The 72,089-nt window shown below is 43.3% G+C and overlaps 2 protein-coding genes across 2 annotated transcripts in view; one reads left to right on the forward strand and one right to left on the reverse strand.

Annotated features, from left to right (window-relative positions):
• Positions 1–19,442: 19,442 nt before the first annotated feature.
• On the reverse strand, positions 19,443–20,483 carry LOC135562759 (plexin-B3-like). The gene is made up of 3 exons (XM_065005094.1): positions 20,420–20,483; positions 20,107–20,253; positions 19,443–19,589 (listed from the first exon to the last, which is right to left on the reverse strand). Exons 1-3 carry the CDS (start codon positions 20,462–20,464, stop codon positions 19,443–19,445), a joined length of 339 nt encoding a protein of 112 aa, XP_064861166.1. The 5' UTR covers positions 20,465–20,483.
• Positions 20,484–61,003: 40,520 nt separating this feature from the next.
• LOC115123529 (plexin-B3-like) overlaps positions 61,004–72,089 on the forward strand; it is a 61,022-nt gene continuing 49,936 nt past the window's right edge. The window contains exons 1-6 of the mRNA XM_065005113.1: positions 61,004–61,067; positions 61,234–61,380; positions 61,898–62,051; positions 63,969–64,072; positions 64,851–64,932; positions 68,528–68,682. Of these exons, the coding sequence (XP_064861185.1) occupies positions 61,023–61,067; positions 61,234–61,380; positions 61,898–62,051; positions 63,969–64,072; positions 64,851–64,932; positions 68,528–68,682 (687 nt within the window). The 5' untranslated portion in view covers positions 61,004–61,022. The remainder of the gene's footprint in view (positions 61,068–61,233; positions 61,381–61,897; positions 62,052–63,968; positions 64,073–64,850; positions 64,933–68,527; positions 68,683–72,089) is intronic.

The raw sequence follows: 72,089 nt of genomic DNA on the forward strand, positions 1-72,089 counted from the left end.
ACAATACCCACAGAACACTGTAATACCTGGAACAATACCCACAGAACACTGTAACACCTGGAACAACACCCACTGTAATACCTGGAACAATACCCACAGAGCACTGTAATACCTGAAACAATACCCACAGAACACTGTAATACCTGGAACAATACCCACAGAACACTGTAATACCTGGAACAATACCCACAGAACACACTGTAATACCTGGAACATTACCCACAGAACACTGTAATACCTGGAACAATACCCACAGAACACTGTAATACATGGAACAATACCCACAGAACACACTGTAGTACCTGGAACAATACCCACAGAACACTGTAATACCTGGAACAATACCCACAGAACACTGTAATTCCTGAAACAATACCCACAGAACACACTGTAATACCTGGAACAACACCCAAAGTAATACCTGGAACAATACCCACAGAACACACTGCAATACCTAGAACAACACCCACAGAACAATGTAATACCTGGAACAATACCCACAGAACACTGTAATACCTGGAACAACACCCACAGAACACACTGTAATACCTGCAACAATACCCACAGAACACTGTAATACCTGGAACATTACCCACTGTAATACCTGGAACAATACCCACAGAACACTGTAATACCTGGAACAACACCCACAAAACACTGTAATACCTGCAACAATACCCACAGAACACTGTAATACCTGGAACAATACCCACAGAACACTGTAACACCTGCAAAAACACCCACAGAACACACTGCAATACCTGGAACAATACCCACAGAACACTGTAATACCTGGAACAATACCCACAGAACACACTGTAATACCTGGAACAATACCCACAGAACACTGTAATACCTGGAACAACACCCACAGAACACTGTAATACCTGGAACAACACCCACAGAACACTGTAATACCTGGAACAATACCCACAGAACACTGTAATACCTGAAACAACACCCACAGTAATACCTGGAACAATACCCATAGTAATAGCTGGAACAATACCCACAGAACACACTGTAATACCTGGAACAATACCCACAGTAATACCTGGAACAATACCCACAGTACACTGTAATACCTGGAACAATACCCACAGTAATACCTGGAACAATACCCACTGTACACTGTAATACCTGGAACAACACCCACAGTAATACCTGGAACAATACCCACTGTACACTGTAATACCTGGAACAATACCCACAGAGCACTGTAATACCTGAAACAATACCCACAGAACACTGTAATACCTGGAACAATACCCACAGAACACTGTAATACCTGTAACAATACCCACAGAACACACTGTAATACCTGGAACATTACCCACAGAACACTGTAATACCTGGAACAATACCCACAGAACACTGTAATACATGGAACAATACCCACAGAACACTGTAATACCTGGAACAATACCCACAGAACACTGTAATTCCTGTAACAATACCCACAGAACACACTGTAATACCTGGAACAACACCCAAAGTAATACCTGGAACAATACCCACATAACACACTGCAATACCTGGAACAACACCCACAGAACAATGTAATACCTGGAACAACACCCACAGAACACACTGTAATACCTGCAACAATACCCACAGAACACTGTAATACCTGGAACATTACCCACTGTAATACCTGGAACAATACCCACAGAACACTGTAATACCTGGAACAACACCCACAGAACACTGTAATACCTGCAACAATACCCACAGAACACTGTAATACCTGGAACAATACCCACAGAACACTGTAACACCTGCAAAAACACCCACAGAACACACTGCAATACCTGGAACAATACCCACAGAACACTGTAATACCTGGAACAATACCCACAGAACACACTGTAATACCTGGAACAATACCCACAGAACACTGTAATACCTGGAACAACACCCACAGAACACTGTAATACCTGGAACAACACCCACAGAACACTGTAATACCTGGAACAATACCCACAGAACACTGTAATACCTGAAACAACACCCACAGTAATACCTGGAACAATACCCATAGTAATACCTGGAACAATACCCACAGAACACACTGTAATACCTGGAACAATACCCACAGTAATACCTGGAACAATACCCACAGTACACTGTAATACCTGGAACAATACCCACAGTAATACCTGGAACAATACCCACTGTACACTGTAATACCTGGAACAACACCCACAGTAATACCTGGAACAATACCCACTGTACACTGTAATACCTGGAACAACACCCACAGAACACAGTAATACCTGGAACAATACCCACAGTAATACCTGGAACAATACCCACAGTACACTGTAATACCTGGAACAATACCCACAGTAATACCTGGAACAATACCCACTGTAATACCTGGAACAACACCCACAGAACACTGTAATACCTGGAACAATACCCACAGTACAGTAATATTTGGAGACAAACAGCAAGTCCACAGAGAGGAGGGTGATTCCAGTCTACAGTCTGACCTTAATTAGTTTGGATCAGAGTCGACCCAGCTGTAGAACATCTACATTACATAGCGGGGTGATTTCCTGCTTCACAGACATCAACACAACTGAAATCTGTCAGGACTCCCGAGCACGATAGTCTGTCTCACCTCTCAACCAGCTGCTTGTATCTGGGGATCTCTCTGGCGTAGAGCAGCTTGTTCACCGGAGAGTCCTACAGGTCAACAAAACCACCCGTCATCACTACACATGTTAATATGGATTAGAAAATATAGATACAAGACTCCTTTTCCTTAACCTGTTCTCACAGGCTAAAGTTGTCTGGAGAGACCTGATGAGGAACGACAAGAGCTGAGAATCTGAATCGATATCATTTGTAATGTCGATGACTGATTTCTCCCTACTGTATTGTGAAAATACCATCAATAAAATATCACACAATCAAGATGTTGAAACTTGGGTATTATTAATAATAATAGAGAAAATATATCCAAAATAACCCCCCCCCCAAGTTAAACAAACAAATAAACATCAGCAGAGGTGTCTCTGACCCGTCCGACTTTGTGTTCGGAGGTGGTGCAGGAGTCGATGAACGTCTGAGCGATGACCGAGAGGACGGCGTCCACGCTATCCGTCACCTGAACGTCCAACACAAACTGAGGATTCTTCAAGATGTTCACCCAGAACCTCAGAGGCAGGCTGGGAGGGAACGCAAAGACTATTGTTACTGAAAGGACATAGAAAATATACACACAAAAAAAAACAATATCACAGTTGATCAGTCATTGATCAGCGAGGTGATCAGTCTGCTCTGTCACCGATCGCAGTCAATCTTTCGACCATCGAACGTCTCATTTCTCTCTGCAGTGAACTTTTAATATAGAGGAAGGAGGGAAGAGTTTCATTTCACTGAATTGTATTTAAAAATGTATAGAGGGACAAACCAGTAACCTGGAGACCGATGACAAACTGACCTGTTGGTCTTCCAGATGTGCACGGTCTCGGGGTCGTCGATGCCGTGTTTCTCCGCCATGTCATCCAGGAAGTCGAAGAAGAAGCGCACAGCGATGGGAGGAGGGCGCTTGGTGTTGAGGATGGCTATGAACACATCGTCGACAAACTTCTGCAGCGTCCCCTGGAGGGGAGAGAGAGAGACAACATCCTCTAGACACACAGCTAGGTGTATACCATACCATCTGCAGGGCCCGCTCCCCTCCTCCTCCCCCGACAGTAGGGCCCCTCCCATCCTCCTCCCCCGACAGTAGGGCCCCTCCCATCCTCCTCCCCCGACAGTAGGGCCCCCTCCCCATCCTCCTCCCCCGACAGTAGGGCCCACTCTCCCTCCTCCCGACAGTAGGGCCCGCTCCCCTCCTCCCCCGACAGTAGAGCCCGCTCCCCTCCTCCCCGAGAGTAGGGCCCACTCCCCTCCTCCCCCGACAGTAGGGCCCACTCTCCCCGACAGTAGGGGCCACTTCCCGACAGTAGGGCCCACTCCCCCGACAGTAGGGGCCCACTCTCACCCTGACAGTAGGGCCCACTACCCTCCTCCTCGACAGTAGGGCCCACTCTCCCCCGACAGTAGGGCCCGCCTCCCTCCTCCCCGACAGTAAAGCCCGCGCCCCTCCTCCCCGACAGTAGAGCCCGCTCCCCTCCTCCCCGAAAGTAGGGGCCCGCTCCCCTCCTCCCCCCGACAGTAGGGCCCGCTCCCTCCCCCCCGACAGTAGGGCCCACTCTCCCCCCGACAGTAGGGCCCGCTCTCCCCGACAGTAGGGCCCGCTCTCCCCCGACAGTAGGGCCCGCTCTCCCGACAGTAGGGCCCGCTCTCCCCCGACAGTAGGGCCCGCTCTCCCCCCGACAGTAGGGTCCCTCTCCCCGACAGTAGGGCCCACTCCCCTCCTCCCCGACAGTAGGGCCCCTCCCCTCCTCCCCGACAGTAGGGCCCACTCTCCCCCGACAGTAGGGCCCACTCTCCCGACAGTAGGGCCCACTCTCCCCGACAGTATGGCCCACTCTCCCCCGACAGTAGGGCCCACTCTCCCCCGACAGTAGGGCCCACTACCCTCCTCCCTCGACAGTAGGGCCCACTCTCTCCCCCGACAGTAGGGCCCACTCTCCCCTCCTCCCCGACAGTAGGGTCCACTCTCCCCCCTCTCCCCCGACAGTAGGGCCCACTCTCCCCTCCTCCCCGACAGTAGGGCCCACTCTCCCCCGACACAGTAGGGCCCACTCTCCCCTCCTCCCCCGACAGTAGTGGGGTCCACTCTCCCCCTCCTCCCCCGACAGTAGGGCCCACTCTCCCCCTCCTCCCCCCGACAGTAGGGCCCACTCTCCCCGACAGTAGGGCCCACTCTCCCCTCCTCCCCCGACAGTAGGGTCCACTCTCCCCCGACAGTAGGGCCCACTCTCCCCTCCTCCCCGACAGTAGGGCCCACTCTCCCCGACAGTAGGGTCCACTCTCCCCCTCCTCCCCCGACAGTAGGGCCCACTCTCCCCCTCCTCCCCCCGACAGTAGGGTCCACTCTCCCCTCCTCCCCCGACAGTAGGGTCCACTCTCCCCCTCCTCCCCCGACAGTAGGGTCCACTCTCCCCGACAGTAGGGTCCTCTCCCCCTCCTCCCCGACAGTAGGGTCCACTCTCCCCCTCCTCCCCGACAGTAGGGTCCACTCTCCCCTCCTCCCCCGACAGTAGGGCCCACTCCCCCTCCTCCAGTAGGGCCCACTCTCCCCCTCCTCCCCCGACAGTAGGGCCCACTCCCCTCCTCCCCCGACAGTAGGGCCCACTCTCCCCTCCTCCCCCCGACAGTAGGGCCCACTCTCCCCCTCCTCCCCCCGACAGTAGGGCCCACTCTCCCCCTCCTCCCCCGACAGTAGGGCCCACTCCCCCCGACAGTAGGGCCCACTCTCCCCTCCTCCCCCCGACAGTAGGGCCCACTCTCCCCCGACAGTAGGGTCCACTCTCCCCCTCCTCCCCGACAGTAGGGCCCACTCTCCCCCTCCTCCCCCGACAGTAGGGCCCGCCTCTCCCCGACAGTAGGGCCCGCTCTCCCCCTCCTCCCCGACAGTAGGGCCCACTCTCCCCCTCCCCCCCCGACAGTAGGGGCCCTCTCCCCCCTCCTCCCCCGACAGTAGGGCCCACTCTCCCCCTCCTCCCCCCGACAGTAGCCCACTCCCCCTCTCCCCCGACAGTAGGGCCCACTCCCCCCGACAGTAGGGCCCACTCTCCCCTCCTCCCCGACAGTAGGGCCCACCCCCCGACAGTAGGGTCCACTCTCCCCCTCCTCCCCGACAGTAGGGCCCACTCTCCCCTCCTCCCCGACAGTAGGGCCCGCTCTCCCCCCGACAGTAGGGCCCGCTCTCCCGACAGTAGGGTCCACTCCCCCGACAGTAGGGCCCACTCCCCTCCTCCCCCCCGACAGTAGGGCCCACTCCCTCCCCCCCGACAGTAGGGCCCACTCTCCCCGACAGTAGGGCCCACTCTCCCCCGACAGTATGGCCCACTCTCCCCCGACAGTAGGGCCCACTCTCCCCCGACAGTAGGGCCCACTACCCTCCTCCCCGACAGTAGGGCCCACTCTCCCCCGACAGTAGGGCCCACTCTCCCCCCGACAGTAGGGCCCACTCTCCCCCTCCTCCCCCCGACAGTAGGGTCCACTCTCCCCCCTCCTCCCCGACAGTAGGGCCCACTCTCCCCTCCTCCCCCCGACAGTAGGGCCCACTCTCCCCGACAGTAGGGCCCACTCTCCTCCTCCCCGACAGTAGGGTCCACTCTCCCCCCCCCTCCTCCCCCGACAGTAGGGCCCTCTCCCCCTCCTCCCCGACAGTGGGCCCTCTCCCCGACAGTAGGGCCCACTCTCCCCCTCCTCCCCCGACAGTAGGGGTCCACTCTCCCCCGACAGTAGGGCCCACTCTCCCCCTCCTCCCCCGACAGTAGCCCACTCTCCCCGACAGTAGGGTCCACTCTCCCCCTCCTCCCCCCGACAGTAGGGCCCACTCTCCCCCTCCTCCCGACAGTAGGGTCCACCTCCCCCTCCTCCCCCGACAGTAGGGTCCACTCCCCCTCCTCCCCGACAGTAGGGTCCACTCCCCGACAGTAGGGTCTCCCCCTCCTCCCCCCGACAGTAGGGTCCACTCTCCCCCTCCTCCCCGACAGTAGGGGTCCACTCTCCCCTCCTCCCCCGACAGTAGGGCCCACTCTCCCCCCTCCTCCAGTAGGGCCCACTCCCCCTCCTCCCCCCCCGACAGTAGGGCCCACTCTCCCCCTCCTCCCCCCGACAGTAGGGGCCCACTCTCCCCCTCCTCCCCGACAGTAGGGCCCACTCCCCCTCCTCCCCGACAGTAGGGCCCACTCTCCCCCTCCTCCCCCGACAGTAGGGCCCACTCTCCCCCCGACAGTAGGGGCCCACTCTCCCTCCTCCCCCGACAGTAGGGCCCACTCTCCCCCCCGACAGTAGGGGTCCACTCTCCCCCTCCTCCCCCGACAGTAGGGCCCACTCCCCCCTCCTCCCCCCAGTAGGGCCCACTCTCCCCGACAGTAGGGCCCACTCTCCCCTCCTCCCCGACAGTAGGGTCCACTCCCCCCCTCCCCGACAGTAGGGCCCACTCTCCCTCCTCCCCCCGACAGTAGGGCCCACTCTCCCCCCGACAGTAGGGTCCACTCTCCCCCTCCTCCCGACAGTAGGGCCCACTCTCCCCTCCTCCCCCGACAGTAGGGTCCACTCTCCCCCTCCTCCCCCGACAGTAGGGTCCACTCTCCCCCTCCTCCCCGACAGTAGGGTCCACTCTTCCCCTCCTCCCCCGACAGTAGGGTCCACTCTCCCCCCTCCTCCCCCGACAGTAGGCCCACTCTCCCCTCCTCCTCCCCGACAGTAGGGCCCACTCTCCCCGACAGTAGGGCCCGCCCTCCCCCTCCTCCCCCGACAGTAGGGCCCCTCTCCCCCCCGACAGTAGGGCCCGCTCTCCCCCTCCTCCCCCCGACAGTAGGGCCCTCTCTCCCCCGACAGTAGGGCCCGCTCCCCCCCGACAGTAAGGCCTACTCTCCCCTCCTCCCCGACAGTAGGGTCCACTCTCCCCCCTCCTCCCCCGACAGTAGGGTCCACTCTCCCCTCCCTCCTCCCCCGACAGTAGGGTCCACTCTCCCCCTCCTCCCCCCGACAGTAGGGTCCACTCTCCCCTCCTCCCCCCGACAGTAGGGCCCACTCTCCCCTCCTCCCCCGACAGTAGGGCCCTCTCCCCCTCCTCCCCGACAGTAGGGCCCACTCTCCCCCTCCTCCCCCGACAGTAGGGCCCACTCTCCCCCTCCTCCCCCCGACAGTAGGGCCCACTCTCCCCCTCCTCCCCCCGACAGTAGGGCCCACTCTCCCCTCCTCCCCCGACAGTAGGGCCCACTCTCCCCCTCCTCCCCCGACAGTAGGGCCCACTCTCCCCTTCCTCATTAGGACATTAATTTCACATGTCCACAAACTTCAAAGTGTTTCCTTTCAAATGGTATCAAGGCAGGCAGTTAGATTTGGGTCATTTTAGGTGGAAATTGAAAAGAAAGGGTCCAATCCTTTTTATTAATTATCCTTTGGATGGTCAATCAATACACTCAGTCACTACAGAGATACAGGAATCCTAATCCAGGCACTTGTCATCTCCCGTCTGGATTACTGCAACTCGCTGTTGGCTGGGCTCCCTGCCTGTGCCATTAAACCCCTACAACTCATCCAGAACGCCGCAGCCCGTCTGGTGTTCAACCTTCCCAAGTTCTCTCACGTCACCCCGCTCCTCCGCTCCCTCCACTGGCTTCCAGTTGAAGCTCGCATCCGCTACAAGACCATGGTGCTTGCCTACGGAGCTGTGAGGGGAACGGCACCTCAGTACCTCCAGGCTCTGATCAGGCCCTACACCCAAACAAGGGCACTGCGTTCATCCACCTCTGGCCTGCTCGCCTCCCTACCACTGAGGAAGTACAGTTCCCGCTCAGCCCAGTCAAAACTGTTCGCTGCTCTGGCCCCCCAATGGTGGAACAAACTCCCTCACGACGCCAGGACAGCGGAGTCAATCACCACCTTCCGGAGACACCTGAAACCCCACCTCTTTAAGGAATACCTAGGATAGGATAAAGTAATCCCTCTCACCCCCTCCCCCTGAAAAGATTTAGATGCACTACTGTTCCACTGGAGGTCATAAGGTGAATGCACCAATTTGTAAGTCGCTCTGGATAAGAGCGTCTGCTAAATGACTTAAATGTAATGTAAATGTAAATGTAATAGGAGAACACTGAGGATGGATCAACAACATTGTAGTTACTCCACAATACGGACCTAAATGACAGAGTGAAAAGGATGCGTCCTGTTTGCAATAAACTAAAGTAAAACTGCAAAAAATGTGGCAAAGTGTTAAGTTTGGGTCAAATCCAACACATTACTGAGTATCACTTCATATTTTCAATCATAGTGGTGGCTGCATCCTGCTATGGGTATGCTTGTCATCGTTAAGGACTGGAGAGTTTTTCAGGATAAAAAAAAAAGAAACAGAAGGGAGCTAAACACAGGCAAAATCCTAGAGGAAACCTGGTTCAGTCTGCTTTCCACCAGACACTGGGACATTAATTCACCTTTCAGCAGGACAATAACCTGGTTCAGTCTGCTTTCCACCAGACACTGGGAGATGAAGTCACCTTTCAGCAGGACAATAACCTGGTTCAGTCTGCTTTCCACCAGACACTGGGAGATGAAGTCACCTTTCAGCAGGACAATAACCTGGTTCAGTCTGCTTTCCACCAGACACTGGGAGATGAAGTCACCTTTCAGCAGGACAATAACCTGGTTCAGTCTGCTTTCCACCAGACACTGGGAGATGAAGTCACCTTTCAGCAGGACAATAACCTGGTTCAGTCTGCTTTCCACCAGACACTGGGAGATGAAGTCACCTTTCAGCAGGACAATAACCTGGTTCAGTCTGCTTTCCACCAGACACTGGGAGATGAATTCACCTTTCAGCAGGACAATAACCTGGTTCAGTCTGCTTTCCACCAGACACTGGGAGATGAAGTCACCTTTCAGCAGGACAATAACCTGGTTCAGTCTGCTTTCCACCAGACACTGGGAGATGAAGTCACCTTTCAGCAGGACAATAACCTGGTTCAGTCTGCTTTCCACCAGACACTGGGAGATGAAGTCACCTTTCAGCAGGACAATAACCTGGCTCAGTCTGCTTTCCACCAGACACTGGGAGATGAAGTCACCTTTCAGCAGGACAATAACCTGGTTCAGTCTGCTTTCCACCAGACACTGGGAGATGAAGTCACCTTTCAGCAGGACAATAACCTGGTTCAGTCTGCTTTCCACCAGACACTGGGAGATGAAGTCACCTTTCAGCAGGACAATAACCTGGTTCAGTCTGCTTTCCACCAGACACTGGGAGATGAAGTCACCTTTCAGCAGGACAATAACCTGGTTCAGTCTGCTTTCCACCAGACACTGGGAGATGAAGTCACCTTTCAGCAGGACAATAACCTGGTTCAGTCTGCTTTCCACCAGACACTGGGAGATGAAGTCACCTTTCAGCAGGACAATAACCTGGTTCAGTCTGCTTTCCACCAGACACTGGGAGATGAAGTCACCTTTCAGCAGGACAATAACCTGGTTCAGTCTGCTTTCCACCAGACACTGGGAGATGAAGTCACCTTTCAGCAGGACAATAACCTGGTTCAGTCTGCTTTCCACCAGACACTGGGAGATGAAGTCACCTTTCAGCAGGACAATAACTTAAAACATCAGATGCATTGATGGGTCTCGTGTCAGTATTCCTACCCTTTGACTTCTTCCACATTGTGTTGTGTTACTTCAACACGGATTGAATAAAAATATACATTGTTGTTATTTGTATTGGATTTACATAAGTATTCAAACCCCCTGTGAGTCAATACATGTTAGAATCGCCTTACAGTTAGAATCGCCTTATAGTTAGAATCGCCTTACAGTTAGAATCGCCTTATAGTTAGAATCGCCTTATAGTTAGAATCGCCTTATAGTTAGAATCACCTTATAGTTAGAATCACCTTATAGTTAGAATCGCCTTACAGTTAGAATCACCTTATAGTTAGAATCGCCTTATAGTTAGAATCGCCTTACAGTTAGAATCGCCTTATAGTTAGAATCGCCTTATAGTTAGAATCACCTTATAGTTAGAATCACCTTATAGTTAGAATCGCCTTATAGTTAGAATCACCTTACAGTTAGAATCACCTTATAGTTAGAATCACCTTATAGTTAGAATCGCCTTACAGTTAGAATCGCCTTATAGTTAGAATCGCCTTATAGTTAGAATCACCTTATAGTTAGAATCACCTTATAGTTAGAATCACCTTATAGTTAGAATCACCTTATAGTTAGAATCGCCTTATAGTTAGAATCACCTTATAGTTAGAATCGCCTTATAGTTAGAATCGCCTTACAGTTAGAATCACCTTATAGTTAGAATCGCCTTATAGTTAGAATCGCCTTACTGTTAGAATCACCTTATAGTTAGAATCGCCTTATAGTTAGAATCGCCTTACAGTTAGAATCACCTTATAGTTAGAATCGCCTTATAGTTAGAATCGCCTTACAGTTAGAATCACCTTATAGTTAGAATCACCTTACTGTTAGAATCACCTTATAGTTAGAATCGCCTTATAGTTAGAATCACCTTACAGTTAGAATCGCCTTATAGTTAGAATCGCCTTAGAATCGCCTTACAGTTAGAATCACCTTATAGTTAGAATCACCTTACAGTTAGAATCACCTTATAGTTAGAATCACCTTATAGTTAGAATCACCTTACAGTTAGAATCACCTTATAGTTAGAATCACCTTACAGTTAGAATCACCTTATAGTTAGAATCACCTTATAGTTAGAATCACCTTATAGTTAGAATCACCTTATAGTTAGAATCACCTTATAGTTAGAATCACCTTATAGTTAGAATCACCTTATAGTTAGAATCGCCTTATAGTTAGAATCACCTTACAGTTAGAATCACCTTATAGTTAGAATCGCCTTATAGTTAGAATCACCTTACAGTTAGAATCGCCTTATAGTTAGAATCGCCTTAGAATCGCCTTACAGTTAGAATCACCTTATAGTTAGAATCACCTTACAGTTAGAATCACCTTATAGTTAGAATCACCTTACAGTTAGAATCGCCTTATAGTTAGAATCACCTTACAGTTAGAATCACCTTATAGTTAGAATCACCTTATAGTTAGAATCACCTTACAGTTAGAATCACCTTATAGTTAGAATCACCTTACAGTTAGAATCGCCTTATAGTTAGAATCACCTTACAGTTAGAATCACCTTATAGTTAGAATCACCTTATAGTTAGAATCACCTTACAGTTAGAATCTCCTTATAGTTAGAATCACCTTATAGTTAGAATCACCTTATAGTTAGAATCACCTTATAGTTAGAATCACCTTATAGTTAGAATCACCTTACAGTTAGAATCTCCTTATAGTTAGAATCACCTTATAGTTAGAATCGCCTTAGAATCGCCTTACAGTTAGAATCGCCTTATAGTTAGAATCACCTTATAGTTAGAATCACCTTATAGTTAGAATCACCTTATAGTTAGAATCACCTTATAGTTAGAATCACCTTACAGTTAGAATCTCCTTATAGTTAGAATCACCTTATAGTTAGAATCACCTTATAGTTAGAATCACCTTATAGTTAGAATCACCTTATAGTTAGAATCACCTTACAGTTAGAATCTCACCTTATAGTTAGAATCACCTTATAGTTAGAATAGTTAGCCTTTAGAATCGCCTTACAGTTAGAATCGCCTTATAGTTAGAATCACCTTATAGTTAGAATCACCTTATAGTTAGAATCACCTTATAGTTAGAATCACCTTATAGTTAGAATCACCTTACAGTTAGAATCTCCTTATAGTTAGAATCACCTTATAGTTAGAATCACCTTATAGTTAGAATCACCTTATAGTTAGAATCTTATAGTTAGAATCACCTTACAGTTAGAATCACCTTATAGTTAGAATCACCTTACAGTTAGAATCACCTTATAGTTAGAATCACCTTATAGTTAGAATCACCTTATAGTTAGAATCACCTTATAGTTAGAATCACCTTATAGTTAGAATCACCTTATAGTTAGAATCACCTTATAGTTAGAATCACCTTATAGTTAGAATCACCTTATAGTTAGAATCACCTTATAGTTAGAATCACCTTTATAGTTAGAATCACCTTATAGTTAGAATCACCTTATAGTTAGAATCACCTTATAGTTAGAATCACCTTATAGTTAGAATCACCTTATAGTTAGAATCACCTTATAGTTAGAATCACCTTACTGTTAGAATCACCTTATAGTTAGAATCGCCTTACTGTTAGAATCACCTTATAGTTAGAATCACCTTATAGTTAGAATCACCTTATAGTTAGAATCACCTTATAGTTAGAATCACCTTATAGTTAGAATCACCTTATAGTTAGAATCACCTTACTGTTAGAATCACCTTATAGTTAGAATCGCCTTACTGTTAGAATCACCTTATAGTTAGAATCACCTTATAGTTAGAATCACCTTATAGTTAGAATCACCTTATAGTTAGAATCACCTTATAGTTAGAATCACCTTATAGTTAGAATCACCTTATAGTTAGAATCACCTTATAGTTAGAATCACCTTACAGTTAGAATCACCTTATAGTTAGAATCACCTTATAGTTAGAATCACCTTATAGTTAGAATCACCTTATAGTTAGAATCACCTTATAGTTAGAATCCCCTTATAGTTAGAATCACCTTACTGTTAGAATCACCTTACTGTTAGAATCACCTTACTGTTAGAATCACCTTACAGTTAGAATCCCCTTATAGTTAGAATCACCTTATAGTTAGAATCACCTTATAGTTAGAATCACCTTACAGCTGGTGGTCTCTAAGAGCTTTTACACACCTGGATTGTACAATATTTGCACATGATTTATTTGTGTATTCTTCAAGCTCTGTCAAATTGGTTGTTGATCATTGCTAGACAGCCATTTTCAAGTGTTGCCAAAGATGTTGAAGCCGATTTAAGTCAAAACTGTAACTCGGCCACTCAGGACCGTTTCATCGTCTTCTTGGTGAGAAACTCCAATGTAGATTTGGTCTTGTATTTTAGGTTATTGTCGTGCTGAAATGTGAATACTTATGATATGCACTCTGGTATAGCCTGAACCCGTTCCCTCTGTGTGTGTGTGTGTATGTGTGTACCTACCTTCATAGATAGTAGTCGTGTCAGGTATATCTCTGGTATGGCCTTGGCCCTCTCCCTCTGTGTGTGTGTGTGTGTGTGTGTGTGTGTGTGTGTGTGTGTGTGTGTGTGTGTGTACCTACCTTCATAGATAGTAGTCGTGTCAGGTATATCTCTGGTATGGCCTTGGCCCTCTCCCTCTCTCTCATGCTGCTGTGTTTGGGGACCTCTGGTTCCTCGTTGGACTTCACCAGGTGCCACAGTCTCAGCCCCTCCCCCCCCTCCAACATGGGCATCTCTACGGAGAACACAGAGGGACACACTTACAGTTCCATACAGGGACACACAGGGCAAATCTGAAAATACTACCGAGAGGAACAGGGTACCAGTATAGAGGGAGACACAGGGCAAATCTGAAAATACTACCGAGGGGAACAGGGTACCACTATAGAGGGAGACACAGGGTAACAGGGTACCACTATAGAGGGAGACACAGGGTAACAGGGTACCACTATAGAGGGAGACACAGGGTAACAGGGTACCACTATAGAGGGAGACACAGGGTAACAGGGCACCACTATAGAGGGACACACAGGGCAAATCTGAAAATACTACCGAGAGGAACAGGGTACCACTATAGAGGGAGACACAGAGGAACAGGGTACCAGTATAGAGGGAGACACAGGGTAACAGGGTACCACTATAGAGGGAGACACAGGGTAACAGGGTACAACTATAGAGGGAGACACAGGGGAACAGGGTACAACTATAGAGGAGACACAGGGGAACAGGGTACCACTATAGAGGGAGACACAGGGTAACAGGGTACCACTATAGAGGGAGACACAGGGTAACACTATAGAGGGAGACACAGGGTACCACTATAGAGGGAGACACAGGGTAACAGGGTACCACTATAGAGGGAGACACAGGGTAACAGAGTACCAGTATAGAGGGGGAGACAGGGGAACAGGGTACCACTATAGAGGGAGACACAGGGTAACAGGGTACCACTATAGAGGGAGACACAGGGTAACAGGGTACCACTATAGAGGGAGACACAGGGTAACAGGGTACCACTATAGAGGGAGACACAGGGGAACAGGGTACCACTATAGAGGGAGACACAGAGGAACAGGGTACCACTATAGAGGGAGACACAGGGAAACAGGGTACCACTATAGAGGGAGACACAGGGTAACAGGGTACCACTATAGAGGGAGACACAGGGTAACAGGGTACCACTATAGATAGAGGGAGACACAGGGTAACAGGGTACCACTATAGAGGGAGACACAGGGTAACAGGGTACCAGTATAGAGGGGGAGACAGGGGAACAGGGTACCACTATAGAGGGAGACACAGGGTAACAGGGTACCACTATAGAGGGAGACACAGGGGAACAGGGTACCACTATAGAGGGAGACACAGGGTAACAGGGTACCACTATAGAGGAGACACAGGGTACCACTATAGAGGGAGACACAGGGTAACAGGGTACCACTATAGAGGGAGACACAGGGTAACAGGGTACCACTATAGAGGGAGACACAGGGGAACAGGGTACCACTATAGATAGAGGGAGACACAGGGTAACAGGGTACCACTATAGAGGGAGACACAGGGTAACAGGGTACCACTATAGAGGGAGACACAGGGAAACAGGGTACCACTATAGAGGGAGAAACAGAGGAACAGGGTACCACTATAGAGGGAGACACAGGGTAACAGGGTATAACGGGTTCTATAGTAGTATAACAGGTTCTATAGTAGTATAACAGGTTCTATATAGTAGTATAACGGGTGCTACGGTAGTGTAACGGGTGCTACGGTAGTATAACGGGTGCTACGGTAGTGTAACGGGTGCTACGGTAGTGTAACGGGTGCTACGATAGTATAACGGGTGCTACGGTAGTATAACGGGTGCTACAGTAGTGTAACGGGTGCTACGGTAGTATAACAGGTTCTATATAGTAGTATAACAGGTTCTATAGTAGTATAACAGGTTCTATATAGTAGTATAACAGGTTCTATAGTAGTATAACAGGGTCTACAGTAGTATAACAGGGTCTACAGTAGTATAACAGGGTCTACAGTAGTATAACAGGGCCTACAGTAGTATAACAGGGTCTATAGTAGTATAACAGGTTCTATAGTAGTATAACAGGTTCTATAGTAGTATAACAGGTTCTATAGTAGTATAACAGGTTCTATATAGTAGTATAACAGGTTCTATAGTAGTATAACAGGTTCTATATAGTAGTATAACAGGTTCTATAGTAGTATAACATGTTCTATAGTAGTATAACATGTTCTATATAGTAGTATAACAGGTTCTATAGTAAAAAATAACAGTAGTATAACAGGTTCTACAGTAGTATAATAGTTCTATAGTAGTATAACAGGTTCTATAGTAGTATAACATGTTCTATAGTAGTATAACATGTTCTATAGTAGTATAACATGTTCTATAGTAGTATAACATGTTCTATAGTAGTATAACATGTTCTATAGTAGTATAACAGGTTCTATAGTAGTATAACAGGTTCTATAGTAGTATAACAGGTTCTACAGTAGTATAACAGGTTCTACAGTAGTATAACAGGTTCTATAGTAGTATAACAGGTTCTATATAGTAGTATAACAGGTTCTATAGTAGTATAACATGTTCTATAGTAGTATAACAGGTTCTATATAGTAGTATAACAGGTTCTATATAGTAGTATAACAGGTTCTATAGTAGTATAACAGGTTCTATAGTAGTATAACAGGTTCTATAGTAGTATAACAGGTTCTATAGTAGTATAACAGGTTCTACAGTAGTATAACAGGTTCTATAGTAGTATAAGGTCTTATAGTAGTATAAGGTTTATAGTAGTATAACAGGTTCTATAGTAGTATAACAGGTTCTATAGTAGTATAACAGGTTCTATAGTAGTATAACAGGTTCTATAGTAGTATAACAGGTTCTATAGTAGTATAACAGGTTCTATAGTAGTATAACAGGTTCTATAGTAGTATAACAGGTTCTATAACAGGTTCTATAGTAGTATAACAGGTTCTATATAGTAGTATAACAGGTTCTATAGTAGTATAACAGGTTCTATAGTAGTATAACAGGTTCTATATAGTAGTATAACAGGTTCTATAGTAGTCTAAACAGGTCTCTACAGTAGTATAACAGGTTCTATAGTAGTATAACAGGTTCTATAGTAGTATAACAGGTTCTATAGTAGTATAACAGGTTCTATAGTAGTATAACAGGTTCTATAGTAGTATAACAGGTTCTATAGTAGTATAACAGGTTCTATAGTAGTATAACAGGTTCTACAGTAGTATAACAGGTTCTATATAGTAGTATAACAGGTTCTACAGTAGTATAACAGTGTTTACTCTCTCCAGTCTGGTAGACCTGGGGTATCCCCATGACGACAGCTGATCTGGGGATCAGAGCCACGGTCGTCCGTCTGGCACCTGGAGGAGAGAAACAATTACTTTAGCAGATCTCATCAGTGTGTGTGTGTGTGTGTGTGTGTGGGGGGTCTCGCGCGCGTAGGGGTAGGGGTCGCGCCGCCGTATAGGGGTAGGGGTCGCGCGCGTGTAGGGGTCGTGTGTGTGTAGGGTTGTGTGTGTGTGTGTGTAGGGGTTGTGTGTGTGTGTGTGTGTGTGTGTAGGGGGTTGTGTGTGTGTGTGTGTGTAGGGGTTGTGTGTGTGTGTGTGTGTGTAGGGGTGTGTGTGTGTGTGTGTGTAGGGGTTGTGTGTGTGTGTGTGTGTAGGGGTTGTGTGTGTGTGTGTGTGTGTGTGTGTGTGTGTGTGTGTGTGTGTGTGTGTGTGTGTAGTAGGGTGTGTGTGTGTAGGGGTTGTGTGTGTGTGTGTGTGTAGGGGTTGTGTGTGTGTGTGTGTAGGGGTTGTGTGTGTAGGGGTTGTGTGTGGGTTGTGTGTGTAGTGTGTGTGTGTGTAGGGGTTGTGTGTGTGTGTGTGTGTAGGGGTTGTGTGTGTGTGTGTGTAGGGGTTGTGTGTGTGTGTGTGTGTGTGTGTGTGTGTGTGTGTGTGTGTGTGTGTGTGTGTGTGTGTGTGTGTGTGTGTGTGTGTGTGTGTGTGTGTGTGTGTGTGTGTGTGGTACCTAGTAGTGCTGCAGAGTGTTGAGTTTCTTCCAGCGTCCCTGGACGACTGCTGTGACGTCATCGTCTGACAGAGTCAGGTGACCCGCCTGCCCCGATCTCCATTCTGGACGAAAATCACATTCACCTCATATCAGCGATTTAAAACATCCTCAGGACAGAATGCCTGTGTTTGAACCCCACTCACGTTGACCACCAATTAAACGCCCACGTTGACCACCAATTAAAACATTACGTTGACCACCAATTAAAACGCTGACTCGTTGACCACCAATTAAAACACCACGTTGACCACCAATTAAAACGCCACGTTGACCACCAATTAAAACATCACGTTGACCACCAATTAAAACATTACGCTGACCACCAATTAAAACATTACGTTGACCACCAATTAAAACATTACGTTGACCACCAATTAAAACATTACGTTGACCACCAATTAAAACATTACGTTGACCACCAATTAAAACGCATCACGTTGACCGCAATTAAAACACCACGCCACGTTGACCACCAATTAAAACGTCCGTTGACCACCAATTAAAAACCACGTTGACCACCAATTAAAACGTCCACGCTGACCACCAATTAAAACGCTCACGTTGACCACCAATTAAACGTTGACCACCAATTAAACGCACGTTGACCACACCAAAACGCCACGCGAACGCAATACGTTGACCACCAATTAAAAATGCTGACCACCAATTAAAACGCCACGCTGACCACCAATTAAAACGCCACGTTGACCACCAATTAAAACACCACGCTGACCACCAATTAAAACATCAAATTCATTAGTAGAGTTTTGCTATTATATTCATTGAGGTAACAATAGCCATAGACAACTATTCCTGTTCCTTACCCAGGCCTCTATTCCTTACCGGGCCTCGGTCCCTGTTCCTTACCCGGGCCTCTGGTCCCTGTTCCCCGGCCTCGGTCCTGTTCTTACCCGGGCCTCGGTCCCTGTTCCTACCCGGGCCTCGGTCCTGTTCCTTACCCGGCCTCGGTCCCTGTTCCTTATCCGGGACTCTGTTCCTGTTCCTTACCCGGGACTCTGTTCCTGTTCCTTACCCGGGACTCTGTTCCTGTTCCTTACCCGGGACTCTGTTCCTGTTCCTTACCCAGGTCTCTCAGTTCCTTACCCAGGTCTCTCAGTTCCTTACCCAGGTCTCTCAGTTCCTTACCCAGGTCTCTCAGTTCCTTACCCAGGTCTCTCAGTTCCTTACCCAGGGTCCTCAGTTCCTTACCCAGGGTCCTCAGTTCCTTACCCGGGCCTTGGGTCCCTGTTCCTTACCCAGGCCTCGGGTCCCTGTTCCTTACCCAGGGTCCTCAGTTCCTTACCCAGGGTCCTCAGTTCCTTACCCGGGCCTCGGGTCCCTGTTCCTTACCCGGGCCTCGGGTCCCTGTTCCTTACCCGGGCCTCTGTTCCTTACCCAGGCCTCGGGTCCCTGTTCCTTACCCAGGGTCCTCAGTTCCTTACCCAGGGTCCTCAGTTCCTTACCCAGGGTCCTCAGTTCCTTACCCAGGGTCCTCAAGTTCCTTCCAGGGTCCTCTGTTCCTTACCCAGGTCCTCAGTTCCTTACACAGGGTCCTCAGTTCCTTACCCAGGTCTAGTGAGTCTGCAGCAGGTCTCTGTGAGAAGGAGCTCCTTTATAGATCTGGTCTAGGATCTTGTCTTTGACCTGTGTGATGGTGTCGGTGTCCAACACCTTGACGGGACACGGCTGCACCTCCACACCACTCTTCACCACCAGAGTCTGACCAGAGGAGAGAGGAGGGGGGACGATGTCAACACACAAACAAACCTTCACCACCAGAGTCTGACCAGACAGAGGAGATAGCAGTAAAGAGTTAGAGAGAGAGAGAGAGGGTAGTATGTGAAATGGAACCATATTCCCTATGTAGTGCACTACTTTAGACCAGAGCCCTATGGAACCCTATTCCCTACATAGTGCACTACTTTAGACCAGAGCCCTATGGAACCCTATTCCCTACATAGTGCACTACTTTAGACCAGAGCCCTATGGAACCCTATTCCATACATAGTGCACTACTTTAGACCAGAGCCCTATGGTCTATATGGGTCTATACTATATAGGGAATAGGGTGCCATTTCAAATGCAGCTGAAGTGTATCCGTGGATTTAAGGTGGACTCAGACGTCTTCATACGAAGTGGAGTGACTTCTCTCTTCCAGGCATCAGCCACAACAAATCTATTTGGAAACGGTTCAAAAGAAGAAGATGTATTTCTGATGATGTAACGAGAGACGTACGATGGAGCAGTAGTCGATGTCCTCTCTCAGTAGATGGCTGTCGTTCAGGGTGCGCTTGGCCTTCCCCGTCACAGCGTCTACTGGTCCCTTATCCACCTGGTACTTGATGGCTCTGTACAGCATATACAAGGGCTCCCCAGCCACCTCCTACAGGGGCACACAGTAGGAGAGTCAGATACACACAGGTATTTATGACAACACAAGCATTTCGCTACACCTGCTAAACACGTGTATGTGACAAATACATATTTGATTTGACACATTTCTGTGGGTAATGAGGAAGTCAGGAAAAAATGTTCAGCTTCACGCACACCTTGAGGAAGGAGTAGAGACAGATGGACATCCAGTTGGTGAGCATCTTCTCCACCACCGTCTCCGTCCTGAGAGAGCGAGAGAGCGAGAGAAGAGAGAGAGAGAGAGCGAGAGAGGGAGAGAAGAGAGAGAGAGAGAGAGAGAGAGAGAGAGAGAAGAGAGAGAGCTAGAGAAGAGAGAGAGCGAGAGGCGAGAGAGCGAGAGAGAGAGAGAGAGAGAGAGGAAAGGATAGAAAGAGAGGAAGAAAGAAGTTAGGAACAATGTAAAATACTGGGAAATGCTACTGAGCTTTGAAGTCTGGGAATCTGGTCTTCACACCACAAAATAATTGATTCATCAGGTGGTTCACCGAACAGGTTCGTCAAGGCCGTTTTAGCCCACTGAGCTAAAGAGCCCTGTTGGGCCTGGTCAAAGGGACTTCACTATATATAAACCCTGGTCAAAGGGACTTCACTATATATAGACCCTGGTCAAAGGGACTTCACTATATATAGACCCTGGTCAAAGGGACTTCACTATATATAGACCCTGGTCAAAGAGACTTCACTATATAGACCCTGGTCACTATATATAAACCCTGGTCAAAGGGACTTCACTATATATAGACCCTGGTCAAAGGGACTTCACTATATATAGACCCTGGTCAAAGAGACTTCACTATATATAGACCCTGGTCAAAAGAGACTTTCACTATATAGACCCTAGTCAAAGAGACTTCACTATATAGACCCTGGTCAAAGAGACTTCACTATATATAGACCCTGGTCAAAGACTCCACTATATATAGACGGTCAAAGGATCACTATATAGACCCTGGTCAAAGGGACTTCACTATATAGACCCTGGTCACAAATAGATACTTCACTATATATAGACCCTGGTCACTATCATATATAGACCCTGGTCACTTATATATATAGACCCTGGTCAAAGACCCTGGTCACTATATATAGACCCTGGTCAAAGAGACTTCACTATATATAGACCTGTCAAAGAGACTTACTATATATAGACCTGATCCTATATAGACCTGGTCAAAGAGACTTCACTATATAGACCCTGGTCACTAATATAGACTTCACTATATATAGACCCTGGTCACTATATATAGACCCTGGTCACTATATATAGACCCTCAAAGAGTCACTATATATAGACCCTGGTCACTATATATAGACCCTGGTCAAAGAGACTTCTATATATAGACCCCTGGTCACTATATAGACCCCAACAAAGACACTCACTATATATAGACCCTGGTCACTATATATAGACTCCTAGTCAAAAAGAGACTTCACTATATATAGACCCTGGTCAAAGAGACTTCACTATATATAGACCCTGGTCAAAGAGACTTCACTATATATAGACCCTGGTCACTATATATAGATCCTGGTCAAAGAGACTTCCTATATATAGACCCTGGTCAAAGAGACTTCACTATATATAGACCCTGGTCAAAAAGAGACTTCACTATATAGACCCTGGTCAAAGAGACTATATATAGACCCTGGTCAAAGACTTCACTATATAGACCTGGTCAAAGAGACTTCACCTATATACAGACCCTGGTCACTATATAGACCCTGGTCAAAGAGACTTCACTATATAGACCCTGGTCAAAGAGACTTCACTATATATAGACCCTGGTCAAAGAGACTTCACTATATATAGACCCTGGTCACTATATATACCCTGGTCACTATATATAGACCCTGGGTCACTATATATAGACCTGGTCAAAAGAGACTTCTATATATAGACCCTGGTCAAAGAGACTTCACTATATGTAGACCCTGGTCACTCACTATATAGACCCTGGTCACTATATATAGACCCTGGTCACTATATATAGACCCTGGTCAAAAAGACTTCACTATATATAGACCCTGACTTCAAGAGACTTCACTATATATAGACCCTGGTCAAAGAGACTTCACTATATAGACCCTGTCAAAGAGACTTCACTATATATAGACCCTGGTCAAAGAGACTTCATATATAGACCCTAGTCAAAGAGACTTCACTATATAGACCCTGGTCAATACAGACCCTGGTCAAAGAGACCTGGTCATATATAGACCCTGGTCAAAGAGACTTCACTATATAGACCCTGGTCAAAGAGACTTCACTATATAGACCCTGGTCACTATATAGACCCTGGTCACTATATATAGACCCTGGTCAAAAGACTTCACTATATATAGACCCTGGTCAAAGAGACTTCACTATATATAGACCCTGGTCAAAGAGACTTCACTATATATAGACCCTGGTCAAAGAGACTTCACTATATATAGACCCTGGTCACTATATATAGACCCTGGTCAAAGAGACTTCAGTATATAGACCCTGGTCACTATATATAGACCCTGGTCACTATATATAGACCCTGGTCAAAGAGACCCTTTCACTATATATAGACCCTGGTCAAATAGGGCTTCACTATATATAGACCCTCCTGGTCACTATATATAGTCAAAGAGACTTCACTATATATAGACCCTGGTCAAAGAGACTTCACTATATAGACCCTGGTCAAAGAGACTTCACTATATATAGACCCTGGTCACTATATATATACCCTGGTTAAAGAGACTTCACTATATAGACCCTGGTCACTATATATAGACCCTGGTCACTATATATAGACCCTGGTTAAAGAGACTTCACTATATATAGACCCTGGTCAAAGAGACTTCACTATATATAGACCCTGGTCAAAGAGACTTCACTATATAGACCCTGGTCTAAAGAGACTATATATATAGACTAAAGAGACTTCACTATATATAGACCCTGGTTAATATAGACTTCACTATATATAGACCCTGGTCACTATATATAGACCCTGGTTAAAGAGACTTCACTATATAGACCCTGGTCACTATATATAGACCCTGGTTAAATAGATAGACCCTGGTAGAGAGACTTCACTATATATAGACCCTGGTCACTATATAGACCCTGGTCACTATATATAGACACTGGTCTATATATAGACCCTGGTCAAAGAGACTTCACTATATATAGACCCTGGTCAAAGAGACTTCACTATATAGACCCTGGTCACTTCACTATATAGACCCTGGTCAAAGAGACTTCACTATATATAGACCCTGGTCAAAGAGACTACAATATAGACTATATATAGACCCTGGTCAAAGAGAGAACCTTCAAAGAGACTTATATATAGACCCTGGTCAAAGAGACTATATATAGACCCTGGTCACTATATATAGACCCTGGTCACTATATATAGACCCTGGTCAAAGAGACTCACTATATATAGACCCTGGTCAAAGAGACTTCACTATATATAGACCCTGGTCAAAGAGACTACTATATAGACCCTGGTCAAAGAGACTTCACTATAGACCCTGGTCAGGCATATATAGACCCTGGTCACTATATATAGACCCTGGTCAAAGAGACTTCACTATATATAGACCCTGGTCAAAAGAGACTGGTCACTATATATAGACCCTGGTCAAAGAGACTTCACTATATATAGACCCTGGTCAAAGAGACTTCACTATATATAGACCCTGGTCACTATATATAGACCCTGGTCACTAAAGAGACTTCACTATATATAGACCCTGGTCAAAGAGAGATCTATATAGACCCTGGACTTCATATATATAGACCCTGGTCAAAAGAGACTTATATATAGACCCTGGTCAAAGAGACTTCACTATATATAGACCCTGGTCTAAAGAGAGAGTTAAAAGAGACTTCACTATATAGACCCTGGTCACTATATATAGACCCTGGTCACTATATATAGACCCTGGTCAAAGAGATTTCACTATATATAGACCCTGGTCAAAGAGATTTCACTATATATAGACCCTGGTCAAAAGACTCACTATATAGACCCCTGGTCACTATATATAGACCCTGGTCACTATATATAGACCCTGGTCAAAGAGACTTCACTATATATAGACCCTGGTCACTTCATATATAGACCCTGGTCAATATAGACCCTGGTCAAAGAGACTCACTATATAGACCCTGGTTAAATAGACTTCACTATATATAGACCCTGGTCACTATATATAGACCCTGGTTAAAGAGACTTCACTATATAGACCCTGGTCACTATATATAGACCCTGGTCACTTATATATATAGACCCTGGTTAAAGAGACTTCACTATATATAGACCCTGGTCAAAGAGACTTCACTATATAGACCCTGGTCACTACTATATAGACTGGTCACTATATATAGACCCTGGTCAAAGAGACCCTTCACTATATATAGACCCTGGTCACTATATATAGACCCTGGTCAAAGAGACTTCACAAAGACCCCTGGTCACTATATATAGACCCTGGTCAAAGAGACTTCACTATATATAGACCCTGGTCAAAGAGACTTCACTATATATAGACCCTGGTCAAAGAGACTTCACTATATAGACCCTGGTCAAAAAGAGACTTCACTATATATAGACCCTGGTCAAAGAGACTTCACTATATATAGACCCTGGTCACTAAATAGACCCTGGTCACTATATAGACCCTGGTCAAAGAGACTTCACTATATATAGACCCTGGTCAAACTATATATAGACTGGTCAAAGAGACTTCACTATATATAGACCCTGGTCCATATATAGACTGGTCACTATATATAGACCCTGGTCACTATATAGACCCTGGTCAAAGAGAGACTTCACTATATAGACCCTGGTCAAAGAGACTACTATATAGACCCTGGTCAAAGAGACTTCACATAGACCCTGGTCACTATATATAGACCCTGGTCACTATATATAGACCCTGGTCAAAGAGACTTCACTATATATAGACCCTGGTCAAAGAGACTTCACTATATATAGACCCTGGTTAAAGAGACTTCACTATATAGACCCTGGTCACTATATATAGACCCTGGTCACTATATATAGACCCTGGTCACTATATATAGACCCTGGTCAAAGAGACTATATATAGACCCTGGTCAAAGAGACTTCACTATATATAGACCCTGGTCAAAGAGACTTCACTATATATAGACCCTGGTCAAAGAGACTTCACTATATATAGACCCTGGTCAAAGAGTCACTATATATAGACCCTGGTCAAAGAGACTTCACTATATATAGACCCTGGTCACTATATATAGACCCTGGTCACTATATATAGACCCTGGTCAAAGAGACTTCACTATATATAGACCCTGGTCAAAGACTATATATAGACCCTGGTCACTTCATATATAGACCCTGGTCACTATATATAGACCCTGGTCAAAGAGACTTCACTATATAGACCCTGGTCAAAGAGACTTCACTATATATAGACCCTGGTCAAAGAGACTATATATAGACCCTGGTCAAAGAGACTTCACTATATAGACCCTGGTCACTTCACTATATATAGACCCTGGTCACTACTATATATAGACCCTGGTCAAAGAGACTTCACTATATAGACCCTGGTCAAAAGAGACTTCACTATATATAGACCCTGGTGGTCACTATAAATAGACCCTCAAAGAGACTTCACTATATAGACCCTGGTCACTATATATAGACCCTGGTCACTTATATATAGACCCTGGTCAAAGAGACTTCACTATATATAGACCCTGGTCAAAGAGACTTCACTATATATAGACCTGGTCAAAGAGACTTCACTATATAGATAAAGAGAGTATATATAGACCCTGGTCACTATATATAGACCCTGGACTTCATATATAGACCCTGGTCAAAAGAGACTGGTCACTATATATAGACCCTGGTCAAAGAGACTTCACTATATATAGACCCTGGTCACTATATATAGACCCTGGTCAAAGAGACTATATATATAGACCCTGGTCACAAAGAGACTGGTCACTATATAGACCCTGGTCAAAGAGACTTCACTATATAGACCCTGGTCAAAGAGACTTCATATATAGACCCTGGTCACTATATATAGACCCTGGTCAAAGAGACTTCACTATATATAGACCCTGGTCAAAGGTCACTATATATAGACCCTGGTCAAAGAGACTCACTATATAGACCCTGGTTAAAGAGACTTCACTATAGACCCTGGTCAAAGATACCCTAGTTAAGACTGGTCACTATATATAGACCCTGGTCAAAGAGACTTCACTATATATAGACCCTGGTCAAAGAGACTTCACTATATATAGACCCTGGTCAAAGAGACTTCACTATATAGACCCTGGTCACTATATATAGACCCTGGTCAAAGAGACTATATATAGACCCTGGTCAAAGAGACTTCATATAGACCCTGGTCACTTCAGTATAGAGACCCTGAAGAGTCACTATATATAGACCCTGGTCAAAGAGACTTCACTATATATAGACCCTGGTCACTATATAGACCCTGGTCACTAAATATAGACCCTGGTCAAAGAGACTTCACTATATATAGACCCTGGTCAAAGAGACTTCACTATATAGACCCTGGTCAAAGAGACTTCACTATATATAGACCCTGGTCAAAGAGACTTCACTATATATAGACCCTGGTCACTATATATAGACCCTGGTCACTATATATAGACCCTGGTCAAAGAGACTTCACTATATATAGACCCTGGTCAAAGAGACTTCACTATATATAGACCCTGGTCAAAGAGACTCACTATATAGACCCTGGTCAAAGAGTCACTATATATAGACCCTGGTCAAAGAGACTTCACTATATATAGACCCTGGTCACTATATATAGACCCTGGTCAAAGAGACTTCACTATATATAGACCCTGGTCAAAGAGACTTCACTATATATAGACCCTGGTCAAAGAGACACTTCACTATATATAGACCCTGGTCACTATATAAGACCCTGGTCAAAGAGACTTCACTATATATAGACCCTGGTCAAAGAGACTATATATAGAAATAGAGACTGGTCACTATATATAGACCCTGGTCAAAGAGACTTCACTATATATAGACCCTGGTCAAAGAGACTTCACTATATATAGACCCTGGTCAAAGAGACTTACTATATATAGACCCTGTCAAAGAGACTTCACTATATATAGACCCTGGTCAAAGAGACTTCACTATATAGACCCTGGTCAAAAGAGACTTCACTATATATAGACCCTGGTCAAAGAGACTTCACTATATATAGACCCTGGTCAAAGAGACTTCACTATATATAGACCCTGGTCACTATATATAGAGTCAAAGAGACTTCACTATATAGACCCTGGTCAAAGAGACTTCACTATATATAGACCCTGGTCAAAGAGACTTCACTATATAGACCCTGGTCACTATATATAGAGAGTCACTATATATAGACCCTGGTCAAAGAGACTTCACTATATATAGACCCTGGTCAAAGAGACTTCACTATATATAGACCCTGGTGGACTTCACTATATATAGACTATATATAGACCCTGGTCAAAGAGACTTCACTATATAGACCCTGGTCACTATATATAGACCCTGGTCAAAGAGACTTATAGACCCTGGTCAAAGAGACTTCACTATATAGACCCTGGTCAAAGAGACTTCACTATATATAGACCCTGGTCACTATATAGACCCTGGTTAAAGAGACTTCACTATATAGACCCTGGTCACTATATATATAGACCCTGGTCACTATATATAGACCCTGGTTAAAGAGATTTCACTATATATAGACCCTGGTCAAAGAGACTTCACTATATAGACCCTGGTCACTATATAGACCCTGGTCAAAGAGACTTCACTATATATAGACCCTGGTCACTATATAGACCCTGGTTAAAGAGACTTCACTATATAGACCCTGGTCACTATATATAGACCCTGGTCACTATATATAGACCCTGGTCAAAGAGACTTCACTATATATAGACCCTGGTCACTATATATAGACCCTGGTCAAAGAGACTTCACTATATAGACCCTGGTCACTATATATAGACACTGGTCACTATATATAGACCCTGGTTAAAGAGACTTCACTATATATAGACCCTGGTCACTATATATAGACCCTGGTTAAAGAGACTTCACTATATAGACCCTGGTCACTATATATAGACCCTGGTTAAATAGACTTCACAATATAGACCCTGGTCAAAGAGACTATATATAGACCCTGGTATATATAGACCTGGTTAAAGAGACTTCACTATATATATAGACCCTGGTCACTATATATAGACCCTGGTCAAAGAGACTTCACTATATAGACCCTGGTCAAAGAGATACTTATAGACGGTCACTATATATAGACCCTGGTTAATATAGACCCTGGTCACTATATATAGACCCTGGTCAAAGAGACTTTCACTATATATAGACCCTGGTCAAAGAGACTTCACTATATAGACCCTGGTCAAAGAGACTACTATATATAGACCCTGGTCAAAGACCCTGGTCAAAGAGACTTCACTATATAGACCCTGGTCACTAGAGATATAGACCCTGGTCAAAGAGACTTCACTATATAGACCCTGGTCAAAGAGACTTCACTATATAGACCTTGGTCACTATATATAGACCCTGGTCACTATATATAGACCCTGGTCACTATATATAGACCCTGGTTAAAGAGACTTCACTATATAGACCCTGGTCACTATATATAGACCCTGGTCACTATATATAGACCCTGGTCAAAGAGACTTCACTATATATAGACCCTGGTCAAAGAGACTTCACTATATATAGACCCTGGTCAAAGAGACTTCACTATATATAGACCCTGGTCAAAGAGACTTCACTATATATAGACCCTGGTCACTATATATAGACCCTGGTTAAAGAGACTTCACTATATATAGACCCTGGTCACTATATAAAGAGACTTCACTATATATAGACCCTGGTCACTATATAGACCCTGGTTAAAGAGACCCTGGTCACTATATATAGACCCCACTAAATGAGACTTCACTATATATAGACCCTGGGTCACAGACTTCACTATATATAGACCCTGGTCACTATATATAGACCCTGGTCAAAGAGACTATATATAGACCCTGGTCAAAGAGACTTCACTATATAGACCCTGTCACTATATATTAAAGAGACTTCACTATATATAGACCCTGGTCACTATATATAGACCCTGGTCAAAAGACTTCACTATATATAGACCCTGGTCAAAGAGACTTCACTATATAGACCCTGGTCACTATATATAGACCCTGGTCAAAGAGACTTCACTATATAGACCCTGTCAAAAGGTCACAATAGACCCTGGTCAAAGAGACTTCACTATATAGACCCTGGTCACTCACTATATACAGACCCTGGTCAAAGACTGGTCACTACTATAGACCCTGGTCAAAGAGACTTCACTATATATAGACCCTGGTCAAAGAGACTTATATATAGACCTGGTCAAAGAGACTTCACTATATAGACCCTGGTCACTATATATAGACCCTGGTCAAAGAGACTTCACTATATATAGACCCTGGTCAAAGAGACTTCACTATATATAGACCCTGGTCAAAGAGACTTCACTATATATAGACCCTGGTCACTATATATAGACCTGGTCAAAGAGACTTCACTATATATAGACCCTGGTCAAAGGGACTTTACTATATATAGACCCTGGTCACTTACTATATAGACCCTGGTCACTTAATATAGACCCTGGTCACTATATATAGACCCTGGTCAAAAGAGACTTCACTATATAGACCCTAGACCCTGGTCACTATATATAGACCCTGGTCAAAAGAGACTTCATATATAGACCCTGGTCAAAGAGATATATATAGACCCTGGTTAAAGAGACTTCACTATATATAGACCTGGTCAAATAGACACTTCACTATATATAGACCTGGTCAAAGAGACTTCATTATATAGACCCTGGTCAAAGAGACTTCACTATATATAGACCCTGGTCACTATATATAGACCCTGGTCAAAGAGACTTCACTATATAGACCCTGGTATATATAGACCCTGGTTAAAGAGACTTCACTATATATAGACCCTGGTCAAAGAGACTTCACTATATAGAGACCCTGGTCAAAGAGACTTCACTATATATAGACCCTGGTCACTATATATAGACACTGGTCACTATATATAGACCCTGGTCAAAGAGGACTTCAGTATATAGACCCTGGTCACTATATAGAGACCCTGGTCACTATATATAGACCCTGGTCAAAGACTTCACTATATATAGACCCTTCACTATATATAGATACTATATAGACCCTGGTCACTAAATATAGACCCTGGTTAAAGAGACTTCACTATATATAGACCCTGGTTAAAGAGACTTCACTATATAGACCCTGGTCACAAAGAGACTTCACTATATATAGACCCTGGTCAAAGAGACTTCACTATATATAGACCCTGGTCACTATATATAGACCCTGGTCAAAAGAGACTTCACTATATAGACCCTGTATATAGAGAGACTTCACTATATATAGACCCTGGTCAAAGAGACTTCACTATAGACCCTGGTAGACCTCTGGTCAAAGTCACTATATATAGACCCTGGTTAAAGTCAAAGAGACTTTTCACTATATAGACCCTGGTCATATATAGACCCTGGTCACTATATATAGACCCTGGTCCTGGTCACTATATATAGACCCTGGTCACTACTATATAGACCCTGGTCAAAGAGACTTCACTATATAGACCCTGGTCAAAGGGACTTCACTATATAGACCCTGGTCAAAGAGACTATATATAGACCCTGGTCAAAAGAGACTTCACTTCATATATATAGACCCTGGTCAAAGAGACTTCACTATATAGACCCTGGTCACTTACTATATAGACCCTGGTCAAAGAGACTTCACTATATATAGACCCTGGTCAAAGAGACTTCACTATATAGACCCTGGTCAAAGAGACTTCACTATATATAGACCCTGGTCATAAAGAGACCCTATATAGACTTCACTATATATAGACCCTGGTCAAAGAGACTTCACTATATAGACCCTGGTCAAAGAGACTTCACTATATATAGACCCTGGTCACTATATATAGAGAGATCACTATATATAGACTTCACTATATAGACCCTGGTCACTATATATAGACCCTGGTCAAAGAGACTTCACTATATATAGACCCTGGTGGTCACTATATATAGACCCTGGTCAAAGAGACTTCACTATATATAGACCCTGGTCAAATATAGACTTTACTATATAGACCCTGGTCAAAGAGACTTCACTATATAGACCCTGGTCAAAGAGACTTCACTATATAGACCCTGGTCAAAGAGACTTCACTATATATAGACCCTGGTCACTATATATAGACCCTGGAAGACTTCACTATATAGACCCTGGTCAAAGAGACTTCATATATATAGACCCTGGTCAAGAGACTTCACTATATAGACCCTGGTCAAAGAGACTTCACTATATAGACCCTGAGACTTCACTATATATAGACCCTGGTCAAAGAGACTTCACTATATAGACCCTGGTCAAAGAGACTTCACTATATAGACCCTGGTCACTATATATAGACCCACTATAAGAGACTTCACTATATATAGACCTGGTCACTATTATAGACCCTATATATAGACCCTGGTCAAAAGAGACTTCACTATATGGCAGACCCTGGTCAAAGACTTCACTATAGACCCTGGTCAAAGAGACTTCACTATATATAGACCCTGGTCACTATATATAGACCATAGACCCTGGTTAAAGAGATCACTATATAGACCCTGGTCACTATATATAGACCCTGGTTAAAGAGACTTCACTATATAGACCTGGTTAAAGAAGATATATATAGACCCTGGTTAAAGAGACTTCACTATATATAGACCCTGGTCAAAGACTTCACTATATAGACCTGGTCACTATATATAGACCCTGGTTAAAGACACTGGTCACTATATATAGACCCTGGTCAAAGAGACTTCACTATATAGACCCTGGTCACTATATATAGACCCTGGTCACTATATATAGACCCTGGTCAAAGAGACTTCACTATATATAGACCCTGGTCACTATAAAGACCCTGGTTAAAGAGACTTCACTATAATAGACTGGTCAAAGAGACTTCACAATATAGACCCTGGTCAAAGAGACTTCACTATATATAGACCTGGTTAAAGAGACTTCCATATATATAGACCCTGGTCACTATATATAGAGACTGGTCACTATATAGACCCTGGTCAAAGAGACTTCACTATATATAGACCCTGGTCACTAAGAGACCCTGGTCACTACTATATAGACCCTGGTCATATATAGACCCTGGATCAAAAGAGTCAAAGAGACTTCACTATATATAGACCCTGGTCAAAGAGACTTCACTATATAGACCCTGGTCAAAAGAGACTTCACTATATAGACCTCAAAGAGTCTATATAGACCCTGGTCAGACTTATATATAGACCCTGGTCACTATATATAGACCCTGGTCAAAGAGACTTCATATATAGACCCTGGTCAAAGAGAGATTTCACATATATAGACCCACTATATATAGACCTGGTCATGGTAGACTTCACTATATATAGACCCTGGTCTATATAGGGACTTTTTCATATATAGACCCTGGTCACTATATATAGACCCTGGTCAAAGAGACTTCACTATATATAGACCCTGGTCAAATAGACCCTGGTCTATATATAGACCCTGGTCAAAAGAGAGTCACTATATATAGACCCTGGTCAAAGACTTCACTATATAAGACCCTGGTCAAAGAGACTTATATATAGACCCTGGTCACTATATAGACCCTGGTCAAAAGAACTTCACTATATAGACCCTGGTCAAGAGACTTCACTATATATAGACCCTGGTCAAAGAGACTTCACTATATAGACCCTGGTCAAGATGCTATATATAGACCCTGGTCACTATATATAGACCCTGGTTAAAGACCCTGGTCAAGAGACTTCACTATATATAGACCTGGTCAAATAGACCCTTCACTAACAGGCTGGTCACTATATATAGACCCTGGTCACTATATATAGACCCTGGTCAAAGAGATTTCACTATATAGACCCTGGTCAAAAAGAGACTTCACTATATGTAGACCCTGGTCAAAGAGACTGGTTAATAGACTTCAAAGAGACCCTGGTCACTATATATAGACCCTGGTCACTATATATAGACCCTGGTTAAAGACTTCACTATAGACCCTGGTCACTATATAGACCCTAGTTAAAGACTTCACTATATATAGACCCTGGTCACTATATATAGACCTGGTCAAAGAGACTTCACTATAGACCCTGGTCACTATATATAGACACTGGTCACTATATATAGACCCTGGTCAAAGAGACTTCACTATATATAGACCCTGGTCACTATATAGAGACCTGGTCAGTCACTATATAGACCTGGTTAAAGACTTCACTATATAGACCTGGTCACTATATATACTAGACTTGACTATATAGACCCTGGTCACTTAAATATAGACCCTGGTTAAAGACTGGTTAAAAGAGACTTCAAAGAGACTTCACTATATATAGTGAAGTCTCTTTGACCAGGGTCTATATATAGTGACCAGGGTCTATATAGTGAAGTCTCTTTGACCAGGGTCTATATATTGACCAGGGTCTAGTGACCAGGGTCTATATAGTGAAGTCTCTTTGACCTCTATATATTTGACCAGGGTCTATATATGAAGTCTCTTTGACCAGGGTCTATATATAGTGACCAGGGTCTATATAGTGAAGTCTCTTTAACCAGGGTCTCTTATAGTGACCAGGGTCTATATATAGTGACCAGGGTCTATATATAGTGACCAGGGTCTATATATAGTGACCAGTCTCTTTGACCAGGGTCTATATATAGTGACCAGGGTCTATATATAGTGAAGTCTCTTTGACCAGGGTCTATATATAGTGAAGTCTCTTTGACCAGGGTCTATATATAGTGAAGTCTCTTTGACCAGGGTCTATATATAGTGACCAGGGTCTATATATAGTGACCAGGGTCTATATATAGTGACCAGGGTCTATATAGTGAAGTCTCTTTGACCAGGGTCTATATATAGTGACCAGGGTCTATATATAGTGAAGTCTCTTTGACCAGGGTCTATATAGTGAAGTCTCTTTGACCAGGGTCTATATATAGTGACCAGGGTCTATATATAGTGAAGTCTTTTGACCAGGGTCTATATATGACCAGGGTCTATATATGACCAGTGACCAGGGTCTATATAGTGAGTCTCTTTGACCAGGGTCTATATATAGTGACCAGGGTCTATATATAGTGACCAGGGTCTATATAGTGAAGTCTCTTTGACCAGGGTCTATATATAGTGACCAGGGTCTATATATAGTGACCAGGGTCTATATAGTGAAGTCTCTTTGACCAGGGTCTATATATAGTGACCAGGGTCTATATAGTGAAGTCTCTTTGACCAGGGTCTATATATAGTGACCAGGGTCTTTTAGGGTCTATATAGTGAAGTCTCTTTGACCAGGGTCTATATATAGTGACCAGGGTCTCTTTGACCAGGGTCTATAGTGAAGTCTCTTTGACCAGGGTCTATATATATCAGGGTCTATATAGTGACCAGGGTCTATATATTGACCAGGGTCTATATATAGTGAAGGGTCTATATATAGTGAAGTCTCTTTGACCAGGGTCTATATATAGTGAAGGGTCTCTTTGACCAGGGTCTATATAGTGAAGTCTCTTTGACCAGGGTCTATATAGTGACCAGGGTCTATATATAGTCTCTTTGACCAGGGTCTATATATATAGTCTCTTTGACCAGGGTCTATATAGTGAAGTCTCTTTGACCAGGGTCTATATATAGTGACCAGGGTCTATATAGTGAAGTCTCTTTGACCAGGGTCTATATAGTGAAGTCTCTTTGACCAGGGTCTATATAGTGAAGTCTCTTTGACCAGGGTCTATATATAGTGACCAGGGTCTATATAGTGAAGTCTCTTTGACCAGGGTCTATATATAGTGACCAGGGTCTATATATAGTGACCAGGGTCTATATAGTGAAGTCTCTTTGACCAGGGTCTATATATAGTCTCTTTGACCAGGGTCTATATATAGTGAAGTCTCTTTGACCAGGGTCTATATTAGTGACCAGGGTCTATATATAGTGAAGTCTCTTTGACCAGGGTCTATATATAGTGACCAGGGTCTATATAGTGAAGTCTCTTTGACCAGGGTCTATATAGTGACCAGGGTCTATATATAGTTAAGTCTCTTTGACCAGGGTCTATATATAGTGACCAGGGTCTATATATAGTGAAGTCTCTTTGACCAGGGTCTATATAGTGAAGTCTCTTTGACCAGGGTCTATATATAGTGACCAGGGTCTATATAGTGAAGTCTCTTTGACCAGGGTCTATATATAGTGAAGTCTCTTTGACCAGGGTCTATATATAGTGAAGTCTCTTTGACCAGGGTCTATATATAGTGAAGTCTCTTTGACCAGGGTCTATATATAGTGACCAGGGTCTATATATAGTGAAGTCTCTTTGACCAGGGTCTATATATAGTGACCAGGGTCTATATAGTGAAGTCTCTTTGACCAGGGTCTATATATAGTGACCAGGGTCTATATATAGTGAAGTCTCTTTGACCAGGGTCTATATAGTGAAGTCTCTTTAACCAGGGTCTATATATAGTGACCAGGGTCTATATATAGTCTCTTTGACCAGGGTCTATATAGTAGTCTCTTTGACCAGGGTCTATATATAGTGAAGTCTCTTTGACCAGGGTCTATATATAGTGACCAAGGTCTATATAGTGAAGTCTCTTTGACCAGGGTCTATATATAGTGACCAGGGTCTATATAGTGAAGTCTCTTTGACCAGGGTCTATATATAGTGACCAGGGTCTATATATAGTGACCAGGGTCTATATATAGTGACCAAGGTCTATATAGTGAAGTCTCTTTGACCAGGGTCTATATATAGTGAAGTCTCTTTGACCAGGGTCTATATATAGTGACCAGGGTCTATATAGTGAAGTCTCTTTGACCAGGGTCTATATATAGTGACCAGGGTCTATATAGTGAAGTCTCTTTGACCAGGGTCTATATAGTGAAGTCTATATTTGACCAGGGTCTATATATAGTGAAGTCTCTTTGACCAGGGTCTATATATAGTGAAGTCTCTTTGACCAGGGTCTATATATAGTGAAGTCTCTTTGACCAGGGTCTATATAGTGAAGTCTCTTTGACCAGGGTCTATATATAGTGACCAGGGTCTATATAGTGAAGTCTCTTTGACCAGGGTCTATATAGTGAAGTCTCTTTGACCAGGGTCTATATATAGTGACCAGGGTCTATATAGTGAAGTCTCTTTGACCAGTCTATATATAGTGACCAGGGTCTATATAGTGAAGTCTCTTTGACCAGGGTCTATATATAGTGAAGTCTCTTTGACCAGGGTCTATATATAGTGAAGTCTCTTTGACCAGGGTCTATATATAGTGACCATAGTCTCTTTGACCAGGGTCTATATATAGTGACCAGGGTCTATATAGTGAAGTCTCTTTGACCAGGGTCTATATATAGTGACCAGGGTCTATATAGTGAAGTCTCTTTGACCAGGGTCTATATATAGTGACCAGGGTCTATATAGTGAAGTCTCTTTGACCAGGGTCTATATAGTGAAGTCTCTTTGACCAGGGTCTATATATAGTGACCAGGGTCTATATATAGTGAAGTCTCTTTGACCAGGGTCTATATATAGTGACCAGGGTCTATATAGTGAAGTCTCTTTGACCAGGGTCTATATATAGTGACCAGGTCTATATTTGACCAGGGTCTATATAGTAGTCTCTTTGACCAGGGTCTATATAGTGAAGTCTCTTTGACCAGGGTCTATATATAGTGAAGGGTCTATTTGACCAGGGTCTATATATAGTGAAGTCTCTTTGACCAGGGTCTATATATAGTGAAGTCTCTTTAGTCTCTTTGACCAGGGTCTATATAGTGACCAGTGACCAGGGTCTATATATGAAGTCTCTTTGACCAGGGTCTATATATAGTGACCAGGGTCTATATAGTGAAGTCTCTTTGACCAGGGTCTATATATAGTGAAGTCTCTTTGACCAGGGTCTATATATAGTGAGTCTCCAGGGTCTATATATAGTGAAGTCTCTTTGACCAGGGTCTATATATAGTGACCAGGGTCTATATAGTGACCAGGGTCTATATAGTGAAGTCTCTTTGACCAGGGTCTATATAGTGAAGTCTCTTTGACCAGGGTCTATATATAGTGAAGTCTATTTGACCAGGGTCTATATAGTGAAGTCTCTTTGACCAGGGTCTATATATAGTGACCAGGGTCTATATATAGTGAAGTCTCTTTGACCAGGGTCTATATATAGTGACCAGGGTCTATATATAGTGAAGTCTATATTTGACCAGGGTCTATATAGTGAAGTCTCTTTGACCAGGGTCTATATAGTATGACCAGGGTCTATATAGTGACCAGGGTCTATATATAGTGAAGTCTCTCTTTGACCAGGGTCTATATAGTGAAGTCTCTTTGACCAGGGTCTATATATAGTGAAGTCTCTTTGACCAGGGTCTATATAGTAGTCTCTTTGACCAGGGTCTATATATAGTGACCAGGGTCTATATATAGTGAAGTCTCTTTGAGGGTCCAGGGTCTTTGACCAGGGTCTATATATAGTGAAGTCCTTTGACCAGGGTCTATATATAGTGACCAGGGTCTATATTTGACCAGGGTCTATATATGAAGTGACCAGGGTCTATATATAGTGACCAGGGTCTATATAGTGAAGTCTCTTTGACCAGGGTCTATATATAGTGACCAGGGTCTATATAGTGAAGTCTCTTTGACCAGGGTCTATATATAGTGACCAGGGTCTATATATAGTGAAGTCAGGGTCTTTGACCTATATAGGTGAAGTCTATATAGTGACCAGGGTCTATATATAGTGAAGTCTCTTTGACCAGGGTCTATATATAGTGACCAGGGTCTATATAGTGAAGTCTCTCTTTGACCAGGGTCTATATAGTGAAGTCTCTTTGACCAGGGTCTATATATAGTGACCAGGGTCTATATTTGACCAGGGTCTCTATATAGTGAAGTCTCTTTGACCAGGGTCTATATAGTGAAGTCTCTTTGACCAGGGTCTATATATAGTGACCAGGGTCTATATATAGTGAAGTCTCTTTGACCAGGGTCTATATAGTGAAGTCTCTTTGACCAGGGTCTATATATAGTGACCAGGGTCTATATATAGTGACCAGGGTCTATATATAGTGAAGTCTCTTTGACCAGGGTCTATATATATAGTGACCAGGGTCTATATAGTGAAGTCTCTTTGAAGGGTCTATATATAGTGACCAGGGTCTATATAGTGAAGTGACCAGGGTCTATATATAGTGAAGTCTCTTTGACCAGGGTCTATATATAGTGAAGTCTCTTTGACCAGGGTCTATATATAGTGAAGTCTCTTTGACCAGGGTCTATATAGTGAAGTCTCTTTGACCAGGGTCTATATATAGTGACCAGGGTCTATATATAGTGAAGTCTCTTTGACCAGGGTCTATATATAGTGAAGTCTCTTTGACCAGGGTCTATATATAGTGACCAGGGTCTATATAGTGAAGTCTCTTTGACCAGGGTCTATATATAGTGAAGTCTCTTTGACCAGGGTCTATATAGTGAAGTCTCTTTGACCAGGGTCTATATAGTCTCTTTGACCAGGGTGAGTCTCTTTGACCAGGGTCTATATATAGTGACCAGGGTCTATATAGTGAAGTCTCTTTGACAGGGTCAGGGTCTAGTGACCATATATAGTGAAGTCAGGGTCTTTGACCAGGGTCTATATATAGTGAAGTCTCTTTGACCAGGGTCTATATATAGTGACTATATAGTGAAGTCACCAGGGTCTATATAGTGAAGTCTCTTTGACCAGGGTCTATATATAGTGACCAGGGTCTATTAGTGACCAGGGTCTATATAGTGAAGTCTCTTTGACCAGGGTCTATATATAGTGAAGTCTCTTTGACCAGGGTCTATATATAGTGACCAGGGTCTATATATAGTGAAGTCTCTTTCTCTTTGACCAGGGTCTATATATAGTGACCAGGGTCTCTTTGACCAGGGTCTATATATAGTGACCAGGGTCTATATAGTGAAGTCTCTTTGACCAGGGTCTATATAGTGAAGTCTCTTTGACCAGGGTCTATATATAGTGAAGTCTCTTTGACCAGGGTCTATATATAGTGACCAGGGTCTATATATAGTCTCTTTGACCAGGGTCTATTTAGTGACCAGGGTCTATATATAGTGACCAGGGTCTATATAGTGAAGTCTCTTTGACCAGGGTCTATATATAGTGACCAGGGTCAGTCTCTTTGACCAGGGTCTATATATAGTGAAGTCTCTTTGACCAGGGTCTATATAGTGAAGTCTCTTTGACCAGGGTCTATATATAGTGAAGTCTCTTAGTGACCAGGGTCTATATATAGTGAAGTCTCTTTGACCAGGGTCTATATATAGTGACCAGGGTCTATATATAGTGACCAGGGTCTATATAGTGAAGTCTCTTTGACCAGGGTCTATATATAGTGACCAGGGTCTATATATAGTGACCAGGGTCTATATAGTTGACCAGGGACCAGGGTCTATATAGTGAAGTCTCTTTGACCAGGGTCTATATATAGTGACCAGGGTCTCTTTGACCAGGGTCTATATATAGTGAAGTCTCTTTGACCAGGGTCTATATATAGTGACCAGGGTCTATATATAGTGACCAGGGTCTATATAGTGAAGTCTCTTTGACCAGGGTCTATATAGTGAAGTCTCTTTGACCAGGGTCTATATATAGTGACCAGGGTCTATATAGTGAAGTGACCAGGGTCTATTTGACCAGGGTCTATATATAGTGACCAGGGTCTATATATAGTGAAGTCTCTTTGACCAGGGTCTATATATAGTGAAGTCTCTTTGACCAGGGTCTATATATAGTGAAGTCTCTTTGACCAGGGGGTCTATATATAGTGACCAGGGTCTATATATAGTGACCAGGGTCTATATAGTGAAGTCTCTTTGACCAGGGTCTATATATAGTGACCAGGGTCTATATATAGTGAAGTCAGGGTCTTTGACCAGGGTCTATATAGTGAAGTCTCTTTGACCAGGGTCTATATATATAGTGACCAGGGATAGAAGTCTCTTTGACCAGGGTCTATATAGTGACCAGGGTCTATAGTGAAGTCTCTTTGACCAGGGTCTATATATAGTGACCAGGGTCTATATATAGTGACCAGGGTCTATATAGTGAAGTCTCTTTGACCAGGGTCTATATATAGTGACCAGGGTCTATATATAGTGACCAGGGTCTATATATATGACCAGGGTGAAGTCTCTTTGACCAGGGTCTATATATAGTGACCAGTCTATCTTTGACCAGGGTCTATATAGTGAAGTCTCTTTGACCAGGGTCTATATATAGTGAAGTCTCTTTGACCAGGGTCTATATATAGTGACCAGGGTCTATATATAGTGACCAGGGTCTATATAGTAGTCTCTTTGACCAGGGTCTCTTTGACCAGGGTCTATATATAGTGAAGTCTCTTTGACCAGGGTCTATATAGTGAAGTCTCTTTGACCAGGGTCTATATATAGGGACCAGGGTCTATATATAGGGTCTAGTGACCAGGGTCTATATATATAGTGAAGTCTCTTTGACCAGGGTCTATATAGTGAAGTCTCTTTGACCAGGGTCTATATATTGACCAGGGTCTATATAGTGAAGTCTCTTTGACCAGGGTCTATATATAGTGACCAGGGTCTATATATAGTGAAGTCTCTTTGACCAGGGTCTATATATAGTGAAGTCTCTTTGACCAGGGTCTATATATAGTGAAGTCTCTTTGACCAGGGTCTATATAGTGAAGTCTCTTTGACCAGGGTCTATATATAGTGACCAGGGTCTATATTGACCAGGGTCTATATAGTGAAGTCTCTTTGACCAGGGTCTATATAGTGAAGTCTCTTTGACCAGGGTCTATATATAGTGAAGTCTCTTTGACCAGGGTCTATATATAGTGAAGTCTCTTTGACCAGGGTCTATATATAGTGACCAGGGTCTATATATAGTGAAGTCTCTTTGACCAGGGTCTATATAGTGACCAGTCTATTTGACCAGGGTCTATATATAGTGACCAGGGTCTATATATAGTGACCAGGGTCTATATAGTGAAGTCTCTTTGACCAGGGTCTATATATAGTGACCAGGGTCTATATAGTGAAGTCTCTCTTTGACCAGGGTCTATATAGTGAAGTCTCTTTGACCAGGGTCTATATATAGTGACCAGTGAAGTATATATTTGACCAGGGTCTATATATAGTGACCAGGGTCTATATATAGTGACCAGGGTCTATATATAGTGAAGTCTCTTTGACCAGGGTCTATAGTGAAGTCTCTTTGACCAGGGTCTATATATAGTGACCAGGGTCTATATATAGTGACCAGGGTCTATATAGTGAAGTCTCTTTGACCAGGGTCTATATATAGTGACCAGGGTCTATATATAGTGAAGTCTCTTTTGACCAGGGTCTATATATAGTGACCAGGGGGTATATAGTGACCAGGGTCTATATATAGTGAAGTCTCTTTGACCAGGGTCTATATATAGTGAAGTCTCTTTGACCAGGGTCTATATATAGTGAAGTCTCTTTGACCAGGGTCTATATATAGTGACCAGGGTCTATATAGTGAAGTCTCTTTGACCAGGGTCTATATAGAAGTCTCTTTTAGTGACCAGGGTCTATATATAGTGAAGTCTCTTTGACCAGGGTCTATATAGTGAAGTCTCTTTGACCAGGGTCTATATAGTGAAGTCTCTTTGACCAGGGTCTATATAGTGAAGTCTCTTTGACCAGGGTCTATATATAGTGACCAGGGTCTATATAGTGAAGTCTCTTTGACCAGGGTCTATATATAGGGTCTATATATAGTGACCAGGGTCTATATATGAAGTCTCTTTGACCAGGGTCTATATAGTGAAGTCTCTTTGACCAGGGTCTATATATAGTGACCAGGGTCTATATAGTGAAGTCTCTTTGACCAGGGTCTATATAGTGAAGTCAGGGTCTATATTTGACCAGGGTCTATATATAGTGAAGTCTCTTTAGTGACCAGGGTCTATATATAGTCTCTTTGACCAGGGTCTATATAGTGAAGTCTCTTTGACCAGGGTCTATATATAGTGACCAGGGTCTATATATAGTGAAGTCTCTTTGACCAGTGACCAGGGTCTATATAGTGAAGTCTCTTTGACCAGGGTCTATATATAGTCTCTTTGACCAGGGTCTATATAGTGAAGTCTCTTTGACCAGGGTCTATATAGTGAAGTCTCTTTGACCAGGGTCTATATATAGTGAAGGGTCTATATTTGACCAGGGTCTATATATAGTGACCAGGGTCTATATAGTGAAGTCTCTTTGACCAGGGTCTATATATAGTGACCAGGGAAGTCTCTTTGACCAGGGTCTATATATAGTGACCAGGGTCTATATATAGTCTTTGAAGGGTCTATATTTGACCAGGGTCTATATAGTGAAGTCTCTTTGACCAGGGTCTATATATAGTGACCAGGGTCTATATTTGACCAGGGTCTATATATATGAAGTCTCTTTGACCAGGGTCTATATAGTGACCAGGGTCTATATATAGTGACCAGGGTCTATATAGTGAAGTCTCTTTGACCAGGGTCTATATATAGTGAAGTCTCTTTGACCAGGGTCTATATATAGTGAAGTCTCTTTGACCAGGGTCTATATATGAAGTCTCTTTGACCAGGGTCTATATATAGTGACCAGGGTCTATATATAGTGAAGTCTCTTTGACCAGGGTCTATATAGTGAAGTCTTTGACCAGGGTCTATATATAGTCTCTTTGACCAGGGTCTATATAGTGACCAGGGTCTATATAGTGAAGTCTCTTTGACCAGGGTCTATATATAGTGACCAGGGTCTATATATAGTGACCAGGGTCTATATATAGTCTCTTTGACCAGGGTCTATTTGACCAGGGTCTATATAGTGAAGTCTCTTTGACCAGGGTCTATATATAGTGAAGTCTCTTTGACCAGGGTCTATATATAGTGAAGTCTCTTTGACCAGGGTCTATATAGTAGTCTCTTTGACCAGGGTCTATAGTGAAGTCTGACCAGGGTCTATATATAGTGAAGGTCTATATAGTGAAGTCTCTTTGACCAGGGTCTATATATAGTGAAGACCAGGGTCTATATATAGTGACCAGGGTCTATATAGTGAAGTCTCTTTGACCAGGGTCTATATATAGTGACCAGGGTCTATATAGTGAAGTCTCTTTGACCAGGGTCTATATAGTGAAGTCTCTTTGACCAGGGTCTATATAGTGAAGTCTCTTTGACCAGGGTCTATATATAGTGAAGTCTCTTTGACCAGGGTCTATATATAGTGAAGTCTCTATATAACCAGGGTCTATATTAGTGACCAGGGTCTATATAGTGAAGTCTCTTTGACCAGGGTCTATATATAGTGACCAGGGTCTATATATAGTCTCTTTGACCAGGGTCTATATATAGTGACCAGGGTCTATATTAGTGAAGTCTCTTTGACCAGGGTCTATATATAGTGAAGTCTCTTTGACCAGGGTCTATATTGAAGTCTCTTTGACCAGGGTCTATATATAGTGACCAGGGTCTATATAGTGAAGTCTCTTTGACCAGGGTCTATATATAGTGACCAGGGTCTATATATAGTGAAGTCTCTTTGACCAGGGTCTATATAGTGAAGTCTCTTTGACCAGGGTCTATATAGTGAAGTCTCTTTGACCAGGGTCTATATAGTGAAGTCTCTTTGACCAGGGTCTATATAGTGAAGTCTCTTTGACCAGGGTCTATATAGTGAAGTCTCTTTGACCAGGGTCTATATATAGTCTCTTTGACCAGGGTCTATATATAGTCTCTTTGACCAGGGTCTATATATGAAGTCTCTTTGACCAGGGTCTATATATAGTGAAGTCTCTTTGACCAGGGTCTATATATAGTGAAGTCTCTTTGACCAGGGTCTATATATAGTGACCAGGGTCTATATAGTGAAGTCTCTTTGACCAGGGTCTATATATAGTGACCAGGGTCTATATATAGTGACCTTTGACCAGGGTCTATATAGTGAAGTCTCTTTGACCAGGGTCTATATATAGTGACCAGGGTCTATATATAGTGACCAGGGTCTATATAGTGAAGTCTCTTTGACCAGGGTCTATATATAGTAGTCTCTTTGACCAGGGTCTATATATAGTGAAGTCTCTTTGACCAGGGTCTATATAGTGAAGTCTCTTTGACCAGGGTCTATATATAGTAGTGACCAGGGTCTATATTGAAGTCTCTTTGACCAGGGTCTATATATAGTGGTCTATATTGAAGTCTCTTTGACCAGGGTCTATATAGTGAAGTCTCTTTGACCAGGGTCTATATATAGTGAAGGGTCTCTTTGACCAGGGTCTATATAGTGAAGTCTCTTTGACCAGGGTCTATATATAGTGACCAGGGTCTATATAGTGAAGTCTCTTTGACCAGGGTCTATATATGAAGTGACCAGGGTCTATATATAGTGAAGTCTCTTTGACCAGGGTCTATATATAGTGAAGTCTCTTTGACCAGGGTCTATATATAGTGACTTTGACCAGGGTCTATATATAGTGACCAGGGTCTATATAGTGAAGTCTCTTTGACCAGGGTCTATATATAGTGAAGTCTCTTTGACCAGGGTCTATATATAGTGAAGTCTCTTTGACCAGGGTCTATATATAGTGACCAGTCTATATTTGACCAGGGTCTATATAGTGAAGTCTCTTTGACCAGGGTCTATATAGTAGGGTATATAGTGAAGTCTCTTTGACCAGGGTCTATATAGTGAAGTCTCTATTAGTGACCAGGGTCTATATATAGTGAAGTCTCTTTGACCAGGGTCTATATAGTGAAGTCTCTTTGACCAGGGTCTATATATAGTGACCAGGGTCTGACCAGGGTCTATATAGTGAAGTCTCTTTGACCAGGGTCTATATATAGTCTCTTTGACCAGGGTCAGTCTCTTTGACCAGGGTCTATATATAGTGACCAGGGTCTATATAGTGAAGTCTCTTTGACCAGGGTCTATATATAGTGACCAGGGTCTATATATAGTGAAGTCTCTTTGACCAGGGTCTATATATAGTGACCAGGGTCTATATATAGTGACCAGGGTCTATATAGTGACCAGTCTATATAGTGAAGTCTCTTTGACCAGGGTCTATATATAGTGAAGTCTCTTTGACCAGGGTCTATATATAGTGAAGTCTCTTTGACCAGGGTCTATATATAGTGACCAGGGTCTATATATAGTGACCAGGGTCTATATATAGTGAAGTCTCTTTGACCAGGGTCTATATATAGTGACCAGGGTCTATATATAGTGAAGTCTCTTTGACCAGGGTCTATATAGTGAAGTCTCTTTGACCAGGGTCTATATAGTGAAGTCTCTTTGACCAGGGTCTATATATAGTGAAGTCTCTTTGACCAGGGTCTATATATAATCTCTTTGACCAGGGTCTATATATAGTGACCAGGGTCTGACCATATATAGTGAAGTCTCTTTGACCAGGGTCTATATATAGTGAAGTCTCTTTAACCAGGGTCTATATATAGTGACCAGGGTCTATATATAGTGACCAGGGTCTATATAGTGAAGTCTCTTTGACAGGGTCAGGGTCTATATACCAGGTCTCTATAGTGACCAGGGTCTATATATAGTCTCTTTGACCAGGGAGTGAAGACCAGGGTCTATATATAGTGACCAGGGTCTATATAGTGAAGTCTCTTTGACCAGGGTCTATATATAGTGAAGTCTCTTTGACCAGGGTCTATATATAGTGAAGTCTCTTTGACCAGGGTCTATATATAGTGACCAGGGTCTATATATTTGACCAGGGTCTATATATAGTCTCTTTGACCAGGGTCTATATATAGTGACCAGGGTCTATATATAGTGAAGTCTCTTTGACCAGGGTCTCTATATATAGTGAAGTCTCTTTGACCAGGGTCTATATATAGTGACCAGGGTCTATATATAGTGACCAGGGTCTATATAGTGAAGTCTCTTTGACCAGGGTCTATATATAGTGACCAGGGTCTATATATAGTGAAGTCTCTTTGACCAGGGTCTATATATAGTGAAGTCTCTTTGACCAGGGTCTTTGACCAGGGTCTATATATAGTGAAGTCTCTTTGACCAGGGTCTATATATAGTGACTATATATAGTGACCAGGGTCTATATAGTGAAGTCTCTTTGACCAGGGTCTATATATAGTGACCAGGGTCTATATAGTGACCAGGGTCTATATATAGTGACCAGGGTGAAGTCTTTGACCAGGGTCTATATAGTGAAGTCTCTTTGACCAGGGTCTATATATAGTGAAGTCTCTTTGACCAGGGTCTATATAGTGAAGTCTCTTTGACCAGGGTCTATATATAGTGAAGTCTCTTTGATCAGGGTCTATATATAGTGAAGTCTCTTTGACCAGGGTCTATATATAGTGACCAGGGTCTATATAGTGAAGTCTCTTTAACCAGGGTCTATATATAGTGACCAGGGTCTATATATAGTGAAGTCTCTTTAACCAGGGTCTATATATAGTGACCAGTGTCTATATATAGTGACCAGGGTCTATATAGTGAAGTCTCTTTGACCAGGGTCTATATATAGTGAAGTCTCTTTGACCAGGGTCTATATATAGTGAAGTCTCTTTGACCAGGGTCTATATATAGTGACCAGGGTCTATATATAGTGACCAGGGTCTATATAGTGAAGTCTCTTTAACCAGGGTCTATATATAGTGACCAGGGTCTATATATAGTGAAGTCTCTTTGACCAGGGTCTATATAGTGAAGTCTCTTTGACCAGGGTCTATATAGTGAAGTCTCTTTGACCAGGGTCTATATAGTGAAGTCTCTTTGACCAGGGTCTATATATAGTGAAGGGTCTCTCTTTGACCAGGGTCTATATATAGTGACCAGGGTCTATATATAGTGACCAGGGTCTATATAGTGAAGTCTCTTTGACCAGGGTCTATATATAGTGAAGTCTCTTTAACCAGGGTCTATATATAGTGACCAGGGTCTATATAGTCAAGTCTATATATAGTGACCAGGGTCTATATATAGTGAAGTCTCTTTGACCAGGGTCTATATATAGTGACCAGGGTCTATATATAGTGACCAGGGTCTATATAGTGACCAGGGAAGTCTCTTTGACCAGGGTCTATATATAGTGACCAGTCTATATTTGACCAGGGTCTATATATAGTGAAGTCTCTTTGACCAGGGTCTATATATAGTGAAGTCTCTTTGACCAGGGTCTATATATATATATAGTGAAGTCTCTTTGACCAGGGTCTATATATAGTGACCAGGGTCTGACCAGGGTCTATATAGTGACCAGGGTCTATATATCTTTGACCAGGGTCTATATATAGTGAAGTCTCTTTGACCAGGGTCTATATAGTGAAGTCTCTTTGACCAGGGTCTATATATAGTGAAGTCTCTTTGACCAGGGTCTATATATAGTGAAGTCTCTTTGACCAGGGTCTATATATAGTGACCAGGGTCTATATATAGTGACCAGGGTCTATATAGTGAAGTCTCTTTGACCAGGGTCTATATATAGTGAAGTCTCTTTGACCAGGGTCTATATATGAAGTGACCTCTTTGACCAGGGTCTATATATAGTGACCAGGGTCTATATATAGTGAAGTCTCTTTGACCAGGGTCTATATATAGTGAAGTCTCTTTGACCAGGGTCTAGTATATGTGTCTATATAGTGAAGTCTCTTTGACCAGGGTCTATATATAGTGACCAGGGTCTATATAGTGAAGTCTCTTTGACCAGGGTCTATATATAGTGAAGTCTCTTTGACCAGGGTCTATATAGTGAAGTCTCTTTGACCAGGGTCTATATAGTGAAGTCTCTTTGACCAGGGTCTATATAGTGAAGTCTCTTTGACCAGGGTCTATATATGAAGTCTCTTTGACCAGGGTCTATATATAGTGACCAGGGTCTATATATAGTGAAGTCTCTTTGACCAGGGTCTATATATAGTGACCAGGGTCTATATATAGTGACCAGGGTCTATATATAGTGACCAGGGTCTATATATAGTGAAGTCTCTTTGACCAGGGTCTATATATAGTGAAGTCTCTTTGACCAGGGTCTATATATAGTGACCAGGGTCTATATATAGTGACCAGGGTCTATATAGTGAACTATATATAGTGACCAGGGTCTATATAGTGAAGTCTCTTTGACCAGGGTCTATATAGTGAAGTCTCTTTGACCAGGGTCTATATATAGTGAAGTCTCTTTGATCAGGGTCTATATATAGTGAAGTCTCTCTTTGACCAGGGTCTATATATAGTCTCTTTGACCAGGGTCTATATAGTGAAGTCTCTTTGACCAGGGTCTATATATAGTGACCAGTGAAGTCTCTATATAGTGAAGTCTCTTTAACCAGGGTCTATATATAGTGACCAGTGTCTATATATAGTGACCAGGGTCTATATAGTGAAGTCTCTTTGACCAGGGTCTATATATAGTGAAGTCTCTTTGACCAGGGTCTATATATAGTGAAGTCTCTTTAACCAGGGTCTATATATAGTGACCAGGGTCTATATATAGTGACCAGGGTCTATATAGTGAAGTCTCTTTAACCAGGGTATATATATAGTGACCAGGGTCTATATATAGTGAAGTCTCTTTGACCAGGGTCTATATAGTGAAGTCTCTTTGACCAGGGTCTATATAGTGAAGTCTCTTTGACCAGGGTCTATATATAGTGAAGTCTCTTTGACCAGGGTCTATATATAGTGAAATCTCTTTGACCAGGGTCTATATATAGTGACCAGGGTCTATATATAGTGACCAGGGTCTATATAGTGAAGTCTCTTTGACCAGGGTCTATATATAGTGAAGTCTCTTTAACCAGGGTCTATATTAGTGACCAGGGTCTATATAGTCAAGTCTATATATAGTGACCAGGGTCTATATATAGTGAAGTCTCTTTGACCAGGGTCTATATATAGTGACCAGGGTCTATATATAGTGACCAGGGTCTATATACTGAAGTCTCTTTGACCAGGGTCTATATATAGTGACCAGTGTCTATATATAGTGACCAGGGTCTATATAGTGAAGTCTCTTTGACCAGGGTCTATATATAGTGAAGTCTCTTTGACCAGGGTCTATATATAGTGAAGTCTCTTTAACCAGGGTCTATATATAGTGACCAGGGTCTATATAGTGAAGTCTCTTTAACCAGGGTATATATATAGTGACCAGGGTCTATATATAGTGAAGTCTCTTTGACCAGGGTCTATATAGTGAAGTCTCTTTGACCAGGGTCTATATATAGTGAAGTCTCTTTGAAGGGTCTTTGACCAGGGTCTATATATAGTGAAGTCTCTTTGACCAGGGTCTATATAGTGACCAGGGTCTATATATAGTGACCAGGGTCTATATAGTGAAGTCTCTTTGACCAGGGGTCTATATATAGTGAAGTCTCTTTGACCAGGGTCTATATAGTGAAGTCTCTTTGACCAGGGTCTATATATAGTGACCAGGGTCTATATATAGTGAAGTCTCTTTGACCAGGGTCTATATAGTGAAGTCTCTTTGACCAGGGTCTATATAGTGAAGTCTCTTTGACCAGGGTCTATATAGTCTCTTTGACCAGGGTCTATATATAGTGACCAGGGTCTATATATAGTGAAGTCTCTTTGACCAGGGTCTATATATAGTGAAGTCTCTTTGACCAGGGTCTATATATATAGTGACCAGGGTCTCTATATAGTGAAGTCTCTTTGACCAGTGACCAGGGTCTATATATAGTGAAGTCTCTTTGACCAGGGTCTATATATAGTGAAGTCTCTTTGACCAGGGTCTATATAGTGAAGTCTCTTTGACCAGGGTCTATATAGTGAAGTCTCTTTGACCAGGGTCTATATATAGTGACCAGGGTCTATATAGTGAAGTCTCTTTGACCAGGGTCTATATATAGTGACAGGGTCTATATATAGGGTCTATATATAGTGACCAGGGTCTATATATAGTGAAGTCTCTTTGACCAGGGTCTATATATAGAAGTCTCTTTGACCAGGGTCTATATATAGTGAAGTCTCTTTGACCAGGGTCTATATATAGTGAAGTCTCTTTGACCAGGGTCTATATAGTGAAGTCTCTTTGACCAGGGTCTATATAGTGAAGTCTCTTTGACCAGGGTCTATATAGTGACCAGGGTCTATATATAGTGACCAGGGTCTATATAGTGAAGTCTCTTTGACCAGGGTCTATATATAGTGAAGTCTCTTTGACCAGGGTCTATATATAGTGACCAGGGTCTATATATAGTGACCAGGGTCTATATAGTGAAGTCTCTTTGACCAGGGTCTATATATAGTGACCAGGGTCTATATATAGTGAAGTCTCTTTGACCAGGGTCTATATAGTGAAGTCTCTTTGACCAGGGTCTATATATAGTGAAGTCTCTTTGACCAGGGTCTATATATAGTGACCAGTCTCTTTGACCAGGGTCTATATATAGTGACCAGGGTCTATATATAGTGACCAGGGTCTATATATAGTAAGTCTCTTTGACCAGGGTCTATATAGTGAAGTCTCTTTGACCAGGGTCTATATATAGTGAACCAGGGTCTATATATAGTGACCAGGGTCTATATAGTGAAGTCTCTTTAACCAGGGTCTATATATAGTGACCAGGGTCTATATATAGTGAAGTCTCTTTAACCAGGGTCTATATATAGTGACCAGGGTCTATATAGTGAAGTCTCTTTGACCAGGGTCTATATATAGTGAAGTCTCTTTGACCAGGGTCTATATATAGTGAAGTCTCTTTAACCAGGGTCTATATATAGTGACCAGGGTCTATATATAGTGACCAGGGTCTATATAGTGAAGTCTCTTTAACCAGGGTATATATATAGTGACCAGGGTCTATATATAGTGAAGTCTCTTTGACCAGGGTCTATATAGTGAAGTCTCTTTGACCAGGGTCTATATAGTGAAGTCTCTTTGACCAGGGTCTATATATAGTGAAGTCTCTTTGACCAGGGTCTATATATAGTGAAGTCTCTTTGACCAGGGTCTATATATAGTGACCAGGGTATATTTGACCAGGGTCTATATAGTGAAGTCTCTTTGACCAGGGTCTATATATAGTGAAGTCTCTTTAACCAGGGTCTATATAGTGACCATAGTGAAGTCTCTTTGACCAGGGTCTATATAGTGAAGTCTATTTAGTGACCAGGGTCTATATATAGTGAGTCTCTTTGACCAGGGTCTATATATAGTGAAGTCTCTTTGACCAGGGTCTATATATAGTGAAGTCTCTTTGACCAGGGTCTATATATAGTGACCAGGGTCTATATTGACTTTAGTGACCAGGGTCTATATATAGTCTCTTTGACCAGGGTCTATATAGTGAAGTCTCTTTGACCAGGGGTCTATATATATAAGTGACCAGGGTCTATATAGTGAAGTCTCTTTGACCAGGGTCTATATATAGTGACCAGTCTCTTTGACCAGGGTCTATATAGTGAAGTCTCTTTGACCAGGGTCTATATATAGTGAAGTCTCTTTGACCAGGGTCTATATAGTGAAGTCTCTTTGACCAGGGTCTATATATAGTGACCAGGGTCTATATATAGTGACCAGGGTCTATATAGTGAAGTCTCTTTAACCAGGGTCTATATATAGTGACCAGGGTCTATATAGTGAAGTCTCTTTGACCAGGGTCTATATATAGTGAAGTCTCTTTGACCAGGGTCTATATAGTGAAGTCTCTTTGACCAGGGTCTATATAGTGAAGTCTCTTTGACCAGGGTCTATATATAGTGAAGTCTCTTTGACCAGGGTCTATATATAGTGACCAGGGTCTATATAGTGAAGTCTCTTTGACCAGGGTCTATATATAGTGAAGTCTCTTTAACCAGGGTCTATATATAGTGACCAGGGTCTATATAGTATAGTCTTTGAAATCTCTATATAGTGACCAGGGTCTATATATAGTGAAGTCTCTTTGACCAGGGTCTATATATAGTGAAGTCTCTTTGACCAGGGTCTATATAGTGAAGTCTATTTGACCAGGGTCTCTCTTTGACCAGGGTCTATATATAGTGACCAGGGTCTATATATAGTGAAGTCTATTTGACCAGGGTCTATATATAGTGAAGTCTCTTTAACCAGGGTCTATATATAGTGAAGTCTCTTTGACCAGGGTCTATATATATAGTGAAGTCTCTTTGACCAGGGTCTATATATAGTGAGTCTCTTTGACCAGGGTCTATATATAGTGAAGTCTCTTTGACCAGGGTCTATATAGTGAAGTCTCTTTGACCAGGGTCTATATATAGTGAGTCTCTTTGACCAGGGTCTATATATAGTGAAGTCTCTTTGACCAGGGTCTATATATAGTGACCAGGGTCTATATAGTGACCAGGGTCTATATAGTGAAGACCAGGGTCTATATATAGTGACCAGGGTCTATATATAGTGAAGTCTCTTTGACCAGGGTCTATATATAGTGAAGTCTCTTTGACCAGGGTCTATATATAGTGAAGTCTCTTTGACCAGGGTCTATATATAGTGAAGTCTCTTTGACCAGGGTCTATATATAGTCTCTTTGACCAGGGTCTATATATAGTGACCAGGGTCTATATAGTGAAGTCTCTTTGACCAGGGTCTATATATAGTGAAGTCTCTTTAACCAGGGTCTATATATAGTGACCAGGGTCTATATATAGTGACCAGGGTCTATATAGTGAAGTCTCTTTAACCAGGGTCTATATATAGTGACCAGGGTCTATATATAGTGAAGTCTCTTTGACCAGGGTCTATATAGTGAAGTCTCTTTGACCAGGGTCTATATATAGTGAAGTCTCTTTGATCAGGGTCTATATATAGTGAAGTCTCTTTGACCAGGGTCTATATATAGTGACCAGGGTCTATATATAGTGACCAGGGTCTATATAGTGAAGTCTCTTTGACCAGGGTCTATATATCTTTGACCAGGGTGAAGTGACCAGGGTCTATCTTTGACCAGGGTCTATATATAGTCTCTTTGACCAGGGTCTATATATAGTGACCAGGGTCTATATAGTGAAGTCTCTTTAACCAGGGTCTATATATAGTGACCAGGGTCTATATAGTGAAGTCTCTTTGACCAGGGTCTATATATAGTGACCAGTGTCTCTTTGACCAGGGTCTATATAGTGAAGTCTCTTTGACCAGGGTCGATATATAGTGAAGTCTCTTTGACCAGGGTCTATATATAGTGAAGTCTCTTTAACCAGGGTCTATATATAGTGACCAGGGTCTATATAGTGAAGTCTCTTTAACCAGGGTATATATATAGTGACCAGGGTCTATATATAGTGAAGTCTCTTTGACCAGGGTCTATATAGTGAAGTCTCTTTGACCAGGGTCTATATAGTGAAGTCTCTTTGACCAGGGTCTATATATAGTGAAGTCTCTTTGACCAGGGTCTATATATAGTGAAATCTCTTTGACCAGGGTCTATATATAGTGACCAGGGTCTATATATAGTGACCAGGGTCTATATAGTGAAGTCTCTTTGACCAGGGTCTATATATAGTGAAGTCTCTTTAACCAGGGTCTATATATAGTGACCAGGGTAGTCAGGGTCTATATATAGTGACCAGGGTCTATATAGTGAAGTCTCTTTGACCAGGGTCTATATAGTAGTCTCTTTGACCAGGGTCTATATATAGTGAAGTCTCTTTGACCAGGGTCTATATATAGTGAAGTCTCTTTGACCAGGGTCTATATATAGTGACCAGGGTCTATATAGTGAAGTCTCTTTGACCAGGGTCTATATATAGTGAAGTCTCTTTGACCAGGGTCTATATATAGTGACCAGGGTCTATATAGTGAAGTCTCTTTGACCAGGGTCTATATATAGTGACCAGGGTCTATATATGAAGTGACCAGGGTCTATATAGTGAAGTCTCTTTGACCAGGGTCTATATATAGTGAAGTCTCTTTGACCAGGGTCTATATGAAGTCTCTTTAGTGACCAGGGTCTATATTAGTGACCAGGGTCTATATATAGTGACCAGGGTCTATATAGTGAAGTCTCTTTGACCAGGGTATATATGACCAGGGTAGTGACCAGGGTCTATATATAGTGAGTCTCTTTGACCAGGGTCTATATAGTGAAGTCTCTTTGACCAGGGTCTATATAGTGAAGTCTCTTTGACCAGGGTCTATATATAGTGAAGTCTCTTTGACCAGGGTCTATATATAGTGAAATCTCTTTGACCAGGGTCTATATATAGTGACCAGGGTCTATATATAGTGACCAGGGTCTATATAGTGAAGTCTCTTTGACCAGGGTCTATATATAGTGAAGTCTCTTTGACCAGGGTCTATATAGTGAAGTCTCTTTGACCAGGGTCTATATATAGTGACCAGGGTCTATATATAGTGAAGTCTCTTTGACCAGGGTCTATATATAGTGAAGTCTCTTTGACCAGGGTCTATATAGTGAAGTCTCTTTGACCAGGGTCTATATAGTGAAGTCTCTTTGACCAGGGTCTATATATAGTGACCAGGGTCTATATATAGTGAAGTCTCTTTGACCAGGGTCTATATATAGTGAAGTCTCTTTAACCAGGGTCTATATATAGTGAAGTCTCTTTGACCAGGGTTTATATAGTGAAGTCTCTTTGACCAGGGTCTATATATAGTGAAGTCTCTTTGACCAGGGTCTATATATAGTGAAGTCTCTTTAACCAGGGTCTATATATAGTGAAGTCTCTTTGACCAGGGTCTATATAGTGAAGTCTCTTTGACCAGGGTCTATATAGTGAAGTCTCTTTGACCAGGGTCTATATATAGTGACCAGGGTCTATATATAGTGAAGTCTCTTTGACCAGGGTCTATATATAGTGACCAGGGTCTATATATAGTGACCAGGGTCTATATAGTGAAGTCTCTTTAACCAGGGTCTATATATAGTGACCAGGGTCTATATATAGTGAAGTCTCTTTGACCAGGGTCTATATATAGTGAAGTCTCTTTGACCAGGGTCTATATATAGTGAAGTCTCTTTGACCAGGGTCTATATATAGTGAAGTCTCTTTGACCAGGGTCTATATATAGTGACCAGGGTCTATATATAGTGACCAGGGTCTATATAGTGAAGTCTCTTTGACCAGGGTCTATATATAGTGAAGTCTCTTTGACCAGGGTCTATATATAGTGACCAGGGTCTATATATAGTGACCAGGGTCTATATAGTGAAGTCTCTTTAACCAGGGTCTATATATAGTGACCAGGGTCTGACCAGGGTCTATATATAGTGAAGTCTCTTTGACCAGGGTCTATATAGTGAAGTCTCTTTGACCAGGGTCTATAGTGAAGTCTCTTTGACCAGGGTCTATATATAGTGAAGTCTCTTTGACCAGGGTCTATATATAGTGACCAGGGTCTATATATAGTGACCAGGGTCTATATAGTGAAGTCTCTTTGACCAGGGTCTATATATAGTGAAGTCTCTTTGACCAGGGTCTATATATAGTGACCAGGGTGACCAGGGTCTATATATAGTGACCAGGGTCTATATAGTGAAGTCTCTTTAACCAGGGTCTATATATAGTGACCAGGGTCTATATATAGTGAAGTCTCTTTTAGTGACCAGTGTCTATATATAGTGACCAGGGTCTATATAGTGAAGTCTCTTTGACCAGGGTCTATATATAGTGAAGTCTCTTTGACCAGGGTCTATATATAGTGAAGTCTCTTTAGTGACCAGGGTCTATATATAGTGACCAGGGTCTATATTTGACCAGGGTCTATATAGTGAAGTCTCTTTGACCAGGGTCTATATATAGTGACCAGGGTCTCTCTTTGACCAGGGTCTATATATAGTGAAGTCTCTTTGACCAGGGTCTATATAGTGAAGTCTCTTTGACCAGGGTCTATATATAGTGAAGTCTCTTTGACCAGGGTCTATATATAGTGAAATCTCTTTGACCAGGGTCTATATATAGTGACCAGGGTCTCTTTAGTGACCAGGGTCTATATAGTGAAGTCTCTTTGACCAGGGTCTATATATAGTGAAGTCTCTTTAACCAGGGTCTATATAGTGAGTCTCTTTGAGGGTCCAAGTCTATATATAGTGACCAGGGTCTATATATAGTGAAGTCTCTTTGACCAGGGTCTATATATAGTGACCAGGGTCTATATTTGACCAGGGTCTATATACTGAAGTCTCTTTGACCAGGGTCTATATATAGTGACCAGTCTATTTAGTGACCAGGGTCTATATAGTGAAGTCTCTTTGACCAGGGTCTATATATAGTGAAGTCTCTTTGACCAGGGTCTATATAGTAGTCTCTTTGAAGTCTATCTTTAACCAGGGTCTATATAGTGACCAGGGTCTATATATAGTGACCAGGGTCTATATAGTGAAGTCTCTTTAACCAGGGTCTATATATAGTGACCAGGGTCTATATATAGTGAAGTCTCTTTGACCAGGGTCTATATAGTGAAGTCTCTTTGACCAGGGTCTATATATAGTGAAGTCTCTTTGACCAGGGTCTATATATAGTGAAGTCTCTTTGACCAGGGTCTATATATAGTGACCAGGGTCTATATATAGTGAAGTCCTTTGACCAGGGTCTATATATAGTGAAGTCTCTTTGACAGGGTCAGGGTCTTTGACCAGGGTCTATATAGTGAAGTCTCTTTGACCAGGGTCTATATATAGTGACCAGGGTCTATATATAGTGACCAGGGTCTATATAGTGAAGTCTCTTTGACCAGGGTCTATATATAGTGAAGTCTCTTTGACCAGGGTCTATATATAGTGAAGTCTCTTTGACCAGGGTCTATTGAAGTCTCTTTGACCAGGGTCTATATATAGTGAAGGGTCTATATATTGAAGTCTCTTTGACCAGGGTCTATATAGTGAAGTCTCTTTGACCAGGGTCTATATATAGTGAAGTCTCTTTGACCAGGGTCTATATATAGTGAAGTCTCTTTGACCAGGGTCTATATATAGTGACCAGGGTCTATATAGTGACCAGGGTCTATATATAGTGAAGTCTCTTTGACCAGGGTCTATATAGTGAAGTCTCTTTGACCAGGGTCTATATAGTGAAGTCTCTTTGACCAGGGTCTATATATAGTCTCTTTGACCAGGGTCTATATATAGTGAAGTCTATATTTGACCAGGGTCTCTATATAGTGAAGTCTCTTTGACCAGGGTCTATATAGTGAAGTCTCTTTGACCAGGGTCTATATATAGTGAAGTCTCTTTGACCAGGGTCTATATAGTGAAGTCTCTTTGACCAGGGTCTATATATAGTGACCAGGGTCTATATAGTGAAGTCTCTTTGACCAGGGTCTATATATAGTGAAGTCTCTTTAACCAGGGTCTATATATAGTGACCAGGGTCTATATATAGTGACCAGGGTCTATATAGTGAAGTCTCTTTAACCAGGGTCTATATATAGTGACCAGGGTCTATATAGTGAAGTCTCTTTAACCAGGGTCTATATATAGTGACCAGGGTCTATATATAGTGAAGTCTCTTTAACCAGGGTCTATATATAGTGACCAGTGTCTATATATAGTGACCAGGGTCTATATAGTGAAGTCTCTTTGACCAGGGTCTATATAGTGAAGTCTCTTTGACCAGGGTCTATATATAGTGAAGTCTCTTTGACCAGGGTCTATATATAGTGACCAGGGTCTATATATAGTGACCAGGGTCTATATAGTGAAGTCTCTTTGACCAGGGTCTATATATAGTGACCAGGGTCTATATATAGTGAAGTCTCTTTGACCAGGGTCTATATATAGTGAAGTCTCTTTGACCAGGGTCTATATATAGTGAAGTCTCTTTGACCAGGGTCTATATATAGTGAAGTCTCTTTGACCAGGGTCTATATATAGTGACCAGGGTCTATATATAGTGACCAGGGTCTATATAGTGAAGTCTCTTTAACCAGGGTCTATATATAGTGACCAGGGTCTATATATAGTGAAGTCTCTTTGACCAGGGTCTATATAGTGAAGTCTCTTTGACCAGGGTCTATATATAGTGAAGTCTCTTTGACCAGGGTCTATATATAGTGACCAGGGTCTATATAGTGAAGTCTCTTTGACCAGGGTCTATATAGTGAAGTCTCTTTGACCAGGGTCTATATATAGTGAAGTCTCTTTGACCAGGGTCTATATATAGTGACCAGGGTCTCTTTGACCAGGGTCTATATATAGTGACCAGGGTCTATATATAGTGAAGTCTCTTTGACCAGGGTCTATATATAGTGAAGTCTCTTTGACCAGGGTCTATATAGTGAAGTCTCTTTGACCAGGGTCTATATATAGTGACCAGGGTCTATATATAGTGAAGTCTCTTTGACCAGGGTCTATATATAGTGAAGTCTCTTTGACCAGGGTCTATATAGTGAAGTCTCTTTGACCAGGGTCTATATATAGTGAAGTCTCTTTGACCAGGGTCTATATATAGTGACCAGGGTCTATATATAGTGAAGTCTCTTTGACCAGGGTCTATATAGTGAAGTCTCTTTGACCAGGGTCTATATATAGTGACCAGGGTCTATATAGTGAAGTCTCTTTGACCAGGGTCTATATAGTGAAGTCTCTTTGACCAGGGTCTATATAGTGAAGTCTCTTTGACCAGGGTCTATATATAGTGACCAGGGTCTATATATAGTGAAGTCTCTTTGACCAGGGTCTATATATAGTGAAGTCTCTTTGACCAGGGTCTATATAGTGAAGTCTCTTTGACCAGGGTCTATATATAGTGACCAGGGTCTATATAGTGAAGTCTCTTTGACCAGGGTCTATATAGTGACCAGGGTCTATATTAGTGACCAGGGTCTATATATAGTGAAGTCTCTTTGACCAGGGTCTATATAGTGAAGTCTCTTTGACCAGGGTCTATATAGTGAAGTCTCTTTGACCAGGGTCTATATATAGTGAAGTCTCTTTGACCAGGGTCTATATATAGTGAAGTCTCTTTGACCAGGGTCTATATAGTGAAGTCTCTTTGACCAGGGTCTATATATAGTGAAGTCTCTTTGACCAGGGTCTATATATAGTGACCAGGGTCTATATATAGTGAAGTCTCTTTGACCAGGGTCTATATAGTGAAGTCTCTTTGACCAGGGTCTATATATAGTGACCAGGGTCTATATAGTGAAGTCTCTTTGACCAGGGTCTATATATAGTGAAGTCTCTTTGACCAGGGTCTATATATAGTGAAGTCTCTTTGACCAGGGTCTATATATAGTGACCAGGGTCTATATATAGTGAAGTGTCTTTGACCAGGGTCTATATATAGTGACCAGGGTCTATATATAGTGAAGTCTCTTTGACCAGGGTCTATATATAGTGACCAGGGTCTATATATAGTGAAGTCTCTTTGACCAGGGTCTATATATAGTGACCAGGGTCTATATATAGTGAAGTCTCTTTAACCAGGGTCTATATATAGTGACCAGGGTCTATATATAGTGACCAGGGTCTATATAGTGAAGTCTCTTTGACCAGGGTCTATATATAGTGACCAGGGTCTATATATAGTGAAGTCTCTTTGACCAGGGTCTATATATAGTGAAGTCTCTTTGACCAGGGTCTATATATAGTGACCAGGGTCTATATATAGTGACCAGGGTCTATATATAGTGAAGTCTCTTTGACCAGGGTCTATATAGTGAAGTCTCTTTGACCAGGGTCTATATATAGTGACCAGGGTCTATATATAGTGACCAGGGTCTATATATAGTGAAGTATCTTTGACCAGGGTCTATATAGTGAAGTCCCTTTGACCAGGGTCTATATATAGTGAAGTCTTTTTGACCAGGGTCTATATATAGTGAAGTCTCTTTGACCAGGGTCTATATAGTGAAGTCTCTTTGACCAGGGTCTATATAGTGAAGTCTCTTTGACCAGGGTCTATATATAGTGAAGTCTCTTTGACCAGGGTCTATATATAGTGAAGTCCCTTTGACCAGGGTCTATATATAGTGACCAGGGTCTATATATAGTGAAGTCCCTTTGACCAGGGTCTATATATAGTGAAGTCCCTTTGACCAGGGTCTATATATAGTGAAGTCCCTTTGACCAGGGTCTATATATAGTGAAGTCCCTTTGACCAGGGTTTATATATAGTGAAGTCCCTTTGACCAGGCCCAACAGGGCTCTTTAGCTCAGTGGGCTAAAACGGCCTTGACGAACCTGTTCGGTGAACCACCTGATGAATCAGTTATTTTGTGGTGTGAAGACCAGATTCCCAGACTTCAGCTCAGTAGCATTTCCCCAGTATTTTACATTGTTCCTAACTTCTCTTCTCTTTCCTCCCTCTTTTCTATCCTTTCTCTCTCTCTCTCTCTCTCGCGCGCTCTCTCGCTCTCTCTCTCTTCTCTCTCTCTCTCTTCTCTCTCTCTCTCTTCTCTCTCTCTCTCTCTCTCTCTCTCTCTCTTCTCTCCCTCTCTCGCTCTCTCTCTCTCTGTTCTCTCGCTCTCTCTCTCGCTCTCTCAGGACGGAGACGGTGGTGGAGAAGATGCTCACCAACTGGATGTCCATCTGTCTCTACTCCTTCCTCAAGGTGTGCGTGAAGCTGAACATTTTTTCCTGACTTCCTCATTACCCACAGAAATGTGTCAAATCAAATATGTATTTGTCACATACACGTGTTTAGCAGGTGTAGCGAAATGCTTGTGTTGTCATAAATACCTGTGTGTATCTGACTCTCCTACTGTGTGCCCCTGTAGGAGGTGGCTGGGGAGCCCTTGTATATGCTGTACAGAGCCATCAAGTACCAGGTGGATAAGGGACCAGTAGACGCTGTGACGGGGAAGGCCAAGCGCACCCTGAACGACAGCCATCTACTGAGAGAGGACATCGACTACTGCTCCATCGTACGTCTCTCGTTACATCATCAGAAATACATCTTCTTCTTTTGAACCGTTTCCAAATAGATTTGTTGTGGCTGATGCCTGGAAGAGAGAAGTCACTCCACTTCGTATGAAGACGTCTGAGTCCACCTTAAATCCACGGATACACTTCAGCTGCATTTGAAATGGCACCCTATTCCCTATATAGTATAGACCCATATAGACCATAGGGCTCTGGTCTAAAGTAGTGCACTATATAGGGAATAGGGTGCCATAGGGCTCTGGTCTAAAGTAGTGCACTATGTATGGAATAGGGTTCCATAGGGCTCTGGTCTAAAGTAGTGCACTATGTAGGGAATAGGGTTCCATAGGGCTCTGGTCTAAAGTAGTGCACTACATAGGGAATATGGTTCCATTTCACATACTACCCTCTCTCTCTCTCTCTAACTCTTTACTGCTATCTCCTCTGTCTGGTCAGACTCTGGTGGTGAAGGTTTGTTTGTGTGTTGACATCGTCCCCCCTCCTCTCTCCTCTGGTCAGACTCTGGTGGTGAAGAGTGGTGTGGAGGTGCAGCCGTGTCCCGTCAAGGTGTTGGACACCGACACCATCACACAGGTCAAAGACAAGATCCTAGACCAGATCTATAAAGGAGCTCCCTTCTCACAGAGACCTGCTGCAGACTCACTAGACCTGGGTAAGGAACTGAGGACCCTGTGTAAGGAACTGAGGACCCTGGGTAAGGAACTGAGGACCCTGGGTAAGGAACTGAGGACCCTGGGTAAGGAACTGAGGACCCTGGGTAAGGAACTGAGGACCCTGGGTAAGGAACTGAGGACCCTGGGTAAGGAACAGGGACCCGAGGCCTGGGTAAGGAACAGAGGCCCGGGTAAGGAACAGGGACCCGAGGCCCGGGTAAGGAACAGGGACCCGAGGCCCGGGTAAGGAACTGAGGACCCTGGGTAAGGAACTGAGGACCCTGGGTAAGGAACAGGGACCCGAGGCCTGGGTAAGGAACAGGGACCCAAGGCCCGGGTAAGGAACTGAGGACCCTGGGTAAGGAACTGAGAGACCTGGGTAAGGAACTGAGAGACCTGGGTAAGGAACTGAGAGACCTGGGTAAGGAACTGAGAGACCTGGGTAAGGAACTGAGAGACCTGGGTAAGGAACAGGAACAGAGTCCCGGGTAAGGAACAGGAACAGAGTCCCGGGTAAGGAACAGGAACAGAGTCCCGGGTAAGGAACAGGAACAGAGTCCCGGGTAAGGAACAGGAACAGGGACCGAGGCCCGGGTAAGGAACAGGGACCGAGGCCCGGGTAAGGAACAGGGACCGAGGCCCGGGTAAGGAACAGGGACCGAGGCCCGGGTAAGGAACAGGGACCGAGGCCCGGGTAAGGAATAGAGGCCTGGGTAAGGAACAGGGAATAGTTGTCTATGGCTATTGTTACCTCAATGAATATAATAGCAAAACTCTACTAATGAATTTGATGTTTTAATTGGTGGTCAACGTGGTGTTTTAATTGGTGGTCAACGTGGCGTTTTAATTGGTGGTCAACGTGGCGTTTTAATTGGTGGTCAACGTGGTGTTTTAATTGGTGGTCAACGTGGCGTTTTAATTGGTGGTCAACGTGGCGTTTTAATTGGTGGTCAACGTGGCGTTTTAATTGGTGGTCAACGTGGCGTTTTAATTGGTGGTCAACGTGGCGTTTTAATTGGTGGTCAACGTGACGTTTTAATTGGTGGTCAACGTGGTGTTTTAATTGGTGGTCAACGTAATGTTTTAATTGGTGGTCAACGTGGCGTTTTAATTGGTGGTCAACGTAATGTTTTAATTGGTGGTCAACGTAATGTTTTAATTGGTGGTCAACGTAATGTTTTAATTGGTGGTCAACGTGATGTTTTAATTGGTGGTCAACGTAATGTTTTAATTGGTGGTCAACGTGGTGTTTTAATTGGTGGTCAACGTGACGTTTTAATTGGTGGTCAACGTAATGTTTTAATTGGTGGTCAACGTGGCGTTTTAATTGGTGGTCAACGTGGCGTTTTAATTGGTGGTCAACGTGGCGTTTTAATTGGTGGTCAACGTGATGTTTTAATTGGTGGTCAACGTGATGTTTTAATTGGTGGTCAACGTGATGTTTTAATTGGTGGTCAACGTGGCGTTTTAATTGGTGGTCAACGTGGCGTTTTAATTGGTGGTCAACGTGGCGTTTTAATTGGTGGTCAACGTGGCGTTTTAATTGGTGGTCAACGTGGCGTTTTAATTGGTGGTCAACATGATGTTTTAATTGGTGGTCAACACACCAGTTCTGGTTTCCAGAACCTTTAGTAAGAAATACTGAACCCAGTTAGCTTGTAAAGCACCATTCATACAAGGTTACTCTGCAAACAGAGATCTGGGTATGTGACGGAGATGGTTGTATGAACCAGGCTCAGGGCTAACTTGCCCGAGACCTGAAGAATCGCGTTAGCTCCCAAAGCTAATCACTAGGCTTGAGCTCACCGGGCTAGCACGGTCTTGTAACTTTCAGGTAACCAGGGTTCGAACACAGGCATTCTGTCCTGAGGATGTTTTCGTCGCTGATATGAGGTGAATGTGATTTTCGTCGTCAGAATGGAGATCGGGGCAGGCGGGTCACCTGACTCTGTCAGACGATGACGTCACAGCAGTCGTCCAGGGACGCTGGAAGAAACTCAACACTCTGCAGCACTACAAGGTACCACACACACACACACACACACACACACACACACACACACACACACACACACACACAACCCCTACACACACACACAACCCCTACACACACACACACACAACACACACACACACACAACCCCACACACACACACACACACACACAACCCCACACACACACACACACACACAACCCCTACACACACACACACACACACCCCTACACTACACACACACACACACACAACCCCTACACACACACACACACACACAACCCCTACACACACACACACACAACCCCTACACACACACACACACACACAACCTACACACACACACACACACACACACACACACACACAACACACACACACACACACACAACCCCTACACACACACACACACACACAACCCTACACACACACACAACCCCTACACACACACACACACACAACCCCTACACACACACACACACACACACAACCCCACACACACACACACACACACACAACCCTACACACACACACACACAACCCCTACACACACACACACAGACACACAACCCCTACACACACACACCCCTACAGGGCAACCCCTACCCCACGCGACCCCTACCCCTACCCCACGCTATATATAGTGAAGTCTACCCCACGCGCGCGAGCCCCTACCCCTACCCCTACCCCTAATTGCGACCCCTACCCCTACGCGACCCCTACCCCTACGTGACCAACGACCCCACACACACACACACACACACACTGATGAGATCTGCTAAAGTAATTGTTTTCTCTCCTCAGGTGCCAGACGGAGCGACCGTGGCTCTGATCCCCAGATCAGCTGTCGTCATGGGGATACCCCAGGTCTACCAGACTGGAGAGAGTAAACACTGTTATACTACTGTAGAACCTGTTATACTACTGTAGAACCTGTTATACTACTATAGAACCTGTTATACTACTATAGAACCTGTTATACTACTATAGAACCTGTTATACTACTATAGAACCTGTTATACTACTATAGAACCTGTTATACTACTATAGAACCTGTTATACTACTATAGAACCTGTTATACTACTATAGAACCTGTTATACTACTGTAGAACCTGTTATACTACTATAGAACCTGTTATACTACTATAGAACCTGTTATACTACTATAGAACCTGTTATACTACTATAGAACCTGTTATACTACTATAGAACCTGTTATACTACTATAGAACCTGTTATACTACTATAGAACCTGTTATACTACTATAGAACATGTTATACTACTATAGAACCTGTTATACTACTATATAGAACCTGTTATACTACTATAGAACCTGTTATACTACTGTAGAACCTGTTATACTACTGTAGAACCTGTTATACTACTATAGAACATGTTATACTACTATAGAACCTGTTATACTACTATAGAACCTGTTATACTACTATAGAACATGTTATACTACTATAGAACACCAGGGTCTATGTTATACTACTATAGAACCTGTTATACTACTATAGAACCTGTTATACTACTATAGAACCTGTTATACTACTATAGAACCTGTTATACTACTATAGAACATGTTATACTACTATAGAACATGTTATACTACTATAGAACCTGTTATACTACTATAGAACATGTTATACTACTATAGAACCTGTTATACTACTATAGAACCTGTTATACTACTATAGAACCTGTTATACTACTATAGAACATGTTATACTACTATAGAACCTGTTATACTACTATATAGAACCTGTTATACTACTATAGAACCTGTTATACTACTGTAGAACCTGTTATACTACTGTAGAACCTGTTATACTACTATAGAACATGTTATACTACTATAGAACCTGTTATACTACTATAGAACCTGTTATACTACTATAGAACATGTTATACTACTATAGAACATGTTATACTACTATAGAACCTGTTATACTACTATAGAACCTGTTATACTACTATAGAACCTGTTATACTACTATAGAACCTGTTATACTACTATAGAACCTGTTATACTACTATAGAACATGTTATACTACTATAGAACATGTTATACTACTATAGAACATGTTATACTACTATAGAACATGTTATACTACTATAGAACATGTTATACTACTATAGAACATGTTATACTACTATAGAACCTGTTATACTACTATAGAACCTATTATACTACTGTAGAACCTGTTATACTACTGTTATTTTACTATAGAACCTGTTATACTACTATATAGAACATGTTATACTACTATAGAACATGTTATACTACTATAGAACATGTTATACTACTATAGAACCTGTTATACTACTATATAGAACCTGTTATACTACTATAGAACCTGTTATACTACTATATAGAACCTGTTATACTACTATAGACCCTGTTATACTACTGTAGACCCTGTTATACTACTGTAGACCCTGTTATACTACTGTAGACCCTGTTATACTACTGTAGACCCTGTTATACTACTATAGAACCTGTTATACTACTATATAGAACCTGTTATACTACTATAGAACCTGTTATACTACTATATAGAACCTGTTATACTACTATAGAACCTGTTATACTATAGAACCCGTTATACTACCGTAGCACCCGTTACACTACCGTAGCACCCGTTATACTACCGTAGCACCCGTTATACTACCGTAGCACCCGTTACACTACCGTAGCACCCGTTATACTACCGTAGCACTCGTTACACTACCGTAGCACCCGTTACACTACCGTAGCACCCGTTACACTACCGTAGCACCCGTTACACTACCGTAGCACCCGTTATACTACTATATAGAACCTGTTATACTACTATAGAACCTGTTATACTACTATAGAACCCGTTATACCCTGTTACCCTGTGTCTCCCTCTATAGTGGTACCCTGTTCCTCTGTTTCTCCCTCTATAGTGGTACCCTGTTTCCCTGTGTCTCCCTCTATAGTGGTACCCTGTTACCCTGTGTCTCCCTCTATAGTGGTACCCTGTTACCCTGTGTCTCCCTCTATAGTGGTACCCTGTTCCCCTGTCTCCCCCTCTATACTGGTACCCTGTTCCCCTGTCTCCCCCTCTATACTGGTACCCTGTTACCCTGTGTCTCCCTCTATAGTGGTACCCTGTTACCCTGTGTCTCCCTCTATCTATAGTGGTACTCTGTTCCCCTGTGTCTCCCTCTATAGTGGTACCCTGTTACCCTGTGTCTCCCTCTATAGTGGTACCCTGTTACCCTGTGTCTCCCTCTATAGTGGTACCCTGTGTCTCCCTCTATAGTGGTACCCTGTTACCCTGTGTCTCCCTCTATAGTGGTACCCTGTTCCCCTGTGTCTCCCTCTATAGTGGTACCCTGTTACCCTGTGTCTCCCTCTATAGTGGTACCCTGTTCCCCTGTCTCCCCCTCTATACTGGTACCCTGTTACCCTGTGTCTCCCTCTATAGTGGTACCCTGTTACCCTGTGTCTCCCTCTATCTATAGTGGTACCCTGTTACCCTGTGTCTCCCTCTATAGTGGTACCCTGTTACCCTGTGTCTCCCTCTATAGTGGTACCCTGTTTCCCTGTGTCTCCCTCTATAGTGGTACCCTGTTCCTCTGTGTCTCCCTCTATAGTGGTACCCTGTTCCCCTGTGTCTCCCTCTATAGTGGTACCCTGTTACCCTGTGTCTCCCTCTATCTATAGTGGTACCCTGTTCCCCTGTGTCTCCCTCTATAGTGGTACCCTGTTACCCTGTGTCTCCCTCTATAGTGGTACCCTGTTACCCTGTGTCTCCCTCTATAGTGGTACCCTGTTCCCCTGTCTCCCCCTCTATACTGGTACCCTGTTACCCTGTGTCTCCCTCTATAGTGGTACCCTGTTACCCTGTGTCTCCCTCTATAGTGGTACCCTGTGTCTCCCTCTATAGTGTTACCCTGTGTCTCCCTCTATAGTGGTACCCTGTTACCCTGTGTCTCCCTCTATAGTGGTACCCTGTTCCCCTGTGTCTCCCTCTATAGTTGTACCCTGTTCCCCTGTGTCTCCCTCTATAGTTGTACCCTGTTACCCTGTGTCTCCCTCTATAGTGGTACCCTGTTACCCTGTGTCTCCCTCTATACTGGTACCCTGTTCCTCTGTGTCTCCCTCTATAGTGGTACCCTGTTCCTCTCGGTAGTATTTTCAGATTTGCCCTGTGTGTCCCTCTATAGTGGTGCCCTGTTACCCTGTGTCTCCCTCTATAGTGGTACCCTGTTACCCTGTGTCTCCCTCTATAGTGGTACCCTGTTACCCTGTGTCTCCCTCTATAGTGGTACCCTGTTACCCTGTGTCTCCCTCTATAGTGGTACCCTGTTCCCCTCGGTAGTATTTTCAGATTTGCCCTGTGTCTCCCTTTATACTGGTACCCTGTTCCTCTCGGTAGTATTTTCAGATTTGCCCTGTGTGTCCCTGTATGGAACTGTAAGTGTGTCCCTCTGTGTTCTCCGTAGAGATGCCCATGTTGGAGGGGGGGGAGGGGCTGAGACTGTGGCACCTGGTGAAGTCCAACGAGGAACCAGAGGTCCCCAAACACAGCAGCATGAGAGAGAGGGAGAGGGCCAAGGCCATACCAGAGATATACCTGACACGACTACTATCTATGAAGGTAGGTACACACACACACACACACACACACACACACACACACACACACACACACACACACACACACACACACACACACACACAGAGGGAGAGGGCCAAGGCCATACCAGAGATATACCTGACACGACTACTATCTATGAAGGTAGGTACACACATACACACACACACACAGAGGGAACGGGTTCAGGCTATACCAGAGTGCATATCATAAGTATTCACATTTCAGCACGACAATAACCTAAAATACAAGACCAAATCTACATTGGAGTTTCTCACCAAGAAGACGATGAAACGGTCCTGAGTGGCCGAGTTACAGTTTTGACTTAAATCGGCTTCAACATCTTTGGCAACACTTGAAAATGGCTGTCTAGCAATGATCAACAACCAATTTGACAGAGCTTGAAGAATACACAAATAAATCATGTGCAAATATTGTACAATCCAGGTGTGTAAAAGCTCTTAGAGACCACCAGCTGTAAGGCGATTCTAACTATAAGGCGATTCTAACTATAAGGTGATTCTAACTATAAGGTGATTCAAACTGTAAGGCGATTCAAACTGTAAGGCGATTCAAACTGTAAGGCGATTCAAACTGTAAGGCGATTCTAACTATAAGGTGATTCTAACTATAAGGTGATTCTAACTATAAGGTGATTCTAACTGTAAGGCGATTCTAACTATAAGGTGATTCTAACTATAAGGTGATTCTAACTATAAGGTGATTCTAACTATAAGGTGATTCTAACTATAAGGTGATTCTAACTATAAGGTGATTCTAACTGTAAGGCGATTCTAACTATAAGGTGATTCTAACTATAAGGTGATTCTAACTATAAGGTGATTCTAACTATAAGGTGATTCTAACTATAAGGTGATTCTAACTATAAGGTGATTCTAACTATAAGGTGATTCTAACTATAAGGTGATTCTAACTATAAGGTGATTCTAACTATAAGGTGATTCTAACTATAAGGTGATTCTAACTGTAAGGTGATTCTAACATGTAAGGTGATTCTAACTATAAGGTGATTCTAACTATAAGGTGATTCTAACTGTAAGGTGATTCTAACTATAAGGTGATTCTAACTGTAAGGTGATTCTAACATGTAAGGTGATTCTAACTATAAGGTGATTCTAACTATAAGGTGATTCTAACTGTAAGGTGATTCTAACTATAAGGTGATTCTAACTATAAGGTGATTCTAACTATAAGGTGATTCTAACTATAAGGTGATTCTAACTGTAAGGTGATTCTAACATGTAAGGTGATTCTAACTATAAGGCGATTCTAACTATAAGGTGATTCTAACTATAAGGTGATTCTAACTATAAGGTGATTCTAACTATAAGGTGATTCTAACTGTAAGGTGATTCTAACATGTAAGGTGATTCTAACTATAAGGCGATTCTAACTATAAGGTGATTCTAACTATAAGGTGATTCTAACTGTAAGGTGATTCTAACATGTAAGGTGATTCTAACTATAAGGTGATTCTAACTGTAAGGTGATTCTAACTATAAGGTGATTCTAACTGTAAGGTGATTCTAACATGTATTGACTCATAGGGGGTTTGAATACTTTATGTAAATCCAATACAATACAAATAACAAAAATGTATATTTTTATTCAATCCGTGTTGAATTCAGCCTGTAACACAACACAATGTGGAAGAAGTCAAAGGGTAGGAATACTGACACGAGACCCATCAATGCATCTGATGTTTTAAGTTATTGTCCTGCTGAAAGGTGAATTCATCTCCCAGTGTCTGGTGGAAAGCAGACTGAACCAGGTTATTGTCCTGCTGAAAGGTGAATTCATCTCCCAGTGTCTGGTGGAAAGCAGACTGAACCAGGTTATTGTCCTGCTGAAAGGTGAATTCATCTCCCAGTGTCTGGTGGAAAGCAGACTGAACCAGGTTATTGTCCTGCTGAAAGGTGAATTCATCTCCCAGTGTCTGGTGGAAAGCAGACTGAACCAGGTTATTGTCCTGCTGAAAGGTGACTTCATCTCCCAGTGTCTGGTGGAAAGCAGACTGAACCAGGTTATTGTCCTGCTGAAAGGTGACTTCATCTCCCAGTGTCTGGTGGAAAGCAGACTGAACCAGGTTTCCTCTAGGATTTTGCCTGTGTTTAGCTCCCTTCTGTTTCTTTTTTTTTTATCCTGAAAAACTCTCCAGTCCTTAACGATGACAAGCATACCCATAGCAGGATGCAGCCACCACTATGATTGAAAATATGAAGAGTGATACTCAGTAATGTGTTGGATTTGACCCAAACATAACACTTTGCCACATTTTTTGCAGTTTTACTTTAGTTTATTGCAAACAGGACGCATCCTTTTCACTCTGTCATTTAGGTCCGTATTGTGGAGTAACTACAATGTTGTTGATCCATCCTCAGTGTTCTCCTATCACAGCCATTAAACTCTGTAACTGTTTTAAAGTCACCATTGGCCTCATGGTGAAATCCCTGAGCGGTTTCCTTCCTCTCCGGCAGCTGAGTTAGGGAGGATTCCTGTATCTCTGTAGTGACTGAGTGTATTGATTCACCATCCAAAGGATAATTAATAAAAAGGATTGGACCTCTTTTCAATTTCCACCTAAAATGACCCAAATCTAACTGCCTGCCTTGATACCATTTGAAAGGAAACGAGAGTGGGCCCTACTGTCGAGAGAGGGGGGAGGAGGGGAGAGTGGACCCTAACTGTCGGGGGGAGGAGGGGGAGAGTGGACCCTACTGTCGGGGAGGAGGGGGAGAGTGGACCCTACTGTCGGGGGGGGAGGAGGGGGAGAGTGGACCCTACTGTCGGGGGGAGGAGGGGGGAGAGTGGACCCTAACTGTCGGGGGGGAGGAGGGAGATTGGACCCTACTGTCGGGGGAGGAGGGGGAGAGTGGACCCTACTGTCGGGGGAGGAGGGGGAGAGTGGACCCTACTGTAAGGGGGAGGAGGGGAGTGGGCCCTACTGTCGGGGAGAGTGGGCCCTACTGTCGGGGAGGAGGGAGAGTGGGCCCTACTGTCGGGGGGGAGGGGGAAGAGTGGACCCTACTGTCGGGGGGAGGGGGAGAGTGGACCCTACTGTCGGGGGAGGAGGGGAGAGTGGACCGAGGCCCCCTACTGTCGGGGGGGGGAGGAGGGGAGGTGGACCCTACTGGGGGGGAGGAGGGGGAAGTGGACCCTACTGTCGGGGGGAGGAGGGGAGAGTGGACCCTACTGTCTGGGGGGAGGAGGGGGAGAGTGGACTAACTGTAAGGGGGGGAGGGAGGTGGAGACCCTAACTAGGAACAGGGGGGGGAGGAGGGGGGAGAGTGGACCCTACTGTCGGGGGGAGGAGGGAGGAGAGTGGGCCCTACTGTCGGGGGAGGAGGAGGAGGGGGGAGCGGGCCGATACTGTCGGGGGAGGAGGGGAG

This window comes from Oncorhynchus nerka, linkage group LG20, assembly GCF_034236695.1.
Source record: "Oncorhynchus nerka isolate Pitt River linkage group LG20, Oner_Uvic_2.0, whole genome shotgun sequence".
In the NCBI taxonomy this organism is placed as follows: domain Eukaryota; kingdom Metazoa; phylum Chordata; class Actinopteri; order Salmoniformes; family Salmonidae; genus Oncorhynchus; species Oncorhynchus nerka.

Coding starts and splice junctions, on each gene's coding strand:
- LOC135562759 (XM_065005094.1), bottom strand. CDS start 20,464: ATGCTCACCAACTGGATGTCCATCTGTCTCTACTCCTTCCTCAAG. Junction 20,254..20,419: donor GTCTCTACTCCTTCCTCAAG/GTGTGCGTGAAG, acceptor GTGCCCCTGTAG/GAGGTGGCTGGGGAGCCCTT. Junction 19,590..20,106: donor ACATCGACTACTGCTCCATC/GTACGTCTCTCG, acceptor TCCTCTGGTCAG/ACTCTGGTGGTGAAGAGTGG.